General features: G+C 36.8%; 4 protein-coding genes across 4 annotated transcripts in view; 3 read left to right on the top strand and 1 right to left on the bottom strand.

Moving 5' to 3' along the window:
• The window catches only part of LOC140245405 (cytosolic 5'-nucleotidase 3-like), a 21,273-nt gene extending 9,735 nt beyond the window's left edge, over positions 1 to 11,538 (top strand). The window contains exons 4-7 of the mRNA XM_072324982.1: positions 572 to 704; positions 1,646 to 1,898; positions 3,769 to 3,969; positions 11,056 to 11,538. Of these exons, the coding sequence (XP_072181083.1) occupies positions 572 to 704; positions 1,646 to 1,898; positions 3,769 to 3,969; positions 11,056 to 11,157 (689 nt within the window). The 3' untranslated portion in view covers positions 11,158 to 11,538. The remainder of the gene's footprint in view (positions 1 to 571; positions 705 to 1,645; positions 1,899 to 3,768; positions 3,970 to 11,055) is intronic.
• A 7,792-nt stretch (positions 11,539 to 19,330) lies between these two features.
• LOC140245151 (peptidoglycan recognition protein 1-like) lies at positions 19,331 to 28,427 on the bottom strand. The gene is made up of 7 exons (XM_072324750.1): positions 28,311 to 28,427; positions 24,406 to 24,436; positions 23,717 to 23,883; positions 23,055 to 23,190; positions 21,504 to 21,594; positions 20,266 to 20,374; positions 19,331 to 19,690 (listed from the first exon to the last, which is right to left on the bottom strand). The coding sequence occupies exons 1-7, from the start codon at positions 28,425 to 28,427 to the stop codon at positions 19,571 to 19,573; spliced, it is 771 nt and encodes a 256-aa protein (XP_072180851.1). The 3' UTR covers positions 19,331 to 19,570.
• A 7,951-nt stretch (positions 28,428 to 36,378) lies between these two features.
• On the top strand, positions 36,379 to 45,238 carry LOC140245150 (peptidoglycan-recognition protein SC2-like). Its single transcript, XM_072324749.1, has 6 exons — positions 36,379 to 36,442; positions 40,550 to 40,716; positions 41,258 to 41,393; positions 42,418 to 42,508; positions 44,118 to 44,226; positions 45,123 to 45,238. The coding sequence occupies exons 1-6, from the start codon at positions 36,379 to 36,381 to the stop codon at positions 45,210 to 45,212; spliced, it is 657 nt and encodes a 218-aa protein (XP_072180850.1). The 3' UTR covers positions 45,213 to 45,238.
• A 4,635-nt stretch (positions 45,239 to 49,873) lies between these two features.
• On the top strand, positions 49,874 to 61,701 carry LOC140245149 (peptidoglycan-recognition protein SC2-like). Its single transcript, XM_072324748.1, has 6 exons — positions 49,874 to 49,937; positions 54,463 to 54,629; positions 58,318 to 58,453; positions 59,449 to 59,539; positions 60,360 to 60,468; positions 61,376 to 61,701. The coding sequence occupies exons 1-6, from the start codon at positions 49,874 to 49,876 to the stop codon at positions 61,463 to 61,465; spliced, it is 657 nt and encodes a 218-aa protein (XP_072180849.1). The 3' UTR covers positions 61,466 to 61,701.
• Positions 61,702 to 72,089: the final 10,388 nt, after the last annotated feature.

Below are 72,089 nucleotides of genomic sequence, written 5' to 3'. Positions count from 1 at the left end.
AGCTTGCTGGAAGGTAGACAGTAAAACACAATAGGTACATGTACAATTGTACTGCTGCAATCAGTTGCCTGAAATTTCAGTTTCTGAACATTCATATTCCATAATTGTTGCCATGATAATTGTGAAGATGTTAAACTTTTGGTATTTGAACAGATGTCTGACTTCCTGTGTTTCATCTAAAGTGACTTTATATTTCTGTTTGTGTGTTTTTTGTTTGTTTGTTTGTGTGTTTATTTATTTGTTTTTTGTTTTGTTTTGTTCTCTTTAGCTGTGATGTCTGCAACACTACTAGAGTAACATGTTCTAGGAGTCACACACTGTAAAAGTGGCAACTTTAGTGCAATTTGTTGTTCCATTGGGCCAATTTCAATGAACTTCACTTGTTCATATTTCTAGCGGACAAGAGTATTTCTTTATGTACTTTTAGTGTGTCAAAAATATTTGCATTTTATCATTACCCTAGTTCAGTAGAGCGTGGAGTTCAGGAATATATTCAGTCCACGAAATATTCATTGCTTCCAGTAAATACTTAGTTACAGTCCAGAGGGTTGCCTCTTTTGTCTCATAACAGGTGTTCTGGATGAGTGCAAGATGCTTCCAGAGTCCTACAGGGAGGCCGCCTGTAAACTGCGGAGTAAGTACTACCCCCTTGAAGTGGACGGCAAACTTACAGTGGACGAGAAGTACAACCTGATGGTGGAATGGTGAGTACAACCAGGGAGCTCCTTGGTACAATGACGCAAATTGTATCGTCAGCTGAGAATCAGAAGGGTGTTATCACATTCTAAGAGTTGAGTGTAAGCAGAGATGAAACAAAAGTGGGCAGATTTGTTAGCATTGTTCCAAATATAAGGTAAAATAGCACCCTTGTGGTTTTGATTTTTAACATTTTACTGAAAAATGAAAGTGAAATAAAATTGACACCATAATGTAGAGGAGATGGAGCTTCTACAACATGATACCAATAACTCAATACTCCATACTCCCCCCTCCCCCCCCCCCAAAAAAAAAAAATGCAATAAAGCCCTTCTGATTCTCCGCCAGTGTTATCTTGCCTGCTGAATGTTCCGCTTTGTATCACATTGGATGGTCAACAAGGGAATCGAAGTTTGACCACCCGCTGAGAGATGAACGGGAACATTTGACATGCATCACTATCCTCAGGGTTTGTGTGTAAGAGGTGGTGAAAGGGGGAGAATGAATACCAAACCCTTATCATGAGTGCATTTGCTATGTAGTGTCAGTTTACGGCTTGCCCCACCAGTATCCTTTGTGATAAGATCTCACTTTATTTATGTGTTCGTGGAAAATTGAGCAAAGAAAATTAGATTCCATCGGGAATCGAACCCGAGACCTCCAGATTGCTAGCCCGGTGCTCTACAGACTGAGCTATAGAAAGCCCTAGTTCAGTGTTTGTCCCAGAAACCCTAAATTCTCAATGCTCGTGTGTTTATGTGTGTGTACTCTAATCTTTCTTTGATATCAAGACTTATTTTGTAACAATTATCCTCTATTTTACAATGTAATTCTTTGTGCAATTCAGTCAGGTCTTAGCAAGACATGAATGTGTCTATAAACACCATCTCTTGTATCTATCTATCTATCTGTCTATCTATCAATCTATCTTTCCCCGACGATGCATTAGGTGGACAAGTGCCCACAACCTCCTGGTCAGCTGCGGCCTCAACCGAGCGGACATCAAGGAGATGGTGGCGAAGTCGGGCGTCATGCTGCGGGACGGCGTCACCGAGATGTTCCGGCGCTGCGACGAGGCCGGCGTGCCACTGCTCGTCTTCTCAGCCGGTGTCGGCGACATCCTGAGCGAGGCCATATCCCAGTTCTCACAGTTCTTCCCCAACATGCAGGTCATCTCCAATCTCATGGACTTTGATGACGAGGTAACGCACTGCTAAACACTCTATCCACACTGCATTTCCCTCCCCCCTTCAGAACTCGGCAGTAACTTTTTTATCTGGTTGCCCGTTTGTGCCACTAAAATCTGTAAATTTGGTGACCCCCCAAAAGAAATTCATTGGCCTGAAATGAAAGCAAGCATAATAATCCGTTTGCATGGTTTGCATCTGTGGCAAGCCAAAAGGAAATGCATCAAGTAAATTTGCCATCAGGTTTAATATACATGATCAAAAAATTGAGTTCTTTGCTTTATGGGTTAAACCTTGCATAATTACCTTTATGCGAGATGCTGACAGATGCAGTTTTTCGGTCACGTCATGCGGAAAAGGCAAATGGAACATCTAGTCCTGACTGGATTTGTAAACAGCTAAAGATCACGCGGTCGAGAACGGCTCACTGTCCTGTCCACAATGGCTGAGATAACCGGCAAAAGAACATCCACATTGCTGCACTCTTGTGATAAAAGAGGGAGCTGGAGGAGGCTTACTGCATCAGTGATTGCCAACTTGCAGTGACATCCATGGCAGAGCAGAGCAGAGAGAGCGTTTACCTTAGCACACAATTCCTACTGACGCACTCAGACCTGTGCATCATTTGTATGCCCCCCCACCTTCACTGATGTCTTCTAGTGATACTTATGCCTTCAGCAAATTCACACACAATTAAACATGTTTGATGTGGATTCCCCAATTAACCTCCAAATGAGAGGTTAATTGGGGAATCCAATCTTCCATCTCTCCCTTCATTCCTTTTTATGCTCTCCACTTCTGAAATTTTAGGGCACTTTTCCTAAAGAGGTCTGCGATTATTATATGTTGCATTAATTGTCATTCCCATGGCAGCATCCAGAAAACAGGCAGTCATTTCTAATTATTTACCATGTTGTCACAGTAACGGCAATTTTACACTAATTGCAAATATCTGTGTAAAATGATTCCCTTGATTTTTCTTGTTTGCTCGTTCTTTTACCGCTCAAGCTGGTTCCAGTAAGTTAGGCATTCTGTTGAGGCTGATGTTGTTCATTGGGAGGTTGCATTTGATAATATTGGTATCTGTCGCCTCATAATAGGGACTGTACTTTGAACCAGTTAGCTGCCATGTGTTGTTGGAAGAATTCAAGTCAGAGCTTGTTCCAACCCTACATTTTATACGGTCTGACGATCAAAATCTTCGCATTAGATATTGACTCTGCATGAAAATAGACTGAAAATGCACAGCTCTGAAAGTAGGTTCTGCTCTTGCTTTGTTTGTTTTGTTTTGTTTTTGTGGGGAGGTTTCCGTCAGTGCATTTGATGTGGATAATGATATGATATGGACTGGCCTTGAAGGGGATACAACATTTATTGCCTGGACTAGAAATCATATTGCCAAAGTCAAACAATAAGATTCTCGTGAGGGCAATTAAAGTCATATCCCCCAAAAGCAGCCAGTCCATATCATTATCATTAACAAAATCAGACATCTGGAGCAAAAATATTGACAATTAATGTAATGATAACTTTAATTGCATTTCAAAAGGGGGGGGGGCAAATAGACTATAGGGCAACATGATTCTACTGGATGCATGGCTAGCCATCTCTTGCTAAGTGTGCAAATGCTTGTCAAGTGCATAATCTCTTTTGCTACAAGTGCACAGCAGCATGTTTTATAGAGTCTATCCAACTTATTGTCAGCTATTTTACGCCCAAAATCGCACTGACTTTCTCCAGCAGGCAATTAGCAATTTTCTTTTGTTTGACTTGCAGTTTTGTCTGTTTGTCAAAATGGGCAATAAGATGTAAAATCAGCATTACAAAGATATCTGATGTGGTTGACAATTTTTTTTTTTCTTACTCGGTACTTTCCTGCATGCAGGATAGACTGGTGGGCTTCAAGGGGGAGCTAATCCACACCTACAATAAGCATGAAGTGGCCCAGCACCACCCAGAGTACTTTGAGAGCAACATGCACCGGACAAACGTCATCCTCCTCGGCGACATGCTGGGTGACCTCAAGATGGCCGACGGGATGCCCCAGGCCCAGACCGTCCTCTCCATCGGCTTCCTCAACGATCATGTGAGTTTGACCTTTCCCCCTTTTAACCCCTCACACTGAGAGAATTGTTGTGTTTTGTGGGATGGGGGGGGGGGGTGCAACAGAGTAATTTTATAGAGAGGACGCTAATTTGTGTTATATTGCCCACTGTAGGTATAGATAAGTGTGACTGCTGATATTTTTGTCATACAATTTTTGTACATGTACATATCCTAACAAAATCAGTATGTGCAGGTGTGTATACAATGTATGCCTGTCTTGAATATTTCACATCTTTCTGTTTTAACTACCTATTATACTCACATACATGTACAAGTATACTGTACTTCAAGATAGATGCACACATTGACTGTCCTGTAAAAGTGGACATTTTTGCGCATTTCATGCAACCAGAAACTACATTGTAGCATGAAGATAAAAGCATGCAAATATTTGTACTTGTTTTATGTAACACTATTTGATGTTTTTATTCTACGGCATTAAAAAGAAGCAAAATTCATCTTAACCCGGCCAAGCAAGAAAAATTACTTGCACAAAAATTTCCACTTTTACAATATATGTGTGTATATTTGCATATATACGCATAAAAGCAAGCATACATGTGTACTATGCAGTGATGCACTATTTACCTTATTTCAATCTATTCTCACCTCAATTTTCAGCATCCTCCGCCTTAGTTTGGAGTGATGAGTGAATGCCTCCGCCTTAGTTTGGAGCAATGAGTGAATGCTTTGGCATCCAAACAAGATGATGCGATTAGATGCGGAAAACGCACAGTCCTCAGGTAAGCGCTTGTTGCCTAGAGACTCGTCTCCACAGTGAGGCTGTCTGTTGTGATGAGGTGATCGTGGGAGCAATATGATGTAATCGTCAAAAATTTTGACAGCGTTTTCACGTTAAGAGCAATGCACGTCTTATAACAATTTTAATAGTACTCTAAATGCAACATAGGTGATGAAGTCAGGGTCCTATGCGTTTTATGATGTTTAAGCAGTTATACACTTGTTAAGGTGTTCCTGTATGTTCAAAATGTAGTTAGCTGTATCTATCAGTAAGACGATAGTAAAATCCATGCTTGGTATTATGATGCGAAGATATTCATGGAAGAGGGATGATTGGAAAAGTGCAGTTTCAAAAAGCCATCTTCTTCTTATTGATTGTGAAGTAAGTGTAATAAGTGAGGATAGTCTAGTAAGCAAACTCAACTTCTTCCAATTTTGCAATTGACTACCAGTACATAGTTTGACATTCTTTTGTTATGGTTATCGTTCTCTGAAACGGGTTAAGTGTGTATATGCGTAGGTTGTAGTAAAAGGAGACTTAAATGTTGTAAATAAGCACTGGTGATGTCAGCATCTGGTCTGTGCAAAGCGAACATTCAACATGGTTTCCAGCGATGTATGATCTGGCCATGCCAGTTGGTTCACACATGGCTGTCACTATCTAATGTGACCATTAATGTTGATAGGTTGTCTGCTTTTCTACCAAATCAAAGGCAGTCTTTGGGCGCAGTTGCCTTCCAGTTTCCACATTGAATTGACAGAAAATGGGACAATTGCATTTATGTTTTAGATTGGAATTGTTATCAGTAACAAAAGGGCAGTCCTAATTTGTGTATGGCCATTTCCAATATATCTTTTCATTCCGGCTTAGGTTTGATTGCGTGACATTGTCAAAACACAGTATTCTGCAGCAAACTGCTCAGCTCATTTAATGCCGAGCCAAAGACATTCTCATATTCCTGCCTCCAATACTCCATGGCTGACCTTTGTTCCTGCATTCTCCGCCCCACTTTCCTTCAAATTCTTAATTTATACGGCTGATCTTATTTTGCCCAATTCTCCAAAAGAGGCAGAAATCTTACAAGGATTTGGTGCTCTGAGCTCTCAAAATCCTGGATATGAATTCCAACTAAGGGATACAGTGCACCTTCTGGACAATTTCAATAAAATCTTGTCTTTCTTGCATTCTAAAAAACAAAGTGAAATGAATAAAAATTAATAGGGACTGAAGCAGTATTCCTGCTACTGAGCATAGAATAGCAGCATTTGCATTGAATATAGTTGGGCTTTGGCGATGTGTTCTTAGCTCAGCGTAGGATGCACAATCACCAGGTGTGATATCACCTAGCCAAATATGTGGCTGCCATGCTGAATTAATATCCAAAGAGGATAGGCACAATCTTTAATTTGGCCAGCTCAGTGCGGGAATGGATTTTATACAATTGCGAGGGATTGGGATTATGCGAGCACGTTTAGGCGGAGCGTGCACATACAATATGCCTGGACAGGGAAACCAAATTTTTGTACTATAATGCAAGTGAACAGAGTTATACCTAGAGTATATTTTACATTAAATTTTGGTTCGATAACGAGTAATTTGAGGGAAAGGTGGGCCCAGATCTAGATCATTTGAACTTCTTCTCCCAAATACCAAGATATTCTTTAACCAGGGCCATCTATATTTATTTCTCTGTGTTAGTTTTAGGCCTTCTCATCTCCAAATTGGCATGAAAATATGCTTTGAATATGAATGCTAACTGTGTAAAAATGTGCTAATTAATGTGTTATTAGTTAAAGATGAATTCAGTGCAGATATTTGTAGTAGGTTATATTATATTGTATCGTATTATTATCGTACTAGGTTTATTTGCCTTAGACGTGAGAGCCATTACTGTTTCCATTTGCGCAACTTCTCATAAAATGAGTCAAACATTTCTTCATTACAGTTACATACTTCATACATACTTCATATTTTGATGATTATCTGTTTCGTAACTTTTGTAGCATGTTAGGACGTGCATTGTTGAGTGACAGTAATGTCAACATTGATGTTGATTGTACCTATGCTCCCACCGATCACCTCGTTTAGATGGCCATGCTTGGATTTGTTTGTTTTGGGGTTTTTTTGGCAACAAACGCTTACCTTTGGTGTATTTACTTATCGCCAAACATGATGAACCTTCTGTTCATCACATTTGTGTTTTGATTTTTGTCTTTGTTCTGTAAGTACAAGGCACATTCACCACTCTGTAAAGATGTGCATCATGACGTGACAATAATGTCACAAACTGATAGAGGTTGATACACTCTTGCTTCCACGGTCACCTTGTCGAGTGGCCTCGTCACTGTTTGTAGGTTTCTATTCAACAAGCGCTTACATGTGAGAATGGGCTCTTCCTCTGTCTGGTGATGTTGTGTGATATTTTGAGTCGGTGTTTGTGCTCTGAAGTTGGGAGATGCTCCAACTTTGAGACAATGATACCAACTCGCCATTGCCTTGAAAACATGTTGCATTATGGTACTGTGTACGCTGTATACATGTATTTTAATAGCGAGTCTAAATTTACGTGAATCAGGACTTTCTGCCCAAATCCTGAGTGGTTGAATCTTAGTGAAGGGAAATATATATGCTTACACATTGCTTTCAGGTCAGGATCAGAGTTAATATTTTCCAGTGTTTTTAGACCCTCGAAAATGTTTGTACTCTTTACAGGATATCTGCTTAATTTATATAGCATGTATACATAAATAAGATGGGGGAAAGTGTTTTGTTTGACTCATGGACTTATTTTCAATATCAGTCTCGTGGACCATAAGACTTATGGGTATCAGTCTTGTGGGATGACCCCCTTACCAAATGGTGAGCATAATTCTTGAAATCTTGTCTCTGTGTATAGATGTTTATTAATGTTATCATTTGAGATGTAAGTGGGGGAAATGCTTAGCCCCATGGGTTTCAGTAGGGGGAATTCATTAAAAATATCACAAGTTCATTGTCCATGAGAAAAGTTTGTTGACCGTGCAAAAAGTTCATTGACCGTGCTGGGGGTTCATTGTCTGCAAAACACAAATTGGCTTTTAGTATAAACAACTTGCACCCCATATCAATCAAAACGTGGTGTCATAGCCATTCATCACCATGGAAACTGATTCTAAACAGCTTCACCTGGCCATAATATCTTGTCACTATTGTTGCTAACCATGATTGCACCTGGTTCCAACTGGAGCTGTAGCAAAAGACTGTGACTTTGGTATGGTCTGTTCAGAAGATATTCAATCAAATGTCACCTGCCAGGTGTTAACTTTAAACTCCCTACCTTACATAAGAAGACTTGTCATTCAGAGCACGTGTTGACCTCATACCTTTCATTGTTCAATTTAGATGTTCAGTTTGGAATAAAAATGCTGCCATTCAAAAAACAAACAAACAAACAAACAAACCAATCCAAATCAAAACAAAACAGAACAGCTGAATGCACACCTGCTCGTTGTTCATTTCAAATTCCTCACCTTGTATAACAAAAATATAATTTAATTCAGAACACCTGCTGACCGCATACTCTCATTGTTCATTTAAAATGTTCAGTTCAAAATAACAGCTGGATGCACATTGTTCATTTCAAAATAAATTATTGCCAGGATCTAAAAATACACATGTTTATGATAGGTGCTGTGGCACGCCTGTTCATAGTTTAGGCCTATGTCCATTTTTGTAGCCACCTACACACTATAGGTGATGGCGATGAGAGGTGTGTGTTTCATGCCATATTATAAATTTAGGCCAATATATAGAGTTCAAAAAGTTCTGCTAGGCCAGGGGTCTGTTTCCTGAAAGTCCAATTTGAGAGACTTTTCACTCATAAGACACACTTCTGAGAGACTTCATGAAATGGATTTTACTTCTCTTTGAAAGTTTCTGTGAGCGAATTATGTGATGACTTCATGAAACAGACCCCAGGACTTTATTTTTCCTATCAAGAGAAGTTATTAATGTTAACTTGTTTTTTGATGTAGAGAGGAATATTTTGTAGAGAAAATGTTTCAATTATCTTAAATGCTTACTTTTAAAGAGAAAATATGGGTAGAAATAGTTCCTCATTAAGTACTGTCAAATGTCATCAGGAAAACCCATGACTCTGCAAATATCCGAGGATTGGTTTTCCCCCAAGGGTGATAAGGAGGTGGTGTGCCAACAATGTGTGGGCATCCCTGGGGGTGGAATAATGCTAGGCTGGAAGGAGCGCCCACATCTTGAACAACTGCACATTCAGCTACATGCACAATATAAATGGCATTTCATAAAAACAAAAACAAAGAAACAAGACTCCCACACTCATACCTTGAAGTACTCAAAGAGTGCAAATTTCGCCAAGGCCATGGGGTCACTAATGCCAGAAAACTATGCACACATCCTGTAACAAAAACAAAACACACCAAAAAAAAAAAAAAATACCTGTGATCTAGATCACCATCAAAAACTTATCAACTGTTCCACTTATGTATAACAACAGTCCTATTGTGATAGTTTCATCACAATCCGTTCATAAGGTTAAGAAAAGTATATAAAGCAACCAAACAAATTCAATGCTTTTAAAAACATAACCTCCTTGGCGGAGGTATATAGTAAGTTACCTTATGAAGACAGATGGCTGCTTATGTAGAGCATATTATGTTTTGTTTTGTTTTTTTCACTTGAGTGATTGAGAGATTTGCACTTTGAATTATTGGATGTTGTATTGAGCTTACAGTTTCAAAATTGATCAGACTTTGGATGATGGATGTAGGTTAGGCTGCCATGAAGTTCAATAATTGTCCTACTTTTATCAAAGGTGCTTGTTATCAACAGTTGCCATGAAAAAAGATGTATGTCTGTTTGTCAAGCATGTTTGACAGTAAATTTTCTGCACACTGCACTTTACACTCATTATAAGAGCAAACAAATCACACTTTCTTTGAAAGGTATTACAATACCTCTTTTCAAGAGATGGTAAATATTGCTTGATGTGATTTAATATTTTGAATGCTGTGACTCACAAACTCATAAATGTGTCAATATATTACCCCAGAGGCAGTTTGAAGTCAAAATTCAAATAGTGATTATTGTTTTGAAAACACAGAAACTATGTGTTTTTGCCACATATTTCGCAGGGTTTTCATTTCCACAAATTTTGGAAGTCAGATGCTACTCACAAATGTTAAAACATATGAAAATATCAACTCTCAATCCGACACAAAGGGTGCGTTCGAGCGCTCTAAAGCGAACTGAACTAAAGCGTACCGTACCGTACCATGCCAATTTTGGAGCGTTCGAGTGCTCTGTGGAGAAAGCGTACTCATGAGTTATTTTTAGAAAGGTCACGCTTGTTTGTAGCAAGAATGTCATTCACCCCTGGCGCTTGAACTACTTACAGCTGTCCAGAACAAAGAGAATGATGTTTTTGCATTGTGACGTATGCACATGATACGCGCATACTTTACAACGAACTTTTGGTACGCTTTGGTACGCTTTTGGAGCACACCGGGAAGTGGTCCACTTTTGGCTCGGTACAGTACGGTACGGTACACTTTAGGAGCGTTCGAACGCTCCTCTGGCGCGGGTACGGTACGGTACAGTTCGCTTTAGGAGAGCGCTCGAAGGCACCCAAATGCAACATGGAGGTGTACATTACTTCGTCCATTACTGTACTCCAGGAATGTGAATTTAACCACTCACAAAATATTGTCTAGAAGTCCTTATTCACACAAAAAATTTTAAAAACTCACTAAATGTATGTCATATTCAATAGTCCACAGCGTTATGTCAAAAAAAATCTATATATTATTTTGTTCCTGTGATTGACAACATTGACTGTCTGCCTGTCTGTACATGCTTTTTGATTTTTGTTTGTTTGATTTTTTTTTTTTTCTTCCTGAGTATGGTCACTGTATACGCCGAATATTTCGCAAGGTTTTTATTTTCACAAATTTCGCAAGTCAGGTGCTATTCACAAAATTAAAGACACATGAAAATATTGACTCTGATCCCTATGTGAAAGTGACGTATGCATGCACATTTCTCCGTTCAGTACAAGACTCCACGATCGCGAATTTAGCCACTCACGAAATCGTCGGGAATTCCTGATTCGCGAAAATTTAGACTCGCGAAATATATGGTGTATACATTATGTAAACTGGTGTCTACTTCATTACTTGATTGTTAAATCCGTTGAAGACGAGTCCCAAGAATACTCGGGCAGGTGTCTATGGGAAGTGTGTATTACAGCAAAATCAGTCCTTCCTCAACGGGTTAATGATGAATGACTGGATCTTTTTTACTCTTCTCTAGATTGAAGCCAACTTGGAGGATTACAAAGCCAAGTACGACATCGTGCTCGTGTCAGACGAGACGTTCGATCTGGCCAACGCTCTGCTGCAGAAGATCCTGTAGGGGAACCATTTATGGATCCTGAGGTGCATTGCCGGAGTGTTCCTTCTTCTTCTCCTCTTATCTTGGGTTTTCCGTAGTATTAAATTTCCCCCAGCGCCATTGGGAAATTGAGAAATTAATGATATATGAAGTCAGCAAGTAGTATCAATATGACAATTTTTTTCATCTTTTTGTTTTTATCTAAATACCACTGGCAGTGGATTTGTTTTGCATGTCTGTGCCATCACGTAGCAGCTGTTGTGGAGAGGATCTCGTATTCAAGATGAATCCAACATCAGGAGAATATGGTTGTCAGGGTACTTCAGTGAGAGAGCAGCAGATCGACAATAAACAAAACAAAAAGTCATCTTATGCATTTTGGCAACAGCGTAAAACAGAGTGTCGTGCAATTATTTTTCCTTTACAAAAGCCGTCCTTGGTGAATGATGCGCTGTTTCATTGTGTAAAATTAGAGTAAAAGAGATAAAGATCTGTAACTGTTGTGACTTACAGGAGACTAAAGCTAAACATGTATTCTCAAGATTATCAGGTTTACGATAGTTGCTCTCCTTCGCAAAATGCCAACATTGTTGCCAGAAGAAACTGTAAGTAGTCCAGAAAACTGTCACTGAACTTCAGGGAATACCTGCCTACTTTTCATTGCCAGAGCTGAACGAAGTTTGAGTTGATATTAGGCACGGCCATACTGGCAAATGATCAAAAAGTTTTAAGATCGCGATCTTTAAGATCTCAAAGTTTTGCCAGTATGACCGCAAACTTCCTGCGAAACTTCTCGCAAAACTTCCCACTCCAACTAGGGATATTTCCCCCACCCCCGCCAAACTTCTCAATCTTTTGCCAGTGTGACCGCTAGAAACTGAAACTTCACGATCTTTGTCATGTGCCCAGTCCAGCACCTGTTTTCGGGTCATGCCTCAGAAGCACAAGGCCATTGTAATGTATAGGTGTCCATTGTTACGTCACAATCACTAGCCATCAGACTGCATATTCTTTCTTCTTCTCTTGCACACGTGCACTAATGACCCAAACTTCTCGATCCAAAGATTGGGAAGTTTGGCTGCCAGTGTGACCATACGATAACAGATCGTGAAGACTTGTGACCTTAAACATCTCAATCTTTTGCCAGTCTGACCACGGCTAGTGCGTGTCTGCTGTAAAATGCCTTTATGTCTTCGTGAGATGATGCTCAGTTGATCGATGAAGAGTTGGAAGAGGAGAGCCACAGCCTTTGCAGTGAAGTAGAATGTTTGAATTCCGTCGTCAAACAATGAAGGTTTGTCCACTGATATCCGTGGCGCCTCATGTATGCTTTCGAGGATGATGGTAGATGTTTAAAGCATCGAGGGCCCAGTTCATGAAGATGCTTGCCATTTTTCTAAGTCGCGAGTATTGCAGTTACTTTGGCAACAACTAAAGCAGGTGCCGGGCCACCAAACTTCCAGAAAGGCTACATTTTGGTGGCCTGATCGTCAAACTAAGACTCAAAATTCATTATTATGTTTCCCTGTATTTTTTTGCCACCACATTTCCTTTTCAAGCCACAAAAATTTCAAATTTAAAGATTTCATTTGCCGGAACAGGCCACCAGAGAGAGAAAAAAAGTTAGTATGGAGCCCTGATTAAGGATAAACTCCTAAACTGACTTGCTGTATCATGGCTGTTGCTGTACAGATTTGCAAATGTAAGTACATTATACTCACAGAGTGAAACCCCCTACCAAGGCTGTAAGGCCACTGGCACAAACGTGGATCTGGATCAGGATCTGAATCCCCTCAAAAAACCTCACTTTTCCTTTTAGTACGACTAAAACAGACCTATCCTGAAAATGTCATCAAAACGTGTTTGTAAGTTTCTCAAAATAACATTGCTAGCAAGACAAACTAAAAAACCAATGCTGACAAAAAAAAAAAAAAATACAAAAACAAAAAACAAAATCAGCTCTTTCATGGAGGTACAAAATGTAGTTATTATAACTTAACAATGATTGTAAACCTCCATGTGAAATGGGTCATCGATGTTTAGAATGTGAAGATTTTATGACATACATTATGTATACATATACTTTACCCTTATGTACTGTAAGAGAGTGCAGTAGATTATTTTGGATTGGTTGAATTTTTATCTTTATCAATGAATGTCAAACTCGCACAAAGTGGCAAGGAAGTTGCATCTTTTCATACCTCCACGTAAAAATTGCAAGAGGTATTCAAGCTCGCGTATCATTGGTTGGTCCACTGGCCTGTCCGTCTTTCTCGACCTGTTTAGACTTTGCTTTGGTTGCTTTCATCCAATAGCTCAGGAGGTTCTTTCATCATTATATTGGGACTGGCTCAAGGAACGGGGATATTGATTGAGAGAAAGATGCATGATGTTTGAGTTTGGAATAAATTCTACAATGGCCAGGATCAGAGGCTCGTAGTCAAAGTGTACACATTCACTTTTTGTCAATTTTTGTGGGGGATTTATTATTTCATATGCCTATATGCATATATTTCATATCTCTTTGTGGATGGGATGAGACTTGTAAGTTGAACAGAAAGTCTGCCAAATATTTCAGTTTCTTTGCTGTGTATTGCATAGTCTGTGCATGCAGTTTGTCTGTAATGGAGCCTACCATTTCTATGGGCCTTTGATAAAATTAAGTCTCGAGGAATTGTATGTCTTATAAATGTGTGCTGTCTTATGTATACTCGATTTCAAGAAGATTATGTTCCTAGCTGTGTTTGCCAGAGTCTTGTATGAGTAATTTTGATTAATTCACCCAGTCTATTCAAGCAATAAGTTGAATTCCATTTTTTTTTTTTAGCCTTCCAGTCCTCTAGGAACCAAAAGACGATATTGCTGAGCATATGCACTTTTCAAGTTTTGAACCAAATTCTTATTTCTGCCTTTAAAATGAGTTTGAGTTGTTTTGTTTGTTTTTATTGTGCATCTGCATTTTCTTATTTTTGTTATTATTATTATTGTTATTATTTATTTTTCATTTTTATTTCTTTTAGCTATGCAGAGGTTAGCAGCCCTGTGTGGACCGTGTGAAATATCCATAATTGGTTGATGGCTATCCAGAGTTTTTTAGCATGATTTGTAGAAAATAATGCAGAAAACATGGCAAAGTCTTCATTCATTCAATAGATTTATACAGGTGAATCTAAACTTTTTTGTCTATTTATCACTGGACTGGTTTAAAAGCCTACACAGCCTTGCAGTAATTGGGGGGAAAAAAATGTTAAAATGTGCCTCTTCATTTTACTTTGCTTTGTAGGTCATTGCTGTGTGATTTTTGTATATTCTTTACATTTTGATATTGTCATATGTATTTTTGTAATTCCATAGGCAGGTGCCCAAGACAAAAAAGAAAAGAGAGAGAGAGAGAGAGAAAATCATGTGGTATATTTACAAAGACACAACAATGAAATATCACAGGTTTCATGTTCCTCGTATGTACTTCCTACATGTTTTCCTGCCTTCACACATTATTTTTGCAGAAAGGGCTGGTATAGCTGCTCAGATTAGATGGTAGTTCTAGTAGAGTGTATTTTGAGAAAAGATAAGGTTTCATCCTCTGAATAGGACCAGATCTATGGTCTGAACTGAAAAGTTCTCCGTGATTTAGGTGTAACACATTGTGTTATTGTAAGTAAAAGCCCTTACATTTTTGCTGTATCATTTCTCATGCGTGCAGCTCATAGAATGCAGGAGACATTACATGTGTTACAATGTTTTTGTAGAATTTTAGTTAATAATAAATTCTAATTTTGAAACCTCCCTACCACATAGGCCCCCATAACAGATATGATGCAGTCAGCTGCTGCTGACCAAGAAAGATTTATTCAAATCCATGAGATTTTTCAAATCATCATATTTTGGGAAAAGAGAGTGGAATCTATGAGTTGTCTATTGATGATAAAATAGCCTGGCAGCCTCAATAAAGCATGATTTACAGAGAATCCACAATAAATGTAGTAAGCATGTAGGATACGTTGCACATTTTGTGATCGTGTGGGTAGTGAGGTTGTGTTTTCAGGGGAGTGTTCTTTTTCAGTTGTTGTCTTTTATCACAACAACCTTTGTAGCTGTTGCCAACCCTATTAACAGAGTTTTAATATTAGCTTTTAATGCATGTCCTTAGACTTCATTTACTTTAAAGCGGTAAGCGGTGCATGTATCTTCACAAGATTGCATCATGTGTGTCTTCAGACTTTTTAAAACTTTTTTTTTTTATCCTGAGCTGGGAATTATTTTGACCTCAGAGTGAACTTGACTCAGTTGTTAACTATCTGTTTCTTCACAACATTGTACCTCCAGAGGTTCATTTTGAGAATTGTATAAAGACATACAAGTGAGGTCATGCTTTTGGTAAGTAATTTCCATAAGTGGGTAGTCATGTATGCTGTCAAAGCCAAGTTGTACTTGTTTCTCTTTTTTTAATGTTTTGCTTTGTTCTGTTTTGTGATGCTTTCTTGTGTTAAAAGTGCACCTGCTGGTACAAGTCATCAGCAGATGTAAATTGCAGCACAATATATTCGTACCAAGGAGTCACATTAGTGCTCTATGACAGTACAGTATGCCCAGTGCAATTTTCTTTTCTTCTTTTTTTTACCTTCTGGAATCTTACCAACCCTTTTTGACAATGTGTTCTGTGGCAATGCTTTGTTTAATATTGCCCCTTAGGCAATTTATGATTTTTTTCTTTAATTTTTTTTTTTTTTTTTTTTTTTTTTTGGTGCACTGGTATTGGGATTCGACTCTTTGCCAGTGTGTCCAGTGCTTTGTAATTTGTACCACTTCAATTTCCAAAAACACACCAAAGAAATGAATAGGACGTGGGCAACTTGCTCAACCCCCTCCCCCTCCCCCATTCCAAAGTTTGAATCTTTGTGAGTGGTAGCTAAGGTATCAATTTTTTTAACACATACAAGATTATTGTTTGTTTGGTTTTTTTTTTTTTTTTTTTGCTTTTTTGTGTTTATTTTATTTTATTTTTTTTTTTTTTGGGGGGGGGAGGTCAAATCATCTTTCTTGCATATTTGTTTTTGTTTTTGGTTTAGTGTATGTGACTTTGTTATGGTTAAGGTGGTGAGAGTTCACCCTTTCAAATCACATCTAGACAGTAACAACCCCCCTTTCCCCTATACATACATACTAAAAAAAATACTGTCCCTTCACCGTGGGTTCATATTTGTTAAACAACAAACTTAATGGAGAATCACCAGTAACATGCACGACCATGTAGCTCAGATTTTTCATATTGAAGACATGAGTAAATGCATTATTCTGCTGGTTTCCACTGATTCTTTAATTAAACATCAAATTTAGCATACGCAAATCAGTTTAAAAAAAAGAGTAATGTGGTTATTAATGTTATAGAGATTATGTCTGGGGAATCTATATCCAAACATTTGTGAGGTTAGGATTATTCTTGGAACTGTACTTTTACTTGTTTGTCAAGAATTTTATCTGTTCCTGCAAATGTGTGTAAGTGTACAAAGTGTTATTGTAAAGAAGCATCTTGACACACACAAGAGAAATAATTGTAATATATGTATATGTTTGCGACTACTTCCCCGTCTTATGCAAAGTCTGTATATGTCCCATAAGAAATGTACAGTAACCATGGATACTAGTAAAGTTTAGTGCAAACATGTACATGCTAATTCCCTCTTTATATTTAATTGACTATAAAAGCTATAACGTCTTAATAAATTGATTATTTACTCTTTTACAAAAACCTGTGCCGTATCCACTTCTTGTTCTGTGTGATTTGATGGAACATACATTTTCACAAAATACCTTGCACAACAACAGTATTAAATTCTTTCTCTTTTTTTTTTTCATATGAGGAGTTATATAGCTTATGTAAATAAAAAAAGAAAGTAAAAGATAACATTGTATTAGTTGCTTAGATGGCCTATAACTGAACATATTTTTTTTTTTTGACAATACAAATGTATTGTTTGATTTGTATCTATAGGTGGCTGACATGTATGTTTTCCAAACACATCCCTGGCAATAAGTTCAACACACAATCATATACACATTATTACAGATGTATTCTTGGCTTTATTCAGATATGCGTACCTACATGCATAATATACACACACACATTATATATATATATATATATATATATATATACAGCCATAATTACATGTATATGCATATTTTTGAAATATTCCAACACTATTAATACGATTCAAGACTCAGTTTGCTTTGAGCACTAGTGTATTAGAATTTGAAAAACTGGTTACATGTTGGTAGCTGTTGCTGACGGTCAGAGGAGAGAGAAAAAAAAAAGGAAACACAATTACATGTATACATAAATATGACTGTTCAGTCTTAGTTTTGGCATTGATAGGCGTGTTTATTTTTATCGAATTGAACTACTTATCAATAACGACATTACATGTATCCTAAACCAGTCCAAAAAAAGCAGCACTCTATTATGCAAATAATTTATGCAAAAAATAACACTACTAGTATATCTAGTATAATAATCATCTGATTATGTTGTATGGGCGCTGGAAAGTGACTGGATATGTATACAAGTGTACGTGTATCTTCAAAAATGGCAGTTCGAACTAATGACTCTTGTCTTATTACTGTTTGAATGCCCGTGCTCACTGATCCTCCCGCGACTATTCCTCTCGCAAAATCTCAGATCCACCTGCTGCCCCTCTTCACGCATGCGCGCGCAAGTGTACAATATTTCAGCGTAGTATGCATGTCATCTCCTCCATTACGTCAAGAAATAATCTTAACCCTTGGAAATTTATTAGAACCGCTTTACAAAAGGGGTCGGTTTTAACAAAACCATCTTAAATCAATGTGATTTTGTTGCAGGTCCTATAAGTCTTTGTTTCGTTGTTTGTTTGGTTTGGTTTTTTTTTTTTTTTTTTTTTGTTTACCCTGATTCAGTGATAAACCTGATATAACCGTATAATAACGAGTATGTAACTGACATGGTCTAAAAGTCCTCGTTGAAAGACGTTTCCCTGTATTTCGTGCTTGCTTCAGAAAGTAGAGCCTGACGTTGCACGAAACCTCCGGAAGCCAAATGGTTAAATGTAGGTTTCCGAATTGGGGCCCGTCCTTCGTTATTGTGTAGCAACCGATCTAACATGTTCGAGTTTTTTTTTGTTTTTTTTTTGTTTTTTGTTTTTTTTTTTGGGGGGGGGGTGGGGGTGGGGATAAAGCACTAAGTTTCGTCTGTTCTGTTTGTTTGCTTGTTGGTTGGTTGGTTGGTTGGTTGGTTGGTTGGTTGGTTGGTTGGTTGGTTGGTTTTGCAAATTAATCAAACAGCTCATAAAATCTTCTTTATCTATAAAGAAAGTCATCGAGTCTTTTCCATTGACAGCCCCCTCTAAATTCTGCGGTTATAGGCGACAAAGTTGATCAGTTGCCATTCTATCCTGTTCGAAGCGAGGTTCGAAGGTGATTTCGGTAGTACTGAAAGTCATCTGTTCTGTTTGTGTGTTTTTGGAGTTGTTGTTCTGCATATTAGTTCAAGAGCTCATAAAATCTTCTTTTACCGTAAAGAAAGTAATCAAGTCTGCTCCGTTACGTGTCTTTTTCTGCTTTGAGGATATATAAACGAAAAGGTTGATCAGTTACCGTTCTATCGTGTTCATGATGTTCGAAGGTGTTTTTAGTAAAGTACTGAGATTCTTCTGCTCTGTTTGTTTATTTTGAAAATAAATTCAATAGCCAACAAAATCCTTGTTGAGATAATGTCTTAAGAAAGTCATAAAGTATATTTCCATTAACTTTCCTCCTTTAATTTTGAGGAAAGAGGTATTAAAAAGGGTTAATCAGTTCGATTTTTGTCAGATGTCCCAGTCGCAATAAACATGATCAGGCATTCCGAAAGGGCGCGCGTTGAATAGGATGGTTCATTTTGTTTAATGATAGTACAATTTATTAGCTGTCAACATTTGGCAACAATATTACTGTCATCATCATTGTCATCATTTCATTAACAGAATTATTCCTCTTGAAACAAAAGAGAGGACTTGCTGCATATTCCGATCGAAGCTAATATTGCAGTCGACTCTTTACTCAAACTGGTCGTCTGAACTACTCAGAATGCAAAACAGGGAAGAATATAAAATCTATACATTCATTACAAGTTACACAGAAAACATTTTTATCAAGCCCGCCTGCCCGCAGGAAAGATATGAATAGCAAAAACAAAACAAAATAAGAAATGAACTATATATAAATGATTATAATAGCTATAAAAAAAAACGCAAGAGCTTTGGGCTTCTTTGGTTATCAAGACACAGTATTTGATTCACTCAATGTTATAGTGAATTCTCATTAGGTGCATGCTTAGAATAGCTAATGTCAACTAAACATGCTGCTAGAAGCTGTACTTCTATATGGCTCATGTCGAGACCATAAAGTCGAGTAGAGTTTAAAAGGTTCTCATCTTGACAGGAATTTCATTCTCTTCAGATTGTTTGTTCATCTCAGGGGCATGGACATCTTCAAGTTCGTTCCCTGTCTTCTTTGGCGGGAAGTGATCACCAGCTTGCTGTAAGAGTCAACAATGAGAGGAAATAAAGATGTCTGGTTATAGAGCGTGAAAAATTGCATGGAGCACTCGTGTCGCACCTAGCCTTTTGCCAAGGCCCTCTCACTGTTTGGTGGTGAGCGAACGGGGGCGAACGAAGCAAGAACAGGTGAGTGCGAAATCATCGCGCTCGGCTGGGCTCGCTTCGCTCGTCCTTTACATAGCCATCAAACTGCGAGAGGGCCTTGTCAAAAAGGCTATACGCGCACCATAATGACATGCCAAAATTTGATATTTGCTACAGACAATCAACAGTCAACATATTTATTGATGGTGGGGTGGTGTAGTAACTTAGATTTCAGTTCGCTTCTCTTTATGGGATTGCATAATGTGTGGCTTTGGCAAGATCTTTGTGCAATATTAAAGGCTTGCTAATAAGCTTTCTTATTTCATATCGGAGTACCGGAGTCTTATGAATTATCACTGGTCGTTTTGTTCTTGTTTTACTATATTCATAAGAGTCAGTTAGGGTTTGCGGCTGGCATTACACTTTCATCCTCAATACCCAATGTGGTTACCCTATTAATCCTACATACCCAATGTGGCCAAGACCACATCGCCTCGAAGAGCGCCTCGCCCGGGCACGTCCGAAGAGGTGTTGCTTGACGGTGACCGTAGAGGGTGTAGTTTGCATTCAGTTTATTGCTGCGTTAGCAGAGAATAAGAAGAGCATGTCTTGGAATGTTTATGATGATGTCGATGACAACAATGCTAATCATCATCATCATCATGAGATCTATGGTGATGATAATGATGATGATTATTGTGATCATTATAATGATAATGATAATAACAACAATAATAATGATAATAATAATAATAATGATAACAATAATAATGATGATAATAATAATAATGATAATAATAATGATAATAATAATAATAATAATGATAATAATAATAATAATAATAATAATAATAATAATAATAATAATAATAATGATAATAACAATAATAATGATAATAATAATAATAATAATAATAATAATAATAATAATAATAATAGTAATAATAATGATAATAATAATAATAGCATGCTAATGATAGTAATGATTTTGATAACAATGATAATGTAACAAACAGAAAAACTGACCGGAAATAAAACTTATTTATTAGTGGAAAATTGAGCAAAGAAAATGGGATTCCGAATCCCATTTTCTTTGCTCAGTTTTCCACTAATAATGATAACAATAAGAATAATGTGGATAACACGAATGATTATTTATCGGTGGATAATAAAAAAATGATATTTGTTGCTATCTAAGAGTACATTTATATAGCCACAATGCCATGATATCACAGGCGTCTCATTTGCATGCAAATCCGGGATTAAATCAACTATTCACAAACGGAAAATACATGTATTACTCTACGCATCAGATAATTAAGAGTTCTGAAAATGGGAATGGACGATTTTCAAAGAGGATTTATAGTTACTCCATTATTTCAAGAGAATGCACACTGATTGGTGATGGAAATCAATGGAAGATCTTGATGCGTGACGTCATAGCCTAATCTCATTTGCATAATCATGTAAATGTGACCCATTGGACTGTTTCGTTAATACACGTGGAATTTGAAAATTCAACGAACCTGTTCTTTTGAAGGTTTTGATAAAGCTTTCTCTGTTGTTTGTCTTCACACTCTTTATTAAAGTCAATGAAGTAAAATTTTTCCTCAATTTTCTGAAATTAATATTATTGTCAACGAGAAAAAAATAAACAAAGACAACAGAAAATTAACCCCCCCCCCCCCCCCCCCCCTACGTACTCACTTCTCGATTGCACATGATACGATAGACTGGAACGCACTGATCGCCTGTTTGTTGGGAAGTTTGGCAGTGTAGTTACCCATGATGGATATTCCTGTCACGTCAAAGTGAAATTTACAAGAGAAGATTTATTAGACAAAAAGTCATATGTCATGCCTGCAAAATGTTGTTTTGCGATAACTTTCGGATACAGACTCGATTAACAGTCCTTCCGACATGATCATGGTATGTAATGAATAATGAACGGCAAAGAAAACAAAATTCGCCATTGCTGCAGGGATCCGGTGTCGATATCAATGTGGAGTATAAAGTTTCCGCACAGTGATTTATAGAGATACATCAGGAAACAACCAGGACAGAAAAGCAATTACCATAGCAACGGCAGAATGGAACACAAAGTCACCGCATCTGTATACATTGGTGGAATTTTTTTTATTGGGAAATGATTTGATACATCCAAGCATATTCTACGGCTTTCCTGCTTGTGTTTTCCAACATAAGATCATTATACTTGAACACAGTATTTACGGCACATGCAATAAGAGCCATCGAGGTAGATACTTAACAGTTTTGAGCCATTCATTTTTATCCCAACATGCAGATACACCGATACTTTGTGCCTTAAAGGACAAGTTCACCTTCATAAAGGATTGAGAGAATGCAGCAATATTAGTAGAACACATCAGTGAAAGTTTGAGGGAAATTGGACAATTGATGCAAAAGTTATGAATTTTTAACATTTTTGTGTTGGAACCGCTGGATGAGGAGACTACTAAGGCTCCTGATGTCATATGAGTACAACAGTATAAAGAAAAATGTAAAGAAAATTCAACATACATATTTTCACTTTTTTCGCATAATAAAAGAGCACTTGACTTGCCTCTTTCTAAAGATAATGGGAATAATATTACCCATAACATATGTCAGTGACGAGTCAAGGGAATGTGTACTTTTTTTCAAAAGATGAAATTTTGTGAAATTCTCTTTATATTTTCCTTATATTGTTGTACGCATGTAATAATAATAATAATAATAATAATAATAATAATGTACATTTATATATCGCTTATTACAGTAGTTTCTAAGCGCTTAACATTTAAATCTTAAATTAAAATCATACTGCAGTAGTCTTCTCATCCAGCGGTGACTGCACAAAAACTTCAAAAATTCATAACTTTTGAACGGATTGTCCGATTTTCCTCAAACATTCAATGATGTGTTCTGCTAATATTGCTACATTCTCTCAATCCTTATGTTAATGAAGGTGAACTTGTCCTTTAAGTCGATTCTCTAGTCATTTGGTTTAAAGATGACCTCAGTTGTTGTTGTGTTTTTTTTAACCAAAGATTATAATAACATTGAAAAGTCAAATTCTAAAGGTCACACAGCACCAAAGGGTAATTCATAAGCGTAAAAATAGATAGCTAGTAATCAAATAATGAAGGAAGTAAGTGAATCATTTGTTCCTTTGTATTCACTGCACCACTAGACATCCCGTGTTATGCATAACATTTATATTTTGTATAATTTATTCATGTACTTGTATATACTTGCCTATTGATCTAAAGTTGTACCACGGAGCGTGACTGCCCACCGTGTCCCAACCTCGTCCCTCGTACACTCGGCCATCTTCGCCAACCAGAAAGGAGTAGGCGATGTCATCCCAGCCACGGTCATCCATGTGCAAATCCTGCAGCAGTAGAAAGCGAATAAGATTGGTAAATCAATATCTCGTCATCATCATCATCATCATCACCCCCATCACCATCACCAGCATTATCATCTTTGTCATCACGAAGTTCGCGTTTCTCATTGCAAAAGCGGAATATTCATTCATTCGTACGGCGAACATTTCTGGTTTCTTGGCAGAAAAAAAAAAAACAGAAAAAAGAAAGAACAGACGTTTTTATTCACTTCAGCCTTAGCAAATGAATTAATATTTGGAATATTCTCCGATCTCAAGCAGAAGCGCAATAATGACTGCATATTCCAAAATTGTGTGGCAAGTATTTTTGACTTTTCGGCGGAAAAAAAAAGAGCATATGTTCTTATTCACTTCAGCCATTGTGAATTAATTTAAGATTGGAATACATAGGCTTACACTCTCCGAACTTTTGTGTGTGTGTGTGTGTGTGCGTGTGTGTGTGTGTGTGTGTGTGTGTGTGTGCGTGTGTGTGTGTGTGTGAGTGTGTGTATTTTCCTGTGGATTTCTCTACCTGTATTTCTCTCATCATCTTGCAGCAGTCATCCAGGTTGAAACACTCGTCCATGTAGGTGTGATGTAAGACGACGAACGGCACTGGAGTCGCCATGTCCTGGCGGGACTTTGGCGGTCTGGCGCCCCACACCCTACGGGGAACTATGATCGGACACGCCGTCCTCTCTGTCGATAGGTACAAGATAGTGGGGTTAGCGTGGAGGTGCGTGAGAGTGGGGATGGGGGGGGGGTGAGATTCTATATAGATTTATCTTAATCCAATCACTTTATTTCCATCGAACAAAATGCAACATAATGATACAACGTATATACACGTGAAGAAGTAAAGAAATATAAGTTATAAAGTATATTGCAATTATATACAGAATTAATATAATGTAGGCCTATAGTACACGCTTGTTGAAGAGAAGCAATGCATACTTTGCAAAAATGCCATTTAAAAGTAAATAAAGCTATGGAAAAGACTAGACTGATCCGCTAAAAACATGGCTTATTTCACTCCTTCTCTCTCCCTTTATGTCTGTCTCTATAACTGAATGGAAATCTGTTAAAATATAGAAAACGTGAATGAGTTTGAGTGCAACAGATACCCGCCTTTTCCACAAGAATTCGCTAGATGATAGATAGAATCAATTTTACAGATAGATGTAGAGGTAGAAAAGTGTAACAATAATGTACGACACTCACCATCGGCACTTGAGGCATCCTTCATCATAAACTGTGTAAAAAAAAATAATAATAAGCGAACAAAGAGAGAGAGAGAAAAAAAAAAACGTTGACTTTCTGTTTTAAACACATGAGCCTGAAATCATTACTTTATCATAGGTTGACCGAAATAGATGCAGTAACGGAAGCTAAAGTAAACGATATCTTGATAAGCCGAAAACTAAATAACAAAACAAAACAAAAACGGCGATGTCTTTAATATAACTTTACCATGTCTTGAGGCGGCAGGTTAACCACTCGCAATATTAGATCCAATTTACATGTGGAAAACAACGTCAACAAAAACAACAGAAGAAGGTGATTAAGCAGCATATTACTCTGTATATCGCATTTGATGGGGAAAAAAAAAACAAAGTTATCATAGCGTGTGAGTCACCTGGCGCATTCTATTGGCCACCTTGAACCACGTGACTGTGACGCCGCTTGTGCTCAAGTCATTGAAAATAAATTCAACTTCGTCTTCATTTTAACCACAGTAAAATTAAAAAGAAAACAAACAAAAAACATACGTGAAAGTTTCATCAAAACCGGACATGGAAAAAAAAAGTTACGCAAGTCAAAAGAGTCACACATTGCTGTCTTCCTGCATGACTTTACATCAGTACTTTTATATGAATAAGATTCAAGGAGATGCATGCTTTATCCTTCGCGAACAATTTTTCAAATGGACTACAATAAATAAAGAGAAATCAAACAAGCAGAGTATACAATATTTCCATAAAGTCTGACAAAGAATAAAAAAGCTGTGAAAAAAAGTTCATGTTTAATTATTGTTTTGCATGAATATTGATGTAAGTTGCAATCATGTTCTATATATTTTCTATATATGTTTGCAATATTCTATAATGCACCATGTTCTACATATTTGCAATAAATTTTCTACTGTTCTTCCCAGTTGGATATCATGTATCATTATTTTTATCCAGTGCGATATTTCATGCATTTTTCATTGAGAAATATTACAATAAAATTGAAATGACATGAAGTCAAGAAGGCAAATCAAATGGGACACTGATTTAAAGGGATGGTACAGTATTGGTGGAGATGAGAATTGGGCTTTTAACTTTTTGCGAGATACCAAGAAAACACTTGTGAAAGAGTACAGAGCATAACATTTTAAGAGGAATTCAAAGTTTATTTGATGAAAATCGGGCTTGGAATGACTGAAACATCCAAAAACAAAGTAAAACAAAGCGATCGTAATAAAGTGTGGGTCCATGCACATTTTATTAGAATAGCTCTTTTTTTGGATATCTAGGCCATTTCAAAAACAATTTTCATAAAATAAACATTGAATTCATCATAGAATTACATGCTCTTTCATATTTCATAAGAGGTTTCTCATTATCTCACCAAATACTGTTAGAAATCTGAAATAAGGTCTCAACCAAAACTATACGATCCCTTTAAACGCTATCTCTTTTCTTCTCTGTACTTTCTCCTCCTACCACTCCTATTTCTCAAAATTTTCAATCTACAATACATTGTGTAACTTTCCTTGTTCCTCCAACTATCTCCCCTCCCCCTTCCTCCCTCCTTCCTCCCTCCCTCTTTCCCTGGTTCTTTCTCATTCTTTTGTGTGACTTTCAGATTTCATGTCACATTTTTATATTTCCTCTAAAAGGCCTACTGTGTTGTTCGCTGCCATATTGTATTTAACATACTCAGTATGCACACTGCGAGCAACAGCAACGACAAAAATCTAACAATGATCCATCGCTACGACGGTCAACTGCTTACTCGACCCATGCTCGACCACAACGATAAAAAAAAAAATCAAAACAATGCAAAAACAATCTTGACGCCATTTACGAGACCTGCAATGACGTAATGGATACGCTCAAACAGGGAATTTCCCAATTCGTGATTTTTGCTGCTGATGTTATATAATCCGTTTCCCCAAGGACGCTATATAATACCCTTGCTTGCTTGGAGCCGCTGTGACTGTGCAATGTGGTCAAGTCTTTATATTCAGTCAGCTTGGAACTTTCCCTAAACTTTTCACGCTCATTTTACAGGAGTGTTACGCATTCTACAAGTTTACTGCATAGTCCACACAATCGTTATATATATGAAAACCGTGAAGTTCCGCTTTTTAACATAACATAGTTGGTGACAGGGCAATTTCGGGACTGTAATGAAAAGGATGCGGCGAGTCACAAGATTAAACCAAGGTGTGTTTACAATCACAACGTGCAGTGACGGGACATTCTTTTCAGACTGCTTAATCACGATTACACCGCTCCAAAAAGTCCCGTGGATTACAACCATCCATTTTTCGGGACAATAAAACTTAACCTTTGTACAATCAGGAACAACAGAACACAAAAACATTGTACTATGAGTATTATGCCCACAAAATACCGCTGAAATCTCGCCATTGTTTGCAGCAAAGGGGAACTCCTCTTTCAACTGGATACCTTACAGCTAGATATTGATTTTGTCAAATAATGAAGAGCAGCAATTTGATATTAATCTTCTAGTTTCATGTTTCACGGAGGAAGGGAAACTGGGAAATACGGAAGTTATGGAATTTTAAATTCTTAATGAGATTTTTTATACTTAAAGGGACTGTACAGTACTGGTTGAGGTGGGGATTCATGTTTTGAATATTCCTAAGTGAGATAATGAGAAACCTCTTATGAAATATGAAAGAGCAAGTAATTTTAAGAAGGATTCAATGTTTATTTGATGAAAATTGGTTTTCAGATGGGCTGAGATATCAAAAAAAGTGACAATCATGAAAGGCGACAGGCCACGCCTTTTATTAGGATCTCTTTGTTTCACGTTGCTTTTGGATATCTCAGCCATTTCAAAACTGATTTTCATCAAACTTTTGATACCCCTTAGAATTACATGCTCCTTGACATCTCATAGAGTGGTTTCTGAATATCTCACAAAACGTTAAAAGCTAAATCCTCACCTCAACCAGAACTGTACTCACCCTTTAAATTGAAATCATTACTGAAATTCTTCAATAAGATCATTGAGTTAAAACACACGTACGCGCGCGCGCACACACACACACACACACACACACACACACGTACACAAATTTCTTGTATCAGAGGTGTTCAAGGTAGTTTCACGTTAGCTTGGACTCATAACGCGAGTAGCCTACTAGTATACCAAATAAACGGGGTCCTGTTGATACAGGATGTCAGACTAAAAATGCACATCAAGCAGTTGCAATTTCTCCTGATACGATGTACTGCTAACAGCAAATGCAAAAAGACTGGTAAAGCAGTTTTATTGCCACTTTCCAATACAAAAAACTGGGATGAGAAACTAATCGCACACTACAACGTACCTGAACAAAGTGGCACGTGAAAAGGTATGATGTTCTGTGATAAAACTGACCTGCACACATGCATCAAAATTAATATGATAACTCGAACGTCTTTTAAATCACTGCTTCCAATGACAAATAATACCTTATAATGCTATGCTATCATCGGTTACCAAAGAGCCAAGCTTTTTGTTTATTGTTGGCAACAATTAAATGGAAATTCATAACACACGCAATCATGTCGTAGATGTGTGTGTGTGTGTGTGTGTGTAATGAAAATTTTTGAAATTATAGGAATGCCCATAGTGTGTAACACCTTGTTATATATCATAACTTTTGATAATATCGCTGAAAATAAGGAATCATAACTAGGCAATGTCATCAGAGAATAAATAAATAATTAAAATTGAATCAAATCAAATCATATCAAATGAAATCAAATCAAATCAAATCAAATCAAATGAAATAAAATGAAATGAAATCAATAACTAGAATCGATCAGATATAACGAATAGGATAATAATCCAAACCGTTTGTTTAACAATAGGCACGGGTAAGAAGTAGATCCCGGTCCTACCTTTCGCACCGGGTCGACGGCTCGCAGTTCTCCGCTAGGCCTGGCCTCGACCGAACCCCTCCACAAGGCGACAGCAAACACTCCCCACAGCAGGGCCTGCCCTCTTTCGAGAAACATAGTGCTCGAAGCCAGACTCGAACTCGACAAGAAGTATCGAACAAACTCGACAACTATTAATGCAGCTGCTTTTAACAGGTAGACTTACCTGTAGCAATCATGTGCTCATAATATAAACGCCGTACAGAAGTAGATTGAGTATACTTAACAGCACGTTCCGCTCATCGATGAATGAGCGATGTATAAATCATGGAGCTACTTAACATAATAGATGCATGGTTAAAGTCCAAATCACTCACCGTGACGAAAGTATATAAGGAAATCCCCCCCCCCCCCCACACACACAAGAGAAACTCTAGTGTGACCATGTAACACGTCCTAGTCTAGTTTCAGACCATTCAGTAATATTGGGACACTATTCCTACTTCCGCTATAGAAAATTAATACACGTGTGTTGTTTGTTTACATGACAATAATTAACATTTAGGAGATGATACATGCATGTATCTAACAGTCTCGCGCATTCTTTAAAGGTATTATAGATACCAAGTGGTTTGGGACATCAAATCATTCCAACAAATTATTGAGGTCATCTTTTAAAGGGAATGAACTGAGACCAAAAGACTGGGACATTTTTGTTGTAGTCTTTCTCCAAGTATTCTCTGGTAAAAGTAACTTATTGACGCATATTGATGTATTCATGCACAAAGGGCACAAAGACAGAACAAAACAAAACAAACCAGAAACTCGAAGTAAAGATAGTAAAGGTAGATAATAGGCCCTATTAGGAAAGGGAATCAGATTCATAAGGGTACAATAGTTCATATATTTATCATACGACATTCTTATGTTTGATCGTGTTTTGTTAGTCCCGTGTCAACAGTCCTCGTTTGACATGAGTATTGAGGAGAGAAACTATACATGTTTTTTGTTGTTGTTTTTTTAGATGAATGATAGGCAGATAGTAATATGTATAGATATATCAATATGCGGAGGGATAGAAAAACAGGTGGGGTATAGTGGATCGACAAACTGAAAGAGACAAAACTATTGACCACTTGGTTGATTTTATGAGTGGGTGAGTGGTAGAGATGCACAATGAGAGAAATGGAGAAAGAAAAAAAAAGGGGTAACGGAAGGCAGCCAGGCAAACAAAGAGAACACGAGAAAGTTTGGTTATTGCTGTTTAATCATCTTTATGAATGTTTAGATATAGATAGATAGATAGATAGATAGATAGATAGATAGATAGATAGATAGATAGATTACTATAGATATAGATAGATAGATAGATAGATAGATAGATAGATAGATAGATAGATAGATTACTATAGATATAGATAGATAGATAGATAGATAGATAGATAGATAGATAGATAGATAGATTGCTAGATAGATATAGACAGATAGATAGATAGATAGATAGATAGATAGATAGATAGATAGATTGCTAGATAGATATACATAGATAGATAGATAGATAGATAGATAGATAGATAGATAGATAGATAGATAGAAAGATAGATACATGTAGATAGATAGATAGATAGATAGATAGAAAGATAGATACATGTAGATAGATAGATAGATAGATAGATAGATAGATAGATAGATAGATAGATAGATAGATACAGATAGATATATAGGAGACTGTTGAACTTGAAATATATTGGAAAGTGTATGAAAGTTTATAGCAGTATTTCGCAATTTGATAAAGGAATTTATCATCAGCTGGAACAATAAGCCATCTCATTCTTTCCGAGTGCCGAGTGGTAGTTTTTACGACCTTCATGGTCCCTAATTATAGATGATAATTGATGTGATTTAACACCTATATGGTTCATCTTAACATGGTATCACTCTCACTTCTCCTTTATTGCCACTCTGGATGCGAAAGCAAGCCAAGTGTGTGTGATATCGGGACGTACATTATGCTTTCTTGTAAAATTCTCTACGCGTGTCACACTGTCACCATAGAGCTACCGTACACTGCAGTGCATACAGGTACCGTACAATGGTGTAGTTCCATGCTGTAACTACGCACAGACTGGAATCGAATACAACGACAAGGCACTAAACCAGTAAAGTGGTTTGGCCCATACACTGTAAAAACATCGGTGTTAGATTTAACACCATCGGTGTTAGATTTAACACCATGGGTGTTAAATCTAACACCGATCAATCTTCAATAGAGGACCACACCCACAGGTGTAGAAAATGTATTGTGACGGTGTTAAAAAGTGTTCACCTGGCACTTCGTGGTGTTAATTTGACACTGTAGCTGGTGATATTTTGACACTGCGCTGGACTTAATTCATTAATGACACCGCATGGTGTTGATTTGATATTGGTGGTGTTAATTTCAATGGTATAACACCCGTCCAGCTTCAATAGGAGATCACACCAACTGGTGGGATACTGTGGTGTAAATGTGTTTACACATTTTTTCAAAAATCAAGTACTTTATCGGAAAATTCTTCATCGTCTTGTTGAAGTACAGAATTAACAAGGAATTTAGTAACTAAGAAACTATCAAAAAAACAATTTTATATTTTGAAATGACACCCAGAGGTGGTAATCTAATACCATGAACGAGCACTGGAAATTTAACACCAGCTCGGTGTTTCATATTTAACACCGGACTTTTTGCAGTGTACCAAGGAGGTCGGTCCCGCATATACATGTACCTTGGAAATTGTTGTATACACCGTCCCTTTGGGGCACGCCTGAAGTGGTAGCGAAGAACGACAGACAGAATATGAAAGATAAGGCAGTCTCCAGATGCTCATCTTGCCCTGAATGCCATGAAACGGTATCGACTCGACACACCGTGCTATACGATCGAATGAATACACTCTAAAAACGCAAATGTTGATTCAACATTTAAAAGGGCCGAGGAGTGACAGCATTTTTTGAAGTGTTGCATCCAACTTTTAAAATAACATTTTAATTGTTGAATCTAGCAGGAAAACCAACACTTTGAAAATGTTGTCACCCCTCGGCCCTTTTAAATGCTAATTCAACATTTGTGTTTTTAGAGTGTATATGAATATATATAAATGATAAAATGAATGAATAATGAATAAATAAATAAAAGAATATATATATATATATATATATATATATATATATATATATATATATATAAGAACACAGAGATTTACAAATAAATGAAGTTGGATTCTAATGCACTATGTCAACTTGTTTGTCTTCATCGTCTATATATATATATATATATATATATATATATATATATATATATATATATATATATATATAATATATATATATACAAACATGCATAGCATGTATAATTACCTACAACTACATACAAGCTATCACTACTGCATGCATGACATGTACGTATTAATATCATACTATTAGTAACATAATTGTACTTTTGTACTTGTAATTGTTCTAAGGACTGCTTTTTAGCATTCCTCCCCATTTCCAGCATTTCTGTATACTTACAATATTTTATAAACTTATCCTTTATTATGTATTATGCTGAAATTTCTGTAGAATGTTTCTATGTTTCTGTTGGAACTGAAAAAAATAAATGAATAAATGAAACGAGTCGATCCTCTTAAGAGGATACATTATACCAATAATTATGAAGGTATCTGTAAGCTGACCGGTGTAGTTGGGTAGTAATCGATTATCGTAACGGTACATACTGACATTTGCACTTTTTTTCCAGGTTTTTTTTTTTTCAGTCTAATGAATGGTTAACCACCTCCGCGGAAAAAAAAAACGAAAACAAAAAACAGAAAATGTAACAATGATCAATGCGAGATTCAGGAATTTTTGGAAAAAAAAATCTTGACAATGCTTAATTGTCATGTCCAATGAAATACTAGTGTAATATGTATACATATAGGCCCCTGCGTGACTTGGGTGTGAGAATTGTTCTGATTTTTCATTGTATATATATATACATACACACACAACCACACACACACACACACGCACACAATTCAACTTAAGCCAATTTTCAGACCATTAATGATAATAGAAGAAAGTATAGAAGTACATGTATAAGAAAAAAAGTGAGATTTGATTTGAACTTCTCGTGCTTTATCAGTACTGATATGTCTCTTGTTCCATCAAATGAAGTGACACTGCAGTTCTGCCAAAGTTTGTCAAAGTATGAATAATTCGATGGAGGCCCTAATAAGATTTGTTTTCAGTGTACATTGAGAAAGCTGCCGCTGTATGTTGTAAACTCAAAGTATGTAATGTAATCACATCGTGTTGCGTGCACTGTATTGCTAACATTGTTCGCTGAGTATGTTTGTACGCAGACTTGTGTGTATAGTGTGTGTGTGGTGTGTGTGTGTGTGTGTGTGTGTGTGTGCGTGTGTTCGTATGTGTGCGTATGTGTGAGTGTAGAAACTGTGCACTTTTAGAGGGCAAACTTGTAGCCATATAATACGGGTGCAATTTTGCACCCTTGGAGGTTGAAATTAACGCACCTTTAACATCAGTAGAACAGATGCAAATACTAGTAAGTCCATATACGGACTTATTTTATCTCACCCTGCACCTTTACGAAAGATGCAAATTTGCACCTTTAAAGATGCTCCCAGTGTGACATTGCTCTCTGCAGTCACAGGCGCAACGTCCAACTTTTTTTTTTCTTTATGTAGTGGACACATGGATCATTTGGCTTGAATGGACGAGGGTTACATGTTTTTATCCTCATAAGGCATATTACTCGTTTGGTGATCACTATAGTGTGATTTAATAAGCGATAGCTATCTATCATCAGAAGTACACTCAACTGGTGAAACCGGAAACTGTTACAGCGAAAATCCTTGAAACGCTTCATTCTAGAAGTAATAGAGGAAAATCAATTTCCTCAAGAGCAATTAGCACTTCCACATTGTGGTATTAAAGGGTAGATAGCTTCGATAGACAGATTTGATATGAAAAAAAAAAAATGACAATTCATGAATAAACACTCATTGATACACACAAGCACAGTGTTTTGTTGACACCGGAACAACTTGATAACGAAAAGTTCTATAACAATACCAATACCATGACAGGTCCTTATGTAAAATCATTGGTACGGAAAATGCGTCATAACAGGGGAAAGACATTTTTCATGACAGTAATTTTTTTTATGAAAGTAAAATTCCCGTTGCTATCATGTGGGTATTCTGTGAAGTTTGTCCATAAGTAGGAATTCCGTGAAGAGGGGCGCCTACACAAAATTAAAGGGGGTGCACGCACCTCACCCCACCCCCATTTTTTCTTTTTATTTCTTTTGTTTAAAAAAAAATAATAAAGGGGCGCGCACGGTGCATCCCTGCCTGGATTCGCCACTGTTACTGAAATTCTTTCCGTGTCAGAGGCTTAGAGGCCTTAAAAAATGAGCCATGAGATAGGAACGTGAATTGATCGTATTCTCGCAAGTTATTATAGTCTGAGAGAAAAAAAAATAAATCAAATAATCAATCAATCAACCAACCAAATCAAATCAAAAGAGATACGAAATAATGCATTTTGGTGACACCCAAAGAAGCTACCCAAACACTTGGCATTCCTCTCCCTTTCTGAAAGAAATCACATCCAGCCTCCCGACGAATGGGTTTTGTAAGGAGTTCAACTTCGTCAACCATATATAAAAAATAATTACGAGTATTTTCAAGCTGACATCTCGTGATGTGCATGAACTGGAAAAGATTATATAGTGAATGAATAAGAGCAATATTTTATACAGAATTAATAGGGATCACTCCTGGTGAATTATTCTGCTGTATTTGAATTTTTTTTTTTTCATTCCTGTTATTAGCCTTCTCTGTCTTCGCCATCACATCATTATGAGAAGTTGTCACTCTCCTCCCATATAACGCATATGATGTCATTATTTTGTCAGAAAATTCCAATAAAGTCATTTGCATGATATTTGCATCTGCGTAATGTTATACAGTAACGGTCGTGATAGCAACATAGCGGTTGCAGTTCGTTATTCCGAAGGTTCGTTAATCCGAAAATGAAATAAGATTATTCCAAAGGTTCGTTTATCCAAAAGTGAAGTAAGGTTAGTTATTCCGGAGGTTCGTTAATCCAGAAATGAAAAAAGGGGGATCGTTATTCCGATGGTTCGTTCATCCGAAAACGAAATACGGTTCGTAATGCCGTAAAGAGGTTCACTATACGCGCCTGCTTTTCATATTCAGATTAACTAACTTTTGGAATAACGAACCTAATTTCGCCTTCGGATTCACGAACCTACGGAATAACGCCACAAAATAATTTTCGGATTAATGGACATCTATAGGTATAAAGAGTTTCGACATAATGAACACGAACCTTCGAAAAAATATCTGATTTCCTTTAAGGATCAACTAACCTTCGGAATAACGAATACAGCCAATCGTTACCCGAGGGATACTTCACCATGTCAGAAAGCGTGCACACGTGAAGTACTGTGGAAATCAAAACCTTTGAAAATGGAGTAATACCTTACTGGCAGCGTAAATGACCCTCCTACAGGAAGGAAGGAAATTTCCCCTCATTCTTCCCTTCCCTTTTTCCTTATCGCCACTCAGTGAGTGGTGACTTATTTTATGTTATATTCTTACAATGTTGTACTGTTTAGACAATCATTTCTGAGGCCATTGTCCTCGTCAAGCGCTTGCTTATGACGATGGTCTCCTGAATTTCTGTACATCAAGAATTGCCTAATTTGTCTTTGAGCAAGATATATATTGTGACTTATGTTTGCATAAATGTATGCACAAAATAGTTTATTTTCATTTTGAATTGTATCAGGGGAAAAAGTTGAATCTTTGAATTAATCATTTATTTGCTTTAATTGTCAGATTCAATTTATACTGTGCTCAATTTGTCTGTTCAATTGAGTTTGTACTTCATTTATGTATGAAAAAGAAATTCAGAAATAAAATTAGAATCACAAATACCAAATAACCATTACAGGACCAATGTGTTTTCGAAAGTATAAAATACAAGAAAGGAATATCCTTGCATTTATGAAGATGGAAAAAAAGAGATTTAGTAAGTAATCATTGTGCGATGAAGATATTATCACCAGGTTTTTTATTGTGCCTCCCGTCTCTTTCTCACCCTTTGTTTCAGAGTACATAATTATACCTTTAATTACGGCTTAACGCGTGCCATCGATTCTCCACAGAGAGCTCATTGTACCTACTATGTTGACTGACAACGCTTGTGTTTGATTCTGTTTTGCATTTCATATAAACACACGCGCACGCGCGCACACACACACACACGGAGAAACAGGCTTAATGAAAATATTTAAGAATGTACACGAACATCATTTCTGAAGTATAATCACGCTTAAAGATGTACAAATTATGCATCTCATATGTCGAATAACACCGAGCATTTATTTAAATGCATACTATGATTTATACACATAAATGGACATACTTTTAGGCAGCAAAGGACATTGAGCTGATAAAGAAGAGGAATAAGGAATGGAAATATAGGAAACAAAGCGAAATTACATCTTACGCAAAGTGATTCCATCGTCAATAAAGACATTCTTGTATTTATCCATCTATTTGAATCCAAATTTAATTTAATTCCATTTCATGTCACGACGCCAGTGTCAAGCGAGGACATTAAATTTTGACACAGTGCCAAATTAGTGGTTGCGTTTGCTTAACAAAACATTATACAAAATGTCGTGTGAAGTAATGTAATTAAACGTTCTGAATAAATGGTCTGAAAGTAGACTCTAGGGAGTGCTTTGATTTTTGTTTTCGTTCCCCGCTTCAGATCTATTCACCCTGAGTGAGTTGGCGCATTATCCTGGTGTTTTGTTGCAGTCTACCTTCGGTGTTTTGTTGCAGAATTACCTTCCTTCCTGGCTCTAATTCTTTGGGTGGGTCTCATTCCCGACCGGGGTCCTGGCCAAGTCGGTTCACAACCAACTCTCAAATCACCACTTCGCTTCGCCAACCATGTTTCGCGTGCCAAAAGTTTCCCTGCTTTGGGGAATCTTAGCGGCGGCCGCATGGAGGAGTTCGGCCGCCGCACCTACGTTCGGCAGAGAACTGCGGCCTATCGACCTGCGAAAGGTAAGGAATGAACGTTATTACTTCCCTGTCACAATAATTTATTGCTGCGAATGTACTCTGGTTTTTTTTTTCTTGTTTTTTTTTTGTTTTTTTTTTTTGTTTGTTTCCCGTAAAAGTCAATAAAAGCAACCGGCAACATTTCATTCTTTTTTTGGAGTCAGACTTTGAGTGAGATTCAACCTCGATTACACGACATATGAACGTCATCAAGGCATTAAAGAAATCGATGTTTTGACTTCCCTGTGCTTATGTTCTTTATCATTTATCGTATCTCTGTTTATTGTTTCCTGAAATATTCAAGAAAAGCAACCAGCAGCATTTCATTCTTTTGCTGAAGTCAGACTTTATAGTCAGATTCAACCTCTATTACTGACAGACCAATGTCATCAGGGGATTGAGTGGAGGAAATAAAAAGTGATACAGAAATATTTATAATGAAGTGATGATTATATTTTGATAGAAACATGTAAAGGTTCCATGTAATACCCTGACCGTTTCCTAACAGATACCTCCGGTTATATTCCTGCAGCATGCGTGGCCTGCACGTTTAAGTCACATACAATCAGTGTATCGTCTATAATGTAGGTCTACTTTTTAAGACGTAATGATCCATTATATCTAATTGCACGAAGAATATTTTCAAACTAAGCTCCCTACTAATTAGAAATTATAAGCTGCTCCCTATCTCTGATATTTCAAAATGTAGGTAATGAAAAGAAAAGTAGAAAACAGTTGATTTTAGAGTGGAAGGCTGCAAGACTTTGGATGAAATGGGCTAAAACAGCATGCATGAGTATAAGGAGAAAAAAAGGGGGATGAAGAAGCAGAAAAAAAAAAGAAGCAGAAGAAGAAGAAGAAGAAGAAAGATGTAGAATCTGCTAACAATTACCCACTCATCAAACTTAACCACCATACTTTGATGATGCAGGCATGGTGCTATGCCACTGTCTTTTCGCTTGTGTGGTATATGTTATGATAGTTTCAATGACAAGCACATCTTTAAGATAAATGATCTTCAAGTACTGGATCAAATGAATAACCGGAGAATCTAATCTAATCTAATTCAATAGTTGTAGTCGAATAATCACAACATACTGCTTGAGTTATCGCAAAGGATACATGATTACAGCTTTTTCAATACACATGCAATATACTTGTCCTTGGGTTTTGTAATTTGGGGAAAAATCATACGTAGGTAGAAGTATGGCGATAGAAGAAGAGGAGGAGGAAATCGTTAAAATAGAAATAGGAAAGAAGAAATAGTAGAAGTGGAGGGGGAGGAAAAGAATGAGTAGTAGTAGACGAAGACAGACAAACCCAAAAGATGTATTTGATCAAGACTTCGATCTCGTGACATACTGATTTCTTAACACAAAAGATCTGATAGAATTAAAAGGCCCCACCTTCACCAAAGCGTGAAAAGGGAAGTGTAATTGTAAAAACTTGCAAGCATTTCTTTTTTTTTTCACCTTCTTCTTCTTCAAACATGTCTCTCGTTGTCCGAAAGGGATATGGTTTGTAATTAGTCCTTTGTGCGACATTTTGTAGCGAGAAGTTCCAATATAATAAAGCAGCTTTACCACCCATTGCTTATGTACTGTTGTGTCGCATTTTCATGAAAAACTTACAATCTCCTATACAAAAAACACATTTCTTCTGAAATCCGGCATGCCGGCATAGCGTTGACTCGGTAGAATTTGCCGCTCATTATCATGGTTTAAACAGCTGATGGTGAAGTTATAAAGACAATGAACAAAAATAGAAACTATATGCAATACAAGAACTTCCTCATTTTTTGTCTGATGCAAGACATGAAACTGAAAACATATGCTGTTCATTTCATTTGATTTTTTTTTTAATGAATATGTCCCAATTAGGGATCCAGCTAGTTTAATGAGAACTGTAGTTTCACTTGTTGCTAACAATGCCATCAAAGGTATTTGTGTGCAAGACTGTGTTGTTTTGTGTTTTGTGTCCACCTGGAGTTTGATTTTGCAGTTAGGTCCAGTTAATTCCTTAAAGAAGGGCGTAATCCACAGAACTATTTTACGAGCTGAAATCATGATTTAGAAATGTTACAATACTGTTATGTCACTGCGTGTTGTGCTCGTTTAAAACACTTTTTTTTTTCCTGGTGGTAGAGTGACGTCATCAGGGTTTCGTTTAATGATTGTTAACTATAAACTTTTATTCACGTGAAACTCCTACGATCAGCTTGAGGGGGAGTTGCGTCTGTTCGAGATTCAATCTCAAATTGAATGAGTTGGCTAGCTGACTACGCACACAGTCTAAAGACAATTTCTGTAATACTGTCACACGCAAACAACATACGTCGTGTAGTAATTGTCTGCTCTTCGCAGTGGGTGTAAAGAGGTGGCCTCAATTATGGAAATCTAGTGAAATTATGTTTAGAACGAATAGGGGAGTCTTGTGAAGGTAAAAGCACATCATTATGACTAATAATACTCACATTCGGTTAGTAAACTATCACTGATTGCTCTATTTGTCTTTTTTTTAAATCTTACTCTATGTATTTCTGCAATTTTATTTCATAAGTTGACGTTAGAATGAGCACGGAGATAAGATTTACCAGAGAGATTTCTTTGCACATGACTAGTCATATGACCATTATACCACGTCAGGTGCATGACTTACACGTAGTCACCTTTTCGTCACAATGACTTGGACAGCACGATGAATCATATTAGGTTGACTTTCATTTCTTCTTTTTTTTTTCAAATATTATGAAAAAATTCTAATACCTGACGTGTGTATAAGCTTAAAAGTAAGTTTAGAAATACTTCACTTCCATAGCTCAATTTCAAAAACAGAAAAGAAAAACAAAAAACAAACAAAACCTGAAATGATTGCCACTCTTGGTGAGATAGCACATGGTTTTGACAAGAGTCCAGCTTCCTTATTGGCTGTTGCTATGGGAAGTGGACATTCCAGCAGTAGTTGCTATTCTAACATCTTTTTTGAAACGCAGTCAACCTCTTGATAGACTTATCAAACTTTTGGCTCATCTGCTCGATCAATGAACTGAAACTATTTTTGACACCGATTTTTTTCCTCTTTATTTCATTTACCTCACTACACAGTTTCTGAGAATGGATATCAAACGAGTTAGTGGTGAGTATGATGGAGCAATCATAAAATCTTCTTCCTTCATCTGTCTACCTCCTACATATAGACCTATATAATTATCTATATTATATTATATTATATTATATTATATTATATTATATTATATTATATTATATTATATTATATTATATTATATTGTATTATATCATATCATATCATATGATATTATGTTGTATTATAGTGTATCATATTATATTTTATTAAATTAAATCATATCATAATATATAATGTATACATAGTATGTGTGTGTTTGTGTGTGTATGTATATCATATAATTCAAGAATATGAGGAGTATATTCAGCTGCCGCCAACACACAACACACACACACTCACACACACGTATACACACAAGTATTGGGGAAATACATTTAGGTTTGTTAAATAAGAAAATCAAAAAGAACTTACATTTATTGAACATCATGGAAAAACAAACTCTCAATATGCCAATCAACCAAAACCGAGTGTTTGGGCCACCAGACTTCCCAGTCACCAGGAGTTAAATAGCACCCTATCTAAGATCCATCAATCAATCTATCTATCTATACCTTTACCTTTCTATTGATACCTATATATACATATCTATCTATCTATCTATCTATCTATCTATCTATCTATCTATCTATCTATCTGTCTATATCTAATCATCTACCTATTTATCTGTCTATCTACATCTCTACAAAATTATTTTTCTCACTCTCTCCTTGAATTGTTAAATTATCTGACTATCGATTTGTAGATAAACATCCGTTACTAAATCATGATTTTCCTTGCGGTATGTTCTCTTTCTTTGAAAACAAACAAACAAAAAATGTTTCGTGATTTTGATCAACTGTGAATCGTAGTGAATATATCGATATCTATTGGAGAGGAAAAAAAAAACCAATTCGATTCGACCAACAAATTTTAGGGGAAGGATGAAGAGTAATGACAATTTATCGGACGCAACTGCTTTTCACACAGCGTCTACGGCTTGCCCGGATATAGTTTCCCGCAGCCTGTGGGGCGCCAGACCGCCAAAGGCCCGCCAAGACATGGCGACTCCAGTCCCGTTCGTCATCTTACACCACACCTTCACATACGCGTGCTTCACTCTGCAGGACTGTAGCAAGCTGATGAGGTCGATACAGGTACAAGCGAGATACACGGGCATACACTCACAAATTTATCTATATATTCATATATACGTATATATATATATATATATATATATATATATATATATATATATATACTTATATTTATATGGAAATGTATCTATGATAGTGAATGTATGATTTTCGTTGTAATGTGAAATTGGTTGACACTGAGAATTACGGAAATTTTTAAAGGTATATACATATTTTTTTTTTCACGAAACAGGGTTGGGAGATTTAATTCTTGTTACATGAATCGATAACAATCAAAGTGTGAACATTACGAAAATAAGTTCATTTACAATGACTTCTCTAAATATACAAACTTATGTTCTGGCTTGGAGGACCTTGCCAGCAAACATCGTGACAAATAAAAGGGAACTTGCATACGATAATGATGCAAATGATGACGATGATGACGATGATGATGATGATGATGATGACGACGATGATGACGTGGATGATGATAATGAGGTTGATGATGATGTCACATGTGCGTGACTTTCGGAGCATCTTTTCTTAAACCCTGTGCTAGAATTTTCACATGGATGATCGTGGCTGGAATGACATCGGCTACTCATTTCTGGTTGGCGAAGATGGCCGAGTGTACGAGGGAAGAGGATGGGACACGGTGGGCGCTCATGCTCCGTGGTACAATTTCAGATCAATAGGCAAGGATAATCATGATAGATAGATAGATAGATAGATAGATAGATAGATAGATAGATAGATAGATATGTAGATAGAAAGATAGATAGATACATAGATAGATAGATGGAAAGGCAGATAGATAGAAAGATGGATTGGTAGATAGATAGATAGATAGATAGATAGATGGATAGGTAAATAGATAGATAGATAGATAAGTAGATAGATAGATAGATAGATAGATAGATAAGTAGATAGATAGATAGATAGAAAGGCTCGACATTAGCGGTTCCCCGGGGCCACAAAAATTAGGTGTTGTGCCACAATTTCTTTTTATTTAATAGAAATTAGGCCCTGCATGTTTTGGGGCCCAATCGGGCTGGATCATTTTTTTTAAGTTTACCAATCTATCCAATTATACTATATAGCAATAGTATTAAAATTTAGTGTTATGGAAGTTCATCTCAAAATTTCCTATGTTCCTCACCTGCCCAGCATCGTTTCTGATATGTGAACTGTAAAAATATTTTAGATACTCACAAAAAAAATTCATCCATAAGCTCAGTGTGGATTTGTTTGTTTACTTGTTTTTACGAAAACGAGTGGAAAGCATATATGCGTCTCATTTGCAATTCTGAATCAAACAATGAATGACGAATCAATTGGATTTATGATTATGTATCTGCATGCTGTAAGGATAGAAAATTAGTGACTTTCCCATTTCCAGAAATCAGCTGCGATTATCTAATCATCTTCCGTGAGGACCTTTCTTGCACATCATAGATGCTGACGCCAAAAGTCTGTATTAATATACTATTAATATACTGGGAAGGGCTAACAACCAAGCTAGGAATAATATATAATGAACGAAGTACAACTTACATTGATCATCATTATGCACCAAGTGCGTCATTTTTTCCTACTTTCTATACGTGATTGTCTATCCGAAATTTATCTGAAAGTAGCATTTTGCCTCATCATGACAGCTGATTTTTTTTTTTTTTTTGTCTAACAAAATCATTCTTCTCTTTACATCTTTTGTGACAGGAATTTCCATCATGGGTAACTTTACGGCCAAACTTCCCAACAAGAAGGCGATCAGTGCGGTTCAGTCTCTTATATCATGTGCTATAGACAAGTGAGTAGGCCTACAGCGAGTTTCTTTTTCTCCTCTTTATTTTACAGGGGGGGGGGGTCATTCCAGCTTCAGTGAATAGAGCGGGACCAGAAAAGAATTAAAGTTTCATGAAACTTGTACGGAAAAGAGCAAAATTAATGAAATTTGTTTGATGTTTTCCGTGCTTTAACACGCTTGATACACAAACAAGATAAGGTTATAGATGTTACCGCCTACATGTTTAGTTCATCTTTTCGTATGCACTTAAAGGGAAGGTAAACCCAAAGAGCAATGTGGATTGAGTGAAAGCAGCAACATTAGTAGAACACATCAGTGAAAGTTTGATAAAAATCGGACAATCGATGCAAAAGTTATGAATTTTTAAAGTTTTGGTGTTGGAACCGCTGGATGAGGAGACTACTAGAGGATATGACGTATGAGTGGACAACAATACAAAGAAAATATAAAGGATATTCAACAAAAATTCACTTTTCTAGAATTATGAAAGAGCAGTGGACCAACCGCTTTCAGAAAGCAGGGGGAATAATTGCTACCCTTAACATATGTCAATATCAAGTTGATGGAATTTGTAATTTTCATGAAAAATGGATTTTTGTAGTATTTTCTTTATATTTTCTTGATATTGTAGTCCACTCATACGTCATAACCTCTAGTAGTCTCCTCATCCAGCGGTTCCAACACCAAAACTTTAAAAATTCATAACTTTTGCATCGATTGTCCGATTTTCTTCAAACTTTCACTGATGTGTTCTACTAATGTTGCTGCTTTCACTCAATCCACATTGTTCTTGGGGTTTATCTTCCCTTTAATAACAAAAAATAAACCCTATGGCAGGGCTCCACACTAACTTTTATTTTTGGTGGCCCAAAGACAAACATCCGACCTTTTTTGGTGGCCCGATCAGGCCACCAAATTCTTCATTTCTGAAATTTTGGTGGCCCGACTTGCGTTTTTGGTGGCCCCGGGCCACCGGGCCACCGTTAGTGTCGAGCCCTGCCTATGGTATAGTGTATACCTTCAGCTTCCTCTTTAAAGAGTCTTGTTTGTGAGCACTGCAACTCTAGAATATTTGCTATAGAGAAATATTAAAGATAATATTTATTGTTTAGTTATGTTTAGTTCATCTTTTCATAAGCACTTAATAACAAAAAATAAACTACGGTACAGTTCCTACTGGAACCTTCGGAAAAACGAACCTTCCTATGAATAACACAATAAATGTTCGGATAAACAAACCCATACTTCATTATTTTTGATTGAAGAACATAATCATATAGGTACACGGAAAGAATTGTGTGTTTCGGAGTAACGAACCTTCGGGATAACAAACTTTATTCTTATTTTCGAATTAATGAACCTTCGGAATAGCGAACATCACCTGGTGTGTGAACAGTATTGACGGGGATTTCATTTCAGTGGCTGGAGGGGTGATCGTATGTTGCAAAGAACTTTGAACCAGACAGCGTAGCGAAGTGTCCCGATGTCGAGCACAAATTTTAACACTATCTTTTGTTTAGGTTACTGTTCTGTCTTCATTATCGTCATCATCATTTAGATATCACCGTCATCATTATTCTCAATACATGCTCTCTTCACGCTCTCAACGCAGAAATAAGCTGAATGCAAACTACATCCTCTACGGTCATCGTCAAGTCACACCTTTCACGGCCTGTCCAGGCGAGGCGCTCTTCAAGGCGATGCAGTCGTGGCCACATTGGGTATGTATAGGATTAAGAAGGACAAATAACAATCGCAACACGATGATAATTATAGGGAACATAAATTTCCACGAAATGTCATTTGTTTGTATGAAAAGCATATACATTCTCTCTGCATGTGACTGACACATGTTCATAAAATAGGGCAATTTGTTGTTTCGCCCTGCTTTCTGATAGAGGTAAGTCAAGTGCTCTTTAATTCTGCTATCTAGAATAATGTTACACATTATGTTGAATTCTGTATATTTTCTTTATCGTAGTATTATGTAAGTGACACAAACTGTTGTAGTCTTCTAATCAAGCGATGGGGGTACTACTGAAACCTTAAAGAAAATCACACCTTTTCAACAATAGTCCGATTTTTCTCAAACATTCATTGAGGTGCTCTGTTGCTGCATTTACTCAATTCACAGATATATTTGGGTGAATGTCCTTCAAAGTTTACCCTCTTCTCAAGCTAACTGTAAGGAATAAGGGAATCTCACACTAACATAGCATTGGTGATTCGTTTAACGCGGATATAAATTTAGAGAAAAGCCTAATAAGCCGGATTTATTATCTTTAGGGGAAAATTATTTCAGGCTAAGACGGTCTTATCAACATTATTCCTGGTTAGTAACCAATAGAATATTTGAGTGGAACCCCGCCTTTATATACATGTACATTAGTAAATAAAGCAGATTGCTTCAAATCGCAAAGAAGTTATAATTTGTCAAACATTCAATTGATCATTTCAATAAAGGTGGCATTTCCAAACCCAAAATAGTTATTTCTGAAATCAGTTGGAATCTGCTGGCGTACAAATAATGTCCTTTTTCATAGTAAATGAAACTCGACGCTGTTGCGGACAACTTTCCGTGTTTTAACCAGATATTTTTCATCAATTATTCTTACAGCAAGCCGGTGATCATTTTCCGCCGTCAAAGACAGAAAAGGAACCCGATGATGTCTACTTTGCAGAAAAGGATGGCAAACCTTATGACTGACAGACTCCCCATATATATTGCAGAGGAGGAGAGTTTGCAAAAAAATGAAGAATCAGTTTTAATTAAACTTTATTATTTTTTTCACTGTCTACCAGTGAAAAACAAATTTCTGTCATCATGAATGAACAGGCAATAAATATTCATTTCATATCATACCACTTTTTGCACAATGGGAATTAGAGTATACGTTTATAATAAACAAACTCAGGAAATTGCTTGGCTTTCGAAGAAGTCGTTTATAGATAAGTAAATGCACCGTAATCACATTTCTAGCATAAGTTTTCCTGTGGTACATCTCCAACCTCCCTGGGTACATGTAATTGTTATTGTATTTGTAATAATTGTTGAAATAATAATATGGCGCCACGAAGGCTCCATTGCACAGTGACTGATTGCACGGATTCAGAGGCAATAGACAGATTTCTGTATTAAGGCGGCTGATTGACGTTGCTGATTGACGCACGACAGGTAAAATCTGTCAAGTGATCGCTCTAACACAACAGTAACAATCTGTATTAATAGTCCCATATATGACCGTTGGGCAAACATCGCGGTTTTGTATATAGCGAGCTGCAATGACATGTGGTTCCATCAGAATTGATTTGAGTCCAGTACTGTAATATACTTGAAAGAAATTATCAGAGTAAAAACAAACTATCCTAAACGTTTCCATGGAAACATTTGTGCAAGATTGTCCAATCGTTAAGCAGTCAACTGTGAGCAAACATTCGATTAAGGAAGAGCACTTATGTGTAAATGTATCATATACAGTACTAATAATTGACTCTACAATGCTTGATTTGCACGGTTTATATAAGCATTTACAAAATACTTTCAGATTCAACACAGCATTGTTTGGTTTTTTTTGAACAAGAAATCTCAAGAACTTCTCGCGCTTTATCAGTACTGAAATGTCTCTTTTTCCATCAAATGAAGTAAGACTGTAGTTCTGCCAAAGTTAGTAATTATAGGCCTAATTCGATGTAATTAGATTTGTTTTCAGTGTACATTCAGAAAGCTGACGCTGTATGTTGTAAACTTAAGGTATATAATGTAATTACATCGTGATATACGTGCGCTGTATTGCTTACATTGTTCGCTGAGTATGTTTGTATACGCAGACTTGTGTGTACAATGTGTGTGTGTGCGTGTGAATGTATACTCTACGCGTGTGTGTGTGTGTTAAAATTGTGCACTTTTATAGGGGAAAATTGAATCCACACAACGGGTGCAATTTTGCACCTTGAAGGTTGAAATTAATGCACCTTGAAAATCATCTGAACAGGTGCAAATAGGTCCTTTCAAGGCCTTATTTTATCTAACCCTGCACCTTTGTAAAATGTGCAAATAGTGTGACATTGATTTTCATCTTTAAAGGTGCAACGTCGAACCTTTTTTTTTTCTTCTTTTGCAGTGGACACATGAATCAGTTGGCTTGAATCGAAAACAGTTACGTGTTTTTATCATCATTAGGCACATTATTCGTATGACGATCACTTGTTAGTGTGATTTAACAAGCGAAAGCCATCTTTTTTTTTTTTTTTTTGATTCATGTTCCATATTCCACATTTCGTACAAGCTTTATATTCCATTTGATTTTGAAAAAGAATTTTTTTAACACAATGGACAGTTTGAACCAAGATTGCACAAAATTTAATGTATAAGGACGCATAATTGACGTGTAATATGAGGAACCCACTAAAAAGCAAAGCTTGTGGGAACTATTATCATGTTTTCGTTGTTTGTTTGTTTTTTTGTGTGTGTGCTTGTGTTTGTGATGTAATGTATTTTTGTAAGGCAGCTCACCACAAGCTTTGCTTTTTTGAGGTTCTACCTTCCTGTACAATAATTTCATGCATGTGATTTCCTACATGAAAAAAATATGGAAAATAAATGTTATACAAACTTGAAACTTGAACTAGGATGTGGGTTCCAAAAATATAATATAGGCTTTTAGTATAGTATATCAATGTCAAAAGTACAAGATATCGAGAATATTATAAAGTTTACGGAATGTACAAAGTATTGTATGATGTTTATGATTAAACTTATGGTATCAATGCTTAGAAAAGTAGCAAGTTGATCAAACTAAAGAAGTCATCCGAGCGAGGCATCATTTGAGTATGCAGAAATTTTTCAAATGATTACGGCAAAATAATTAAACGTAGGATTTTAGTAAATTGGCTTTGAGATTTGCTTAAAGGAACTTAAGGAACTTGATTGCAACCGAACCGAATCTAACTCATTCCAGAAAGAAGGGCCGGTCGATGTAATTATCTTAAAGGGGATGGCTAGTAACTGATCAGTGGGAATCAGTGGGAATGCTGAGGGATGATTGTTCCAATCCTTGTGGGATTCGTTTAAGAGTACATTATATATCTATTCTTGTGTGAAAATTATTTGCTTCAGAATGGTCTCATATTCAAGTAATGCGCAGTTTAATGCTTCCAGGTAAGTGTCCCTGGTCAGTGACGGGGCATTAATCTGCACATTACTTGAATACGAGACCGCTCTGAAGCAAATAATTTTCACATAACAGTAGATATATAATGTACTCTTAAATGAATCCCACAAGGATTGGAACAATTATCCCTCAGCATTCCCACTGATTCCCACTGATCGGTTACTAGCCATCCCCTTTAAGGGCTAAAACTGTACGAACAGGGGAAAAATGATAGGATTCACTGTGTCTTGTAGGGTAAGTATGGATATCACTGTTTTTAACAAACATTGAGGAAAATATACTAGGAAGATCACCAATATTAAACTTATACATAAAAATTCCAACATGATACAAATACAAATCCGAAATTTTTAACAATTTACTTGAAACAAACAATACCATTCATTAGTGTGATCAAAAAAATGTGCACGATATATAATCCGCAAGGCCTTTTTCTGAATCAAAAATAACGAATCGATTTTAGTCTTTGAGCAATTCCCCCAGGCTAATATTCCGTAATTCAAGTAAGGTAATAATAGAGTTGTATAAAGATGAAGTCAGGTTCTTCGTTCCGAAGGTTCGTTACCCGGGTTCGTTATAATCCGAAAATGAAGTAAGGTTAGTTATTCCTAAGGTTCGTTAATTCAGAAATGAAAAAAAAAGGGGGATTGTTATTTCAATGGCTCGTTTATCCGAAAACGAGATACGGTTCGTAATGCCGTATAGAGATTCTTTAGTACACGCCTTCTTTTCCTATTCAGGTTAACGAACCTTGGGAATACCGAACCTAATTTCGCTTTCGGATTCACGAACCTACGGAATAACGCCACAAAATACTTTTCGGATTAATGGACGTCTATATAGGCCTATTAGATATAAGGAGTTTCGATATAATGAACCTTCGGAAAAATGAACCTGATTTCATTATACGGATCAACAAATATTCGGAATAACGAACATCACCCATTGATACTCCAGGCATACCTCACCTTGCCGGGCACCACACGTGAAGTACCATGGAAATCGTAACAAAAAATAAACAAAATAAAACTTTTGAAAATGGAGTAATACCCTACTGGCAGCATCAAATAATACACCCTTTCAAAAAGAAAATACCAAATAAATAAATAAAAAAAGTCTATAAAACCCATCTGTAAGCCCCAAGGGTTTTCGAAAATATAAAATACAAGAAAGTAATAACCTTACATTTATGAAGATGGAAAAAAAAGAGATTCAGTAAGTAATCATTGTGCAATGAAGATTTTATTATCATCACCAGGTTTTACTTTTGCCTCCCCTTTCTTTCCCATTTGTTTTAATGAGTACATAATTATACCTTTAATGTGGCTTAACGCGTGCCATCGATTCTCCACAGAGAACTCATTGTACCTACCATATTGATTGACATCGCTTGTGTTTGATTCTGTTTTGCATTTCATGTAAATACACACACGCGCGCGCGCGCACACACACACACACACACACACACCCACACACACACACACACACACACACAAGGAGAAACAGGCTTAATGAAAATATTTGAGAATGTACACGAACATCATTACCGAAGTATAATCACGCTTAAAGACGTACAAATTATGCATATATGCCGAATAACACAGAGCATCTGTTTACATGCATATTTATTATGATTTTTACACATAAATGGGCATACTTTTAAGCAGCGAAGGACATTGAGCTTATAAAGAAGAGCAATAATGAATTGAAATCCAGGAAAAAATTAATTCCATCATCAATAAGACATTCTTGTATTTATCCATCTATATTTGAATCCAAATTTAATTTAATTCCATTTCATGTCACGACGCCAGTGTCAAGCGAGAACATTAAATTTTGACACAGTGCCAGATTAGTGGTGTTTGCTTAACAAAACATGATACAAAATGTTGTGTGAAGTAATATCATTAAACGTTTTGAATAAATGGTCTGAAAGTAGACTATAGGGAGTGCTTTGATTTTTTTTCTTTCCCCGCTTCAGATCGATTCACCCTGAGTGACTCGGCACATTATATCCTGGTGTTTTGTTGCAAAATTATCTTCCTTCCTGAGTTTAATTCTTTGAGTGGGTCGCATTCCCGACCGGTCTCTTGGCTAACGCGGTCCACAACCAACTCTCAAATCACCACTTCGCTTCACCAACCATGTTTCGCGTGCCAAAAGTTTTCCTGCTTTGGGGAATCTTAGCGGCGGCCGCATGGAGGATTTCGGCCGCCGCACCTGCGTTCGGCAGAGAACTGCGGCCTGTCGACCTGCGAAAGGTAAGGAGTGAACGTTATGACTTCCCTGTCCCAATTGTTGCGAATGTGTACTCTGTGTTTTTGTTTCCCGAAAAATTCAATTAAAGCAACTGGCAGCATTTCCTTCTTTCTTGGAGTCAGACTTTGAGTTAGATCCAACCTCGATTACATGACAAATGAACGTCATCAAGGCATTAAAGAAATCAATGTTTTGACTTCCCTGTCTCAATTGTTGCCAATGTTTTTTATCATTTATCGTATCTCTGTTTATTGTTTCCTGAAATATTCAAGAAAAGCAACCGGCAGCATTTCATTCTTTTGCTGAAGTCAGACTTTATAGTCAGATTCAACCTCTATTACTGACAGACCAATGTCATCAGGGGATTGAGTGGAGGAAATAAAAAGTGATACAGAAATATTTATAATGAAGTGATGATTATAATTATTTCGATAGAAACATGTAAAGGCGTCCATGTAATACCCTGACCGTTTCCTAACAAATACCTCCGGTTCCTGCAGCGTGCGTGGCCTGCACGTTTAAGTCACAAACAGTCAGTATATCGTCTATAATGTACTTTTTAAGATATATTTATCTATTTATCGAAATATCTAGTTGCACGAAGAATATTTCGAAACTAAGATAAGATCCCTACTAGAAATTATAAGCTGTTCTCTATCTCTGATATATCAAAATGTAGGTAATGAAAAGAAAAGTAGAAATCAGTTGGTTATAGATTGGATGGCTGCAAGACATAAATGGGCTAAAACAGCATGCATGAGTACAAGGAGAAAAAGAGAGAATGGAGAAGAAGAAGAAGAAGAAGAAGAAAAAGAGGAGGAGGAAGAGGAGGAGGGAATCGTTAAAATAGAGAAAAATGGGAAAGAAGAAAGAGAAGAAATGGAAGGGGAGGAGAAGGATAAGTATACACTAGTTGTAGACGAAGACAGACAAATCCAAAAGATGTATCTAATCAAGACTACGATCTCGTGATACATTGATTTGTTAACACAAAAGATTTAATGTGTTCAAGAGGCCCCACCTTCACCGGAGCATGAAAAGGGAAGTGTAATTCTAAAAACGTACAAGTGATTCTTTTTTTTCTTTGAAGCATACCTCTCATTGTCCGGGAGGGATATGGTTTGTGATTAGTCCTTTGTGCGACATTGTAGCGAGAAGTTCCAATTAAACAGCTTTACCACCCTTTGCTTATGTATATATTTTTGTATCGCTTTTTCATGAAATTTACAATCTCCCAAACAACAAGTGCATTTTCTTTTAAATACGGCATGCCAGCACAGCGTTGATTCGGTAGAATTTGTCACTCAATTATCAAGGTTAGCTGATGGTGAAGCTATAAAGCCAACGTAAAAAAAAAAGAACACAACCCCCCCCCCCCCCCGAATCTATATGCAAACTGAGTTTGTGTGCGTGTATGCGTGTGCATGTATGTATGTATGTATGTATGTATGTATGTATGTTACCCCAATGCCTCATTTAGCAATAATAAAAAAAACCGCAATGCAACAACTTCCTCATTTTCTGTCTGATGCGAAACATGAAACTGAAAACCTATGCTGTTCATTTCGTTGTTTTGATTTCAGTGATGAATATGTTCCAGTAAGGGATCCAGCTAGAGTAATGAGAACTGTAGTTTCACTTGCTGATAACAATGTCATCAGAGGTATTTGTGTGCATGACTTGTGTTGTTTTGTTATTTTGTGCCCACCTGGAGGTTGATTTTGTTGTTAGGTTTAGTTCAATTCAATTCACTTAATTCCCTAAAGAAGAAGACAACTGGCTATAACTTACGTGTTTAATCCACGGGACTTTTTTTTTTCGCGGGGCGAAATCATGATTTAGAAATGTTACATAATACTGTAATGTCACTGTGTGTTTTGTCTGTTTTAAACACCTTCTTTTATTTTTCATTTCCTGCCGTTCACGGCAACCGTGTCATTTCTGTCCAGTATTGATTATCAATCATAACTATAAAAATGGCAGAGTGACGTCATCAGGGTTGCCTTTAATGATTGTTTAACTATAGACCTTTATTGACGTGAAACTCCTACGATAAGCCTGCGGGGAAGTTGCGTTTGATCGAGATTCAATCTCAAACTGAATGAGTCGGCTGGCTGACTATGCAGACAATTTCCGTAATCCTGTCATACGCAAATAACATACGTCGTATAACGGTCTGCTCTTCGCAGTGGGTGTAAAGAGGTGGCCTCAATGAGGGAGGTTAGACGAAAACCAGAGGGGAACAATATGAACAGTATAGATTAGTCCACCCCGAACTGCCTTGCTGTGATTAGGGAAATCCCCGTGTTCTCGGCTGACCATGACGTCACTGCAGATGATAGGTGGCGCTGTTTTGTTTTGTGTGGGCTAGCAAGCTGCGCGATCTTGCAACAAGTGTAGCTTATTCCGTGACTCGCAGAACTATTAATTTTACAGTTTTGTGCCAGCTGGATGTGTGTTCAATCCACATGGAGAATGACAGCGTGTCTGTGTGTGTGTGTGTGTGTGTGTGTGTGTGTGTGAGAAATTGGGAGCTGGGAGGGGTAGATAAGAGGACAAATGAAATACAAAGCAGATCGAAAGTACAGGCAAAAAAACAAAACAAAAAACAAAACCGTAACAGCTGTGAGGGAGAAATAAGGATTAGAAAGAGGAAACATTGATAACATAATAATAATGGCCTTTTGCCTTTATTTGTATACAATAATGACTGATATCTATGCAAAATATAATATATTTGAAGCTTGAGGATGTCAAAACTTTGCTGTTTTATGTCCAGTTTCGGTGAATCATAATTGTGCAAATCCATTATTATGCTTAGTATCAATTTATTCAATGCAGTCCATTCAAATCTTGTATACGCTGAGAGATAGGGATAGTTGGTTTACTGGTTATTGTTGCACTAGAATATTGAATATGATGCTTTTGATGTGATTTGTTCTTCAATTCTTATAAAATAGGAAATTCAGTAAAAATATTATGTTCTGAGCGAATAGGGAAGTCTTGTGAAGATAAAAGCACACCATTATGACCAATATCACTCACATTCGGTTTGGAAACTTTCGCTGCATGCTCCATTTGTCTTTTTTTTTTTAATCTTACTCCATGTATTTCTGCTTTACTCCATAAATTCATGTTCAAATGAGCACGGAGATAAAATTTACTCCAGTGATTTCTTTGCACGTGATAGTCATATGACCATTATACCACGTCAGGTGACTTACACGTGGTTACCTTTTCGTCACATGACTTGAACAGCACGACGGATCATATTAGGTTGACCTTTATTCTTCTTCTATTTTTTTCAAATATCATGAACAGGTTCTAATATCTAACGTGTGTAAACGTAAACAACGCACTTCCTTGGGCTGTAGAATGAATAGAATAAAGTTTAAAATACTCTTTTTCCAGGGCCCAGAAAAACAAAAAACAAAAACAAAAACAAAAAACCTTAAGTGATAGCAACTCTTGCGGGGATAGCAAATGGTAATGACAAGAATCCAGCTTCCTGATTGGCTGTTGCTATGGGAAGTTGACATGTATACCAGCAATAGTTGATATTCTAACATCTTTTATGAAATGGAGCCCAGCTCTTTATACACTTATCAAACTTTGGGCTCTCCTGCTCGATCAATGAATTGAAGCCATTTTAACACCTCTCTATTTCATTTACTCACTACACACAGTTTCTGAGAATGGATATCAAACGAGTTAGTGGTGAGTGGAGCAATCATGAAACCTTTCTCCTCATTTGTCTACCCTCTATACAATATAGACACACACACACACACACACACACACACACACACACACACACACAAAAGCACATCCACACACTCACTCACTCACGCACACGTATACACACACGTATTAGGGGAAATACATTTTGGCTTATGAAATCAAAAAGAACTTGCATACATGGAACATTACCATTGATCATGGAAAAACAAACTCTCGATTTGCCAATCAACCAAAACCGAGTGTTGGGATACCAGATTTCCCAGTCACTATAAAAAGAGTTTAAAATCAATCATTCAATCAATAAATAAATAATCAATCAATCAATCAATCAATCAATCAATCAATCAATCAATCAATCTATCTATCTATCTATCTATCTATCTATCTATCTATCTATCTATCTATCTATACCCACCTTTCTATCGATGTCTATACCTATATTTATCTATCTGTATAAAAAAGGAAATGATCGATTTGTAAGCAAACATTGCTGCAAAACTCTGTAACTAAAACGATTGATATACCTTGCGTTATGTTCTATTTCTTTGAAAACAACCTCCAACCCCCTCCAACCCCCCCCCCCAAAAAAAAGAAGAAAAAAACAGAAATGCTTCTCATGATTTTGATAAACCGTGTGAATCGTATAGTGAATCTATCAATATCTATATTGGGACAAAAAACAAACAAACAAACACCCAAAACCGACGCTTCGATTCGACCACGTTTTCGGGGGAGGATGATGGAGAGCAATGACGGTTTATTTTACGCAACTGTCTTTTCACACAGCGCCTACGGCGTGCCCGGATATAGTCTCCCGCAGCCTGTGGGGCGCCAGACCGCCAAAGGCCCGCCAAGACATGGCGACTCCAGTCCCGTTCGTCGTCTTACACCACACCCTGACATATGCGTGCTTCACTCTGCAGGACTGTAGCAAGCTGATGAGGTCCATACAGGTACAAGCGAGATACACGGGCATACACTCACAAATGAATTTATTCAAATTCATATACATATTCATTCATTTATTTAGATTTATAATTATCTATTTTCATATCTATATGGATATGTATTCATGATGGTAGTGAATACAAGTATATGATTTTCTTTGTCTGTGAAATTGTTTGACATTGAGAATTACGAAAAAATTTTAAGGTATTTTTTTACGAAACAGGGTTGGGATGTTTAATTCCTGTTACATGAATCGATAACAAACAAAGTGTGAACATTAGGAATATAAGTTCATTCACAATGACTTCGCTAAATATACAAACTTATGTTCTTGATTGTGGGACCTTGCAACTCTAGAGAATACGAGTGAACATTGTGACGAAAAACAAGTGAACTTGCATACGATAATAAGGCCAAAAAAAAAAATGGTTTGTTTGCCCTTCGCGACCGACCGAAAATCACGGAAATTCTGGGTCGCGTTTTTTTTTTTTTTTTTTTTTTTTTTGCTCTTTCAAGTTTATTTTTTTCCACAAATTTCATCTTCTACAAATTTGTGAATGGTTTTAAACCCAAAATTATCCATTTTAAGCTAGAGAAAGAATAAAAAAAGTCTAAAAATGTTTGTTTTTTCATCTCATCGACCCGTCGTAATTGTGTTTGGGCCGCGCGGGTCCACAGGTTACGTTTTATAGCATGCATTGCATGCTACCTTCTTGGCTCACATGCGTGCACGCGCACGAAATCCAATCAATGCATGTATCATGCACTCAGTACAGGGCTGCACACTGGCGACCTGGCGACCAGTTATTCGCGCTAGCTTGCGCATTGGCGCTGCTCACGCACTGCCATGCCATGCAATACAACTGCTTTTCGTTTGCTTGCGATCGGCGGTCATGCCAGACAAGAAGCATTGATAGAATTAGAAGAGCACGCATTTCTGGGTCATTTTACTCACGATCCGATCCCGGCTTCGCAGCAGCGTGGCAGTTGACATGTTAGAACTAATCTACTTGTGTCGATTTTTAGAAAAGTAAAAACATATTCGATATTCAGTGATACAGTAAATGGATCTGATTGCGTTCAGTTTCATTTTACACAGTCATTTCACAAATGAATATTTTCATTCGTTCAGAATGATCTCACAATGAAGATAGGTGCAAAAAGGATCACGAAATCGGCCCTTCCGTGTACTTTTTAAGAACGCATGCACAAAATGTGAAGAGATAATACTAGGGAGAAAAAAAAATCATGAAATCATCGCAGTCCCGCTTACATATTTGAGGTAGAAATCGTCCCAAAAAGGATCATGAATTCGGCCGGCCGCGTCGTACACCTTTCAAAAGCTCATGTACGAAATGCGAAGAGATTATAGAGGAGAAAAAAAAATAAAGGACACATTTGGTACGTGCATCATAAAAGATTACAGCCGAATAAAAATTCATGAAATCAACGCAATCCCGTTGAAATTTGAGGAAATAATAGGCGCAAAAAGGATCTTGAATTCAGTCCTGCATGCCGTTTTGGTTATCAAAACGCATGCACAAATGCGACGAGATTATCGGGAGAAAAATAAAAAACACATTTTTACCCTTCTGGTGCGTGCATTACAAAAGATTACATCCGAAGTAATTAATGAAATCGCCACAAACCCGCTGATATTTGAGGTAGAAATAGGCGCAAAAAGGAACGTGAATTCGGCCGTGTCGTATATCTTTTAAGAACGCATGTACGAAATGGGAAGAGATTAGCGGCAGAAAAATAAAGGACACATTTTCATCCCCTTTTGGCGCTTGTATCATATAGATTACAGCCGAGTAGTAATTCATGAAAATTTCGCAATCCCGTTGAAATTTGAGTAAACAATAATAGGCGCAAAAAGAATCTCGAATTCGGCCCTGCATGCAGTGTATAGTTTTGAAAACGCATGCACAAAAGCGAAGAGATTATCGGGAGAAAAATAAAGAACGCATTTTCAACCCTTCAGGTGCATGTATCACAAAAGATTACAGCCGAAATAATTAACGAAATATCGCAATCCCGCTGATATTTGATGTAGAAATAGGCGCTAAAAGGATCGTAAATTCGGCCGTGTCGTATACGCATGTACGAAATGCGAAAAGATTATAGGGAGAAAAATACAGGACACATTTTCAACCCCTTTTGGCCCGTGCATCATGAAGATTACAGCCGAATAATAATTCATAAAATCATCGCAATGAAGTTTGAGGAAACAATAGGCGCAAAAAGAATCATGATTTTTGGCCGTGTCGTATATCTTTTAAGAACGCATTTACGGAATGCGAAGAGATTATGGGGAGAAAAATAAAGAACGCATTTTCAACCATTCTAGCTGGTGCGTGCATCACAAAAGATTACATCCGAAGTAATTTATGAAATCGTCACAATCCCGCTGATATTTGAGGTAGAAATAGGCGCAAAAAAGTATCATGAATTCGGCCGTGTGGTACATCTTTTAAGAACGCACTTACGAAATTCGAAGAGTTTATCGGGAAAAAATAAAGGACGCATTTTCAACCCCTTTTGGCGCGTGCATCGTAAAATATTACAGCCGAAGTAATTTATGAAATCGTCACAATCCCGCTAATATTTGAGGTGGAAATGGGCGCAAAAAGGATTGCGAATTCGGCCCTGCATGTCGTGTACCTTTCAAGAACGCATGCACAAATGCGAAGAGATTATCGGGAGAAAAATAAAGAACCCCTTGTATCGCGTGCATCAGAAAATATCACAGCTAAAATAATTCATTAAATCATCGCAATCCAACTGACCACCAAGAGCAGGTTACGCAGCAAGTTCGTGCGCTGATGTTTAGAAAAAGTCACAAACGCATTTGATACAATCTGATTTTGTTCATTATCATTTTACACTAATTCACAAACAAACATTCTAATTTTTTCCTGTTTTTAATTTTATATTTCTTGTGCAATAAATAATGCAAGTTTAAAAAAAATATATTAATCTGTAAAATGTACATGAGGGGGGTACATCCATAAAAAACAAGAAAATAAGTTTGCAAGTCATTTAATGTTTTTTATGTTGTCGTTGTTGACCGATAAATTTACTGTTCGGACCTGTAAAAAATGGTAAAACGGGACATTTACCGGTCCGACAGAGACAGGTCGGACCGGCAGAAAAAATGGGTTAGTGTGCAGCCCTTCACAAGATGGCTACTTTTGCAGCATCCGTTACCAGCTGTCATGGCACCAAAACTGTTTGGAGTTCAGTTGCCAGCATCTCACTGGAAGGTACTTTTTTGGAGCTGTTTGCAAAATTTAACAAAGATGAACGTTATAAGTGTTTGTCAGTGAGTGTTTCTGCCTCGCGTACCGGGCCCTGGCAAGACGTAAATTTGAATGAATCTCTTGGAGTTTTGAGTGCATTGACATGGAAAAAAGGGTACCCTGTATTAAAAAAAAAAAAAAAAAAAAAAAAAAAAAAAAAAAAAAAAAAAATACCGACCTACCGACCCTCTTGGGTTTTGACAATTAAGGGCAAACAAACAATTTTTTTTTTTGGCCTAATGTTAATGATGATGATGATAATGATGGCATGATGATGATGACGATGATAGTGATGATGACGACGATGATGATGTGGATGATGATAATGAGGTTGATTATGATGTCGCATGTGCGTGACTTCAGTAGCATCTTTTCTTAAACCCTGTGCTAGAATTTTCACATGGATGATCGCGGCTGGAATGACATCGCTTACTCATTTCTGGTTGGCGAAGATGGCCGAGTGTACGAGGGAAGAGGATGGGACACAGTGGGCGCTCATGCTCCGTGGTACAATTTCAGATCAATAGGCAAGTATGATATACATGATAGATAGATATATAGATAGATAGATAGATAGATAGATAGATAGATAGATAGATAGATAGATAGATAGATAGATAGATAGATAGATAGATAGATAGATAGATAAAGATTGATAGATGGATGGATAGATAGATAGATAGATAGATAGATAGATAGATAGATAGATAGATAAAGATTGATAAAATAGAGAGATAGAGAGATAGATAGGTAGATAGATAGACAGAGATAGATAGATAGAAAGGCTCGACATTAGCGGTTCCCCGGGGCTACAAAAGTTAAATGTTGTGCCACCATTTTTTTTTTATTCAATAGAAATTACATGTTTTGGGGCCCAATCGGGCTGGATCATTTTTTTTTTCTAAAGCTTACCAATCTATCCAATAATAGATGTTTTGTTGTTGTTGTTTTTTTTTTAGGTCATTAAAATGTAGTGTCGTTGAAGTTCATCTCAAAATTTCGTATGTTCCTCACCTGCCCTGCATCGTTTCTGAAATGTGAAAATATTTTAGATACTCACAATAAAATTAATCCAGAAGCTCATTGTGGATTTGTTTGTTTGCTTGTTTTTTGCGAAAACGAGTGGAAACCATTGTATCTGCGTCTTATTTGCAATTCTGAATCAAACGATGACTGACAAATGAACAGAATTTATGATTATGTATCTGCATGATGTACGGATAGAAAATTGATGACCTTCCAGAAATCAACAGCATTAATAAGCACCTTCATTTCTTGCACATCATGCTGTATACTGACGCCAAAAATCGGTATCATACTGGAACTAGCAAGCTGGGACATAATACGATTACTTCGTAAATACCTTGATCATAATACATCAAGTGCGGTACTTGTATTTCTCCTTATATCTGTTACGTGATTGTGTATCCGAAATTCATCTCAAAGTAGCATTTTGCCTCATCATGACAGCTTTTTTTTTTTTCTAACAAAATCATTCTTCTCTTTACATCTTTTGTGACAGGAATATCCATCATGGGTAACTTTACGGCCAAACTTCCCAACAAAAAGGCGATCAGTGCGGTCCAGTCTCTTATATCATGTGCTATAGACAAGTAAGTAGGCCTACAGCGAGTTTCTTTTTCTCCTCTTTATTTTACAGGGGGGGGGGGGTTCATTCCAGCTTCAGTGAATAGAGCGGGACCAGAAAAGAATGAAAGTTTCATAAAAATACAGAAAAGAGCAAAAAAATACTGAAATTTGTTTGATGTTTTCCGTGCTTTAACACGCTTAATACACAAACAAGATGAAGTTAGAGATGTTACCACTTACATGTTTAGTTCATCTTTTCATAAGCACTTAATTAAAAAAAAAATAATAAACCTATGGTATACCAGAGTATAATACTTCAGCTCCCTCTTTTAAAGAGTCTTGTTTGCTAGCACTGCAACTCTAGAATATTTCTAGAGAAATATCGATAATAATATTTATTTCATCAGTCATTTCCGTAATGCAACAGAAATCAGTCTGTCTAAGTAAATGGAGGCTGCGAACCATTTTTTTTTTCGATGGGGGAGGGGGGAACGCAAGGGTAAATATCACGTGTTTGTTAACAAGTGTTTGCTTTGCTTCGCGTTTTATTTTTTAAATAAATAGTCACCCTATATATCTATAATAATGAGATAGGTGAGAGGCCGTGATCTAGATTATAAAGCACTGCAACTCTTTCAAAAGAAGTTATACCTATAGGGTTCGTGTCCTGCAATAATTTAGTGTGTGCACCAAATAGAGTGGAGAAGCGTCGCTATATCAAGCACTAATTCTAAACAATATGTTGTAGTATGTTTACTGTTCCGTTGCCATTATTGTCATCATCATTATCACCGTCATCATTATTCTCAGTACAATCATGCTCTCGTCACGCTCTCATGGCAGAAATAAGCTGAATGCAAACTACACCCTCTACGGTCACCGTCAAGCAACACCTGACAGGACGTGCCCAGGCGAGGCGCTCTTCAAGGAGATGCAGTCGTGGCCACATTGGGTATGTACAGGATTAAGAAGGACAATAACAATCGCAACGCGATGATAATATAGAGAAAATATAAAGAAATTTCCACAAAATGTCATTTGTTTTTGAAAAGCACACATTCCCTCTACTTGCTACTGACACATGTTTAAAGTAATTTGTTGTTTCTCCCTGCTTTCTCATATAGAGGTATATAAGTCAAGTGTTCTTTCATTCTGCTATCTATATAGAATAATGTTATGTGACATTATGTTGAATTCAGTATATTTTCTTATCGTGTAGTATATATGCAAGTGCCACAAACTGTTGTAGTCTTCTAATCCAGCGATGGGGGTACTGAAACCTTAAAAAATCACACCTTTTTAACGGATAGTCCGATTTTCCTCAAACATTCATTGATGTGCTCTGTTGCTGCATTTAATCAATTCACAGATATATTTGGGTGAATCTGTCCTTCAAAGTTTACCCTCGTCTCAAGCTAACTGTAAGGAATAAGGGAATCTCACACCAAAGTAGCATTAGTGATTCGTTTAACGCGGATATAAATTCAGAAAAAAATCCCTAGGATTTATATTCTTATAGGGGAAAAATTATTTCAGCCTCGACGGTCTTATCAACATTATTCCTGGTTTATATAGTAACCAATAGAATATTTGAGTGGAACCCATTTTTATATACATGTACATTAGTAAATACAGCAGATTGGATCAAATTGCAAAAATAGTAAAAATTTATCAAACATTCAATTGATCATTTCAATAAAGGTGGCATTTCCAAACCCAAAATAGTTATTTCTGAAATCGGTTGGAATCTGCAGGCGTATATACAAATAATGTCCTTTTTCATAGTAAATGAAACTCGACGCTGTTGCGGACAACTTTCCTTGTTTTAACCAGATATTTTTCATCAATTATTCTTACAGCAAGCCGGTGATCATTTTCCGCCGACTAAGACAGAAAAGGAACCCGATGACGTCTACTTTGCAGAAAAAGATGACAAACCGTACGATTAACTCCCCTTATATACACATCACAGAAGAGGAGAGTTTGCATAGACATGAAGAATCAGTTTTAATGAAACTTTATTATTTTTTTCACTGTCTACCAGTGAAAAACAAATTTCATGTCTTCAGGAATGAACAGACACTAATCACTCATATCATATCATAAAGGAATTAGAGTACGTTTGTAACAAAACAAACTCAGAAGATGACTTGCTTTCACAGAGGTCGCTTAATAGATACACAAATACACAAATACACCGTATCATATTTCTAGCACAATAGTCTCCTTGAGGTACCTGTAAATGTTATTATATTTCTAATAATTGTTGAATAATGGCGCCACGAAAGCGCCTTACAATCACAAATACAAGGCGCCACGAAGGCCCCATTGCACAGTGACTGATTGCACGGATTCAGAGGCAATAGACAGATTTCTGTCTGAAGGCGACTCACGTTGCTGGTTGACGCACGACTGGTAAAAATCTGTCGCGTGATCGCTCAAACACAATAGTAACAATCGGTACAAGCAATTAGTCCCATGTATGACCGTTGGGCAAATATCGCGGATTTGTACAGCGAGCTGCAATGACATCAACGGCTGGTAGTCATGTGGTTCCATCAGAATTGATTTGAGTCCAGTACTGTATACTTGAAAGAAATTATCAGAGTAAAAACAAACTATCCTGAACGTTTCCATGGAAACCTTTGTGCAAGATTGTCCAATCGTTAGGCAATCAGCTGTGGACAAACATTCCATTAAGGAAGAGCAGTTATGTGTAAATGTACTATATACAGTACTAATAATTGACTCTACAATGCTTGATTTACACGGTTTATATAAGCATTTACAAAATACTTTCAGATTCAATATAGCATTGCTTTTTGGAACAAGAAATCTCAACAACTAACCGTGTTTTCTTTTCTCGTTTAGTTCATTGTTATTGTAAATTCTTATCCACTCTCCTGCTCTCACAATATTCCTCTCTTTCTATTTGTATACTGTACACCATACGTCTACAATTCCGATTGAATTATGAACCATTTTTCGTGCAATGTCACATAAGAAATGCAATTTCACCACAAAACTTTATCAGGTGTGATGAGTGATAATCAAATGCATAAACAACAAAAATTTGTTACATTGAAAGTCAAAATTAATTCAAAACTTTGATAGCAATAAATAAGTAAAGGTTGACTAAAAGACATGGAATATGAATGAATGGGAAAGAGAGAGAGAGAGATAATTGAGAAAGAGGGGTAGAGAGAGGGGGAGAGAGAGAAGGGGTAGCCAGAGAAGAGAGGAACCAATTGGATAATGAGAGAAAAAAGTTCTCATGACATACATTGTATTTATGTTATATGATATGTTAAATATACGTGCTTTCTTATGCATTTTCGTGTGATATATACTTATTTTGCATAAACTGTTAACCCGACTATAGTTGCTGAATAAATTGTTTCACTTCTTATTGACTGTGGAATGCAGAAATAAATCTGATCTGAACTGAACTGAACAGAAAACATGCATATTATTTTCACTCGTGTGAATTTTTCAATAGTTAAGACTCATTGCAAATAGACTGATGTACGATATGTATTTCCATTATCTTTCACTTCACGTCAAAGCTTGTTATGAAATATAACCCTTTCGTGTCCCAGGATTTAGGACAATATACACAACACTATGGGTTTTTTTTTATGCCAATCGGCACTCAAAGCACATAAGGGTGAAGTTAAACAAATATGTCGGAGTTGCATTCAAATCAGACAAGAAGAAAGAGAGAAAGTTATGGAGTTCTAGAATCTTTATTTTGTATGTTTCATGATAAAATGAAGCCAGTCGCAACCATGGTTACAGTAAGGAGTTTGTTATTCCGGAAGATCGTAATTACGAAGTTCGTTAATCCGATAATGATATAATGTTCGTTAATCCGAAAATGAGAGAGACAGAGAGAGAGAGAGAGAGAGAGAGAGAGAGAGAAGTTCGTTATTCCGAAAGTTCAGTAATCCGAAAACGAAATAGGTTATAATTCCTAATATGGTTCGTTAGTTTGCACCTTCTTTTCGTTTTTCGGAATAATGAACCTTCGGAATGACGATCTTTTTTCTTTTTTCCTTCATCGTTTTCGGAGAAATGAACCTTCTGGATAACGAAAATCAGTCGCAACCACACATGCCTATAACCGAGACGATGATGATAATTGCCTCGTAAATCTCCCCCTGGCCTGTAATGAGATCATTGAAGTTGAGTGCAAAGCAAATAATGATAATAATAATAATAATAATAATAATAATAATAATAATAATAATAATAATAATAATAATAATAATAATAATAATGATAATAATAATAGTAATAATAATAATAATAATAATAGTAATAATAATAATAATAATAATAATAATAATAATAATAATAATAATAATAATAATAATAATAATAATAATAAAAATACTGATAACAACAACACCCCCCCCAAAAAAAAAAATAGCTTACCCTTTCTTTCACGCTGTTAGATCATGCGTATGTTTTTCTTCTGAATTCATAATTAATTCAATCGTACCCTCGACGAACCGGTACGGATAACAACAACAACAACGACAATAACAAAAACAAAAGCAGCAGCAGCAGCAACAACAACAAATGTTTGTTCTTGTCGGTTTTTACGTGCTGATTGGGCGTGAATAAAGGGTGTTTTTCTTATCATTTTTTTTTCCGGATAATACGCTAAATATAGGCAGGTAAAACTAATGACAATTTATTTTTCAGAGTACCCAATTCAAGGTTTAATGTGTTTATGCATGAATTTTCGATGTGTGCAGTTTGGTTGTTCTGTCATATCTTTCACATCCGAAGTTCACTTTGTTGAGAAAACAGAACGAGACAAGATTTACACTTGAGAAGTTACATCATAAGTTTACACCGGCTTTTGATAGCTCCCTTTCGCAAAATCCTCTCGACAGGAATTTATTCGTATTTTGTATTACACTTTGTGACCTTTTGCACACTTTACAAATATATAACTTGTACAATGTATACTTCCTGATATGCAAACGTTTTTGTCGGATGGACATGAGGTATAATTGAATCGAATTAAAAAAAAAAAAAAAACCGCATTGAACCGAAGTGAATTGAATTGAATGTAGATTGAATTGTTACTCAGGTTATATGGCAGAAAACGAGAGAACATGACTGAGAACGATAAAAAAAGAATTAAACTCCTTCAGATACGGCTTGGATGAAGAATATTGTCTCACAAGGCATGTTAAGCACCTCAAAACATATCTCCCTTTTGATATAAAAGAAAAGAAAAGAAAACTCGTACGTCTTATTCTCACGTAGTAACACTTTTACTGCTTTGAAAGTGATGTGTTGTTTGAAAGTTTGCGTGATGATGTAAATAGGAAGTTTACGTTAACACCTTGAGTATGTCTATGAGTTCTTTATGTCTGGATCCAACACCTTGAGCGTGGAGTCTTATGGTTGAGGAACAGCAACAATCAAGTCAACGCATCAAGGTTTGTGGATGTGGCTGAGAAAATTAAGAACTTCCTTCAGAATGGCGTACAGCAACTTTTGTTTTTGTTTTTCGGGATTGGCTAATTGTTTTCTCCGTGGGCGGCCCGTCGCAAGCAGCGTAAGCCACGCCCCTTTCAAACACGCGGTTATTTGCACTCAACAGAGGAAAATGCGGGCATCATACATACACACACGAAGATCGTAGGTATTCCAAGGACTGTGTACTGACTTCACACACGTGGCATGGATCATCGGTGAACCTATAGCCTAGCAACAAACACTCGCTGGCCATCTACTGCATTGTGTAGAATTTCGTCGGTGAGTGGACGTACATTCCTAGGATATCGTTCTGAAGCACAAGTTTGACTGTAACAGTCTTGTTGAGAAGAGATAAGTTCCAAACTCTTAGCCGATTTATAAAGGCAAGCAGTTACAATAAACTGAAGGATAGTTTTGGGGATTAGACGTCAGATTTCACGGATAACTGGTCAACAGTTTCAACGCTTGAATTACCTTTGGATCCTTGTGCATTTGGAAGGTATGTGACACTGACACTTGAGTGACTGACACACTCGTATCTCAAGCATTAGGCGTTGATAGAGGATTACGGATCCTATTGTAATCACATTGTTTTGACGAATAGAGCATAGTACTATAGTATTATTATAAAATTTATCATACTATGATTGTGAAAGTGTCAAAAGACACTTTACAGTTCTCCACCGTCTCGTGAAATCCGTAGAAGTCTCAATTAAGACGCAACAGCGACACACCCACTGTACAAAATTTACAAGCTGCAATTGGTGCAAGACCAATGATTTTGATCATGGCATTTCAAAAAGTAAAGAAAATGATGATGATCACACGACTACCCTAGCTAGCTCAATACACTGAACGCAAGAGCATTTTGCCGCTTTCTTAAGGCAGTAAATCAGTCCTTGCAGTGCTATTGTAGACAGACTCAGATTTTGAATGATGATATTAATTATCTAAGAAAACTGTTCTTTTAAACCAAGTCACCCATTTACGAAGCACCGTTTGAAAAGTGAGGGATACTCGTAATACTCGATAGTCGTATTGTGTTTGACCTTTGTCAATACCAGTGTGGGCAGTGAATAGGACTGAGGTCTTGGCTGGGTGAGGTCAGTAACAGGAGTTGTTGAACTTTATTTGGTCTTTAGGTGACCCAGATTTGAGAAATGGTCATTTGGACATTGGGGGGAAAAGGGGGAAAATGGGAGAGGAAACACAGGTTTATGTTGGTAGTGTGGGTCTAATTAAAGAATTCCTGACTACATATAATGTATAGGCCCTGAGTACTGTCTTGTCTGCCTGGTTTTCATCTAGTTGCAGTTGTCAATTAGGGAATTTTGAAGCAGTGTGGGTTACCACATCACCTAGTGTACAGTGGAAATAGAGCTCTAGATGAGAAAGGAAGAGCCCAGTGACTGTGCTAATGCAATAAGTATTTGACCACATGGTGTTAGACTCTCCATTCAAGCTGAGATCAGTGAGAGGGGTCATTACAGTCCACTGGTGGTGCATGACGTTTCACAGATCAAAGAACAGAAACTGTCAAACAGTCATTGAATTTTCATCAAGATTTTTCTCATGTAGAACCATTCAGATTGGTAGGAAAGAAGGAAAAACAGGACACATCTATTGCCAATCAGCATGCTTTGTAAAATTTTGGTAGGAAGATGGCAACATCTGTTTCAGACAAGTTGAGTAAACATTTATCAAAGCAGAACAAAAGTTGAAAAACAGCTTTCCTTCTTCCACTTGTTTTCACTCTGTCCATTCATCATACAAGATATTTCATAATGCGAAAAAAAGGGAAATGACTAGAAATACAAAATGGTTTTAAAAATGAGCAAAGAAAATATTCCATCCCTATGGAATCCCATTTTCTTTGCCCATTTTTCATTTATGAAATATTTTGATGTTAAAATCCTTTGAATTGCACTCTTCGCTCTTCCTTGAAATTAGAAAAAGAAGAAAATTTTGAATTGAACTTAAGTATTAAAGAAGAGATAGTCAGGATCTATATATTCTCATCTAAAGAATACACAATTAAGATTCATGTGCAGAGCTCCTGCTAACTAGAAATTGTTTCTCCCACTCTTATTCTTATCTTTCCATTATGTTTTTACTCTTCTTTGTACTTTTCAGGCAAACCTTGAGCATTAGAGAGGATGTTGTGTGTTCTGCATCTTTCTGAAGGATTTCAACAATCTGTATGAGCAACATTATTGCAGAGTTGAAAATCCAGGTGATTTCTGGAAAGCAAGGCATTTGAGTATATATATGCATTGACAATTTTCTCCGGCTTTTGGATAAAACAGAAATATCAACAGCTTGGGTGCAAAGGGATGCTTCTATGGAAAAACATTCGAGGAATATTTGATTGATTGAAAACTATTGTCTGTCTTGGATTTTTATAATGTGGAATTATACATCACTTGGCCGAACTAGCTTTCTTACCGATTGAGAGAAAGGAGCCAGGAGGACACAAATCACATCATGGACCCCAGATCCAGCAATAGGAGACGCTACTCCAGCTATGAGGTACGCAGTTACCATGGAAACGTGAGTAGTATCCATCCACATCCACAATGGCAAAAAACATTATGAAGAGTAGACAATGCCTTCTTCTTGTGCAACAACTATGTCAGGGGTAAACTAATGTGTCTTTCCATTCTACGGCAGACATAAGTGATTAAACACAGAGCATTATCTTGCGGTGTTTCATGACTGGATGTGTATTAATATTGCATATTTACAGTATGTGTATAGTGGGCTTTTGAATAGAAACTTCATGAAATCCCACCATAGAATGTCAAGCTTATAAAGTTCAAAATCCTCTGTGATGTTCATGAACTTTACAAAGTATGCATGAAAAATATTTTTGATGTTTACAGGGGTCAGGGAGTATTTCTTGGTAGGATGAACAAAAGATTATGCATCAAATGTAGTCTTATTCACAGGCTGTACTGTGATTGCAGTTTTTGTGTAGTCTAGACAGAAAAAATTTTCCCCCTCCATGTTGTTAGGGTTTGTAATTCCAGCAGTAACAATGCAATGACTTTCAAATACTGAGATCACACTTTGAAGCTCATTAGAAATACTGTGTGATGTAAGATTTAGAATGGTCAGTTAAAATGAAAAAAAAAAAAGAAATACCTCTGTTGTTACTCTGCATCACATGGTGGCAGAACTCCATATCTCGTGTGCGATAATACGTTTCAGACTCACCTCCCTGGACCAACACAAATCAGCATTCTTTCATTGTCTAACGGTTTGTAAGTTGAGATAAAAACCAATTCGAATAGGAACAAAACAAATAGACCTTGCTGAGTACTTTGACCCCTGCAAGGGAGAACTCCAAGGCATGGTGAACCATTCATTTGTCTGGTATCATAGCTCAAGTCTGTTTTGAAGCAGTGATGTTGATATCATGCAGAGTAGGATAATTAACAGATTCTCACGAAGGAAAGACGGGGGGGGGGGGGGGGGGGGGGGGGGAGAAGCAAGGAAGGAGGCTGAAGAAGAAGAATAGGAGGAGAAAATAGAAGGAGGGATGGAAAATAAGAGAAATGAAAAGAAAGGGGCCAGAGAGAGAGAGAGAGAGAAACAATTGGGAATATACTGTAAAGTGTATACGCCGAATATTTTGTGAGGTTTTTATTTTCGCTAATTTCGCGAGTCAGGTGCCATTCGCGAAATTAAAGACACGCGAAAATATTGACTCTGATCCCGATGTGAATGTGATGTACGCATGTACATTTCTCTGTTCAGTACAGGACTCCACCATCGCAAATTTAACCACTCGCGAAATCGTCGGGAATCCCCGATTCGCGAAAATTTAGACTCGCGGAATATATGGCGTATAGCAACCACTACATGGCATATCATTATCATTATCATCATGTGAGTAGCATCATTATGATAATTTTAAAAATCAATATATTGACATTTATTAGCAATATCTACTCTTTTCTTTGATCTGGCAACAACAAGACAAAACACTGAAATAAGACCCAAAGATCAGTAGTTTGCTAGTACCAGTAAGCAAACTCACTGACTGTCTGTACAATGCTGTACATAAATTGCTAGACCTGGGGTCCATTAAATGAAGTCTTCACATAAAAGTCTTTACATGAATCTGAGAATGGCCAAAGGTGCTCATACATATCCCTTATGTAGCTAAGTGAGAGATTTTCAAAGAGAAGTAAAATCCATTTGATGAAATCTCTCATAAATGTGTCTTATGAGCAAAAGGTCTCTCTTAAGACTTTCATGAAATGGACCCCTGGTCCACAGAGATAGGTTTGTTCTCTTTGCAAAGTAATCCCAAATTCATTAATAGCTGCATAATGGCATTGGAGCACACAACTGTGTACATGATCTTTTTCAGCCGACACAGTTCATTTGACTGCTTCTTGCTCAATGAATTAAGAAAACAGGAAATGAATGACTTCACAAAAATTTTCGAGTGGTATTATTCCAGAGTGCTAGTGTGTGCATTGGTACTCGGGTAGTACAATTTTAAAAACAATACACTCAGTATATGGGGGTATGATTGATTCTATTGTTAGTTTATTTTGCCCCCACAATTGAATGTTTGTTAAGTACTACAGTTTTGTAAATGTGTGTTGCCCTTTGATTTCTGTACTTAAATGCACCTTGTAGACGTTAGATCTGCAATTTCCCCAATCTATTCCGTCATTCTATTGTCTCATTTTCACCAATGAACTGGCATGTGAGGCATAATTATAATTTCTTACTCAATTAAGAATTGTCAAGTCGTCGTCAGTCTGTGCATAGGAAAAAATGTAACTGCATGGGACAACTCTATCATATTAGTTTATACACAATAAAACCATTTGCATATACTGAATGCAGAGTACAACCCATGCTTCTGCAGACTATTGACCGCGTGCCCAGCTGGTCAATCAAACGAGAATGAGCTGGCTTCACAATCATTATATCACCGCCATAGATCAATACCTCAGTCTGTGCCTGTGATTACTAATCAAAGCGTTAAAATAAAGCGAGGCGGCGGTATGAAATTGACGGCGAACGAAGGTCAAAATTCTAGACGATGGCTTGCGATCTCAAGAGTGCGTGGTATGTGGCGCGGCCTCATTGAATGATGGTGACCTATGTTGTGGCTTTGTCTGAAATGAGATTATGAGAGTGATGCTTAAATCAGTAAGAAAACATGTCTGGTTGCCCTTTTAGTGAAATTAGTTCCCAAGATGGCGAGGTCCTCATTCACACACATGAAGAGTACATTGTTTAAACATCAAATCGTCAGCTGTCATCAAGTCTGGAGGAATTTCTTGCAGCAAGAATTATCATGCCATCGTGGTATTATGTTACCAGCTCTGAATTTCATGGCACACCATGTAAATAGTCTATAGATGGAGATTGTAAGGTGGAACTGGTTTAAGCCATCAAATCATCGCAGAATCTGAAAGAATTTACAGAATGTTGCCAAATTGACGGAAACAGGAACTTTTATATTCAAAAGAATCACTTTTTAATCTAGCTGGTACAGTTGTATTAAAGAGGCTTTTTAAACTTCTGTATTTTGAACAAAAATGGGCTCAAATGAAAAAGAATGCTGTGTTCTGCCTCATGAAAGTCTTAGCAGCGAAAAGAAGAAATATTAAAAGAACCAATACCAAACCACACACAAAAAAAAATAGTTAAAAAGATTAAGAGAAAAAGATGGATTTGCAACTTAAAACTAATTTTATTATCGTTGAGCTAGTTGTCATGGCATTTTCATGTTATTGTTTAGTGAAACTTCACTCCAGGTAAATTGCTCATGCCGAACTTAATTCATTGATATCTGGAGAAAAGTCTAAGAGAATAGTATAGGTTTATTCTTGAAATGGGATATTTTAAAAGCAGGACGATTACTCAGTTTTCAAGTTGATTAGGGAAACATGCATTGTCCATTGCTGTTGGGAATTGTTTTGAAATGTACCTTTCTGTTTTTGCCTTTGCACCTGGAAATTGATCAATATTAAAGAAGAACAAGTTTTACTGTCCCCATTATCAAAATTGGTATGATGACTATGAGACTGTGTAAAGATTTGCAAAGACAAAACTAGCAAGGTAAAAGGAGGCATCAGTGCTTGATATACGTAGTCAGCTCTTGAAACGTGGTAGTGATATCTTTTTACCCCTTCAATGAGAATAGAATCTTCTAAAGTCTCATTTGCTGGTCAATTACAGATTTTTTTTTTTTCAATTTATCTGGCTTGAACCAATGGAGTACATTCACATGCCTGAGGCCAGTTGGCCAGAGCATGTGTAGAATCATGCAATTAATTTCAGGCAATTAAACAGGCTCCTGTGCCAAAGAGCTCATCTCTTTATCAGAATTGCAGCTAGAGTAATTTAGTCGCAAACCAGATCTCATCAGTCTGCTAATGGCTGCCCTATGTCTTCAGACATGTTACCAGTCACCATAGTGACCAGGGTTGAGTAGAGTATACTGGTAGGGTTTTAAATTCCTAGCTTTCAACCTGCTGAGTGAACTGCTTCCAAAAAGTTGCACCATGTATGTGTGTTGTATACATATGCCCCGCAGCATGATGGGTTCCAGTAGAGATGGAGTTACCGCACTGGCCAGCATCTATAGGAGCAATTAATTACTTTAATGTATGCTGTACATCATACTGTATGCCATACATCATGATTACAATGCAATGTATAGTGTTGCAAATTTGGGACTTGAAAGACAATTTCACAGGTGGTTACTCTCAGAGCTAACAATTGAATTAACGGAATGAAGAAGAGGTATTCTCACTCTTTGAGGCAAAACAAGGTTAGCAACTTTTTACCTTGGAAGCCAAGCATTTGTGTCATGGTTAATTTTGCAATTATCAGCCAACTTTACAAAATTGGCAAAAAATAAAGCACCAGTAAAGTAGACCATACGTAAACAGTATTCTGTTTGCAATTCTTCCAGTGGACATTACAAGAAATATCAAGAAACATAAAGTTTTAGAATGTAGATTTAATTATCTTAATATTCCAACTAGAAGAACTGTATTTTATGAATCACTCACATCATAACAACCTGGTATCACTCCA

Source organism: Diadema setosum, chromosome 22 (assembly GCF_964275005.1).
Source record: "Diadema setosum chromosome 22, eeDiaSeto1, whole genome shotgun sequence".
NCBI lineage: Eukaryota > Metazoa > Echinodermata > Echinoidea > Diadematoida > Diadematidae > Diadema > Diadema setosum.
Note: the sequence above shows the minus strand (reverse complement) of the source record. Positions and strands in the feature narration are given on the sequence as shown.

What these genes read in the sequence shown, in the direction of transcription:
- LOC140245150 (XM_072324749.1), top strand. Translation starts at nt 36,379, where the DNA reads ATGGAGGAGTTCGGCCGCCGCACCTACGTTCGGCAGAGAACTGCGGCC. An exon ending in AGCTGATGAGGTCGATACAG is followed by an intron (nt 40,717 to 41,257) that starts GTACAAGCGAGA and finishes ACCCTGTGCTAG; the next exon opens with AATTTTCACATGGATGATCG. An exon ending in ATATCATGTGCTATAGACAA is followed by an intron (nt 42,509 to 44,117) that starts GTGAGTAGGCCT and finishes CTCTCAACGCAG; the next exon opens with AAATAAGCTGAATGCAAACT.
- LOC140245151 (XM_072324750.1), bottom strand. Translation starts at nt 28,427, where the DNA reads ATGTTTCTCGAAAGAGGGCAGGCCCTGCTGTGGGGAGTGTTTGCTGTC. An exon ending in GTATCATGTGCAATCGAGAA is followed by an intron (nt 20,375 to 21,503) that starts GTGAGTACGTAG and finishes CTGCTAACGCAG; the next exon opens with CAATAAACTGAATGCAAACT. An exon ending in TGTGGTCTTGGCCACATTGG is followed by an intron (nt 19,691 to 20,265) that starts GTATGTAGGATT and finishes TGACTCTTACAG; the next exon opens with CAAGCTGGTGATCACTTCCC.
- LOC140245149 (XM_072324748.1), top strand. Translation starts at nt 49,874, where the DNA reads ATGGAGGATTTCGGCCGCCGCACCTGCGTTCGGCAGAGAACTGCGGCC. An exon ending in GTACAATTTCAGATCAATAG is followed by an intron (nt 58,454 to 59,448) that starts GCAAGTATGATA and finishes CTTTTGTGACAG; the next exon opens with GAATATCCATCATGGGTAAC. An exon ending in TGCAGTCGTGGCCACATTGG is followed by an intron (nt 60,469 to 61,375) that starts GTATGTACAGGA and finishes TTATTCTTACAG; the next exon opens with CAAGCCGGTGATCATTTTCC.